The following is a 61,317-nucleotide window of genomic DNA, read 5'->3' on the forward strand; positions in this document are numbered from 1 at the left end:
AGGCTCTGGCAATCAACAATCAATAGTGTGATTGTTTAGACAATGGGGTCTCCGAACCCAGAGATTCATGATTATTATCTAGTGCCTGACTGAGTCTGAGAACTCATTGGTCTAGGAGAGATAGGCAGAAATGCCAAATCTAAGTGAGAGGGGGTAGCCATGCCCTGAGTATCAGCAGAACCTCCTTCCCTTCCCAGAAGCGCGCGCGCGCGCACGCGCGCGCACACACACACACACACACACACACACACACACATACACACACACACAATCACAGCATATTTCAGTACTCAGGGAATTCCACTAATCACTTCCTCACTGCTGTGACATATTCCTCACAAAAGCCACTTAAGGAAGGAAAGATTTATTATTTTGGCTCGTCCTTTAACAGGACAATCCACCATAGAGAGACGTTGTAGCTGCAGGAGCTTGTGACAGCTGGTCACATTGTGTCTGCAGTCAGGAAGAAGATAGAGGTGGATGTTGATGTTCAGCCCTTTTATACCCAGTCCAGAACTCCAGCCCTTAGGATGGTACCAGCCATGGTGAGGGTGACCCTCTCACCCTAATTAACCTAGTCTTGAAGCTCCCTCACAGGCACACCCATGTCTCCACAGCAGTTCAAAACCCCATCAAGCTGGTTAGCAAGACTGATCACCATCGCAATCTCAGATGGAAGGAAATATAGTCTCCCCTTGACAACTTCCCTGGATCACACCTGTCCATCAGATGCCCAGCTCTGGGCCCAGGATTTCTGTTCTGTCTTTGATTCTTCACACACCTGCCCTGCCTGCTGCAGCCTCCACCACATGCCCCTTCCGTGTGCATCTCCAGAGCCGGCACTCCCTGGACAGCCTGAGCATTTCCTGGCTTCCTGGCTCTGTTCCCAGCTGCTGGTTTTCTGGAATAAGCCATTTACTCAGTGTCGGTTCACACCCTTAACCTGCTCCTCACTCCAGTTTCTCCCTCCCTGGAAGTGGCCATTACCCTTTGCTGTTTGGGAGGGGTGGCTGGATATTCAAGTGAGGGTCCCATAACCCTTTCCACTCTCTCTCCTTTCAAGGTCAACAGTTAACAAGCCCAGCTGAGATGCTCTTTTGTCACACACACACACACACACACACACACACACACACACACAGAGAGAGAGAGAGAGAGAGAGAGAGAGAGAGAGAGAGAGAGAGAGAGAGAGAGAGAGAGAGAGAGAGAGAAACAGACACACACACACACACACACACACACACACACACACACACAGAGAGAGGACAAATATAAAAATTAATAATAAAAGTACTCCTGACTGTGCCTTTCTAGGAGAAGGACTTGTTCATACAAACACAAGAGACACAGGACAAATGTCCTAAGACCCTGTCTGTGTCCCATAGGTCATTTGCTCTTGATGTCTCTTCATTTTTCCATGGCTGGGTTATCAAACCATAGAGCAGGTGCATGCTCCTGTCTTCAGTGGGGCCTGGGGACCCCACCTCCTTGTCTGCAATGATCTCCTCAAGGCAGAAAGAAAGAGTATCCCAGATGGAGGGGGTGGGTAGAGATGTGTGCAGGGAGCTTCAGACCCACAAGAGGACTAGAGAGATAGGTGAGGCGACAGCTGGTCAGTGTGACAGCACTCGGCACTGAGCTGCACTGTAAATGCTGAGTGTTGCGCAAAGCGCATGCTACACGCTTTCTACCTCGATTTTTAACCCCTCCCTTCTTTTTGGATGCTTTGCATACAAGCCAGAGATGGGAAGTGTAGACTCTGGCTCTCTTGAAGGGTTGGAGTTGCCTGCCTAAACCTGAGACTACGACAAATTCCCAAGGCCACAGTTTCCCAAAGCCCAGTCCTCCGTGAGCAGCATCGGCCAGCCTGGGCCCTTCAGAAGAGTAGTGTGTTAGCCAGCCTGTCAGTGCTGCAGGCCCTTAGCATCTCAGCTGTTCCCCGAGGCTGTGTCAGAAGGACCAGACATTTAAGGCCTTTGTAGACTACAGCGGGTCCCTGTGAGTTCGAGGCCAGCCTGGTCTATAATGTGAGTCCAGGACAGCCAGGGCTACACAGAGAAACCCTGTCTTGAAAAATAAACAAACAAAAAAGTAAAAGGATAGGTAGATGATGGTGTTGTTGTGAGGGCCAGAGTTCAGGTCCCCCAGGACCTAAATAAGAGCCAGGCATGTGTTGTAAGCACCTATAATGCCAGCACTAGGGAGTCAGAGACAGGGAACGGCCAGGCCAGCTGGGTTGGGGTGGCCAGCTGCAATCAGTGGGCTCCAGGTTCACCAAGAGGCCTCCCTTCAATAGATACATGGAGGGTGAGTGAAGAAAACAGCCAGGGTTGTCTTTGGGTCTCCATGTGCACATGTTCCCACACACGTGAACATACACACTTGGGGGAAAACAGTAAGGAAGGGCTGGGCATGTAGCTCAGAGACAGGGTTTGCCTAGCATGTGTGTGAAGGTCTGGGTTCAAACCTCAGTATCACCGCCTCTCCCCCCAACACACACACACACACACACACACACACGAGAGAGAGAGAGAGAGAGAGAGAGAGAGAGAGAGGGGTCTGTGATGCTTTGGTACCATTTCATCACATGAATGGGATGTTAGTCACTTGGTAAGTTTTTGCTATCGCAAACCATCCTGCAATGACTGTCCGGGATCTCTCATCTGTGTGTGTGAACAAGTGTTCCCAGAGCCCAGGCCCTAGAAACAGCTACCAGAGAGGTGTTGGTGCTGCTTCATTGTGACAACTGCAGCTGGCTGGTCATGAGCACAGCTTTAAGTGTGACAATCCCTTAGGCAGAATGGGAACTTGACCTTGTAACCATTTTCTTCTATACTGTTTTTGGCTAACGGTTGTTGGAATGGCAACACCAGGCAAGCGGGGCTATCCTCAATTCATGGCCTGGATAGTGGCAAAGGAGCTAACATGGGGATCTGGAGACCCAGGGAGTCTCTAGGTGACACCAAGCTAAACCCAGAACAAGGGAGAACCTTTTTTCAATGCTGGTCTCCCGGAGCCACCAAGCAGATGGAGTGCCTGTCACACTAGTGCTTGCGGAAGCAGCCTGTCATGAGAGTTGGGACAGGCAGCAGGTGTATTCACCGTGTTCTCAGAAGCCAGCGTGGTGCTATTTCTAGATGGGCCTCATGGGTTTTTAAAAAATATTTATTTATTTATTGTATATGAGTGCTTTTATCTGCAGAAAAGGGCACCAGATCACATTATAGATGGTTTTGAGCCACCATGTGGTTGCTGGGAATTGAACTCAGGACCTCTAGAAGAGCAGGTGGTGCTCTTAACCACTGAGCCATCTCTCCAGCCCGGGCTTCATGTTTTTAACATTCCCTCCGCCCTCTTCTTTCTTGATGCCTCTCATTGTGCATGACGCTGCATTGTGTTTACTGAGGTCCTATTTCCTTGCAGGAGCTAGCGCTGAAGGCAGACCGTAAGACTGGGAGACGCGAGTCCAAGGCTATGGGACCCTCTGGAGTATTGACTGTCACAGGTATGGTGCACCTACCTGCACCATGTATTTCCTGCTCTGTGTTTGGACAGCTGACTGCCTAACCCCTGACACACACACACACACACACACACACACACACACACACACACACACACACACACATTCAAGTCTAAGCATCCATCTCCTGACCTTGGCCATCAAGGAAAAAGGGGAAGCAAGCTTCCGGGTTGATAGAAAGTCTCCCCAGGAAGTGGGTCAGGATGAAGATGCCGCTCGCCCCCCGCAGAGTCATTGTGACAAGAATAGCTTCAAGAAGCTTGGTGCATTGTGTGCTGGGGGAGGGGGAGGTGTTCATTATAGCACCGGAACCACGCTCCCAGGAGGCCGCAGATGAAACGCTTGTTAGTCCACACAATAAATCAAGCTGTGAACCAACCTGGACCACTGGAGGACTTCAAATGGGACCGTGTGTGTGTGTGTGTGTGTGTGTGTGTGTGTGTGTGTGTGTGTGTGTGTCCACACCTCCCATTGTGCTTTTGCAGTGACACCATGCTGTGCCGGGTCACAGTCAATAGCAGCAGATTTTAGATGCATTAAAGACCAAGTGAAGAACCAAACCAGACCAAATTAGGAATCTTTGTCTACCAAAACAGCTAGCTCGCTTTAGCTGCTCCTGCGTGTCACCCTCAGAGGAATGTGATGCGTGTCACCCTCAGAGGAACGTGGCTTTGAAAGTGGATTGTCCCTTCAGGAGGAAGGAGACACCTGTATTCCTCAGACCCTATTTCCAAGGCTAGCCCCACTGTAGACAGAACCAAGCGAGACAGCAGTGAACCCACAAGGTGTCCCCAGGAGTACCCAGGGCCTTCCCAAAATCCATTCCCCTCTTTGTAGGAACAGATAGTTCCGGGTTGAGATGAGAGTGTAACCCGGTGGAAGCCAGAGGTGGCAGGCGGGAGTGGGGGGACCCCTGGGGTCACCCCCACATGTTCCTCATCTACTTCTCCTCCCTTCCCTGTGGATAGGATGGCTGCCCGGCAGGTAGGTGAAACATCAGCCAATCAGAGGTGGAAGAGCAGCAGGCCCGAAAGGCCAGAGCCTGAAAGACTGGGGCGACAGAGGCACAGGCGGGGTGGACCATGGCCTGGGGATGACAGGAGAAATACAGTAATGGTGTCTGTCAGCCACTCCACAGTCTCCCTGTCCACCTCACAGAGGGAAGAGTGAGCCAGGCTTCAGTGAAAATGACCACACGTGGCATGGGGTGTTACATGTCAAAGCCACAGCACATGATGTCCACGTGACCCACAGCAGGGCTGAGTCACCTATGCAGTGGACACCCTCGTTTTAATTCACCTCCCCTAGGCCTGGGAGCATTCCTTATCTCATGGCACACGGGAAAGCCTGAACAAATCGCTAGAGCCATCTAGCTATCTCACAATGTGTTTTGGAGCTATCTCAAAATGTGAAAACTAAAACGGCTCTCCAGGGAGCTGGAGAGAGCGCTTCACCAGTTAAGGGGAACTGCTACTCTGACAGAGGACCTGGGTTTGGTTCCCAGCAACGCGCAAGTGCAGGCAACCCTCTGTAACTCCAGTTCCTAGGGATTTGACGCCCTCTTCTGGCCTCCATGAGCACTACATGCACTTGATGCACAAACATACAATAGGTAAAACGCGCATGCTCAGAAAAAAACAAAACAAATAAAAATCTTAAAAAAATAAAAAGTGGCTTCAGGACGGTGCTATGGGCCATTCTTACCCTTCAAGACAACTGCTGAGTGTCCACAGCCCACGTGACTGTATTCAGGGGACTCATTGGGCACAGATGTGCTGACGAGAGGCCAGCTGTCTTTGATTAAGTCAGAGATTAAGAGATATTTTTTTCAAAACTCATGAACAATGTACTCCTCCACGACTTTTAGGACGTAGAGTTGAATAAAGTTTTCAAGTGTTGCATCAGCACGCAACGGTATTGCTTTTTGCTTTCTAAGACAAATATTTTTTTAAAGTGCTCGGTTTTAATTTGCAACTGAATATAGGTGTAACTAACACGAACAAAAAGGAGACGTGGTCCTCAGTAACTAAAAAGACTGTTTTTGTTTGTTTGTTTGTTTGAGACGTGCTTACCTGTGAGACGCCAGAGACGCTACGATCCTGCGCATGCGCACAAGCACGCGTTCGCTATTCTGTGCTGTCCTTCCAGCAAAACCACCTCCTTTTTCTTTTCAACAGATCGGCTGTGCTCACATGTGAGAATCCACCAGGGGCAGCCTGGGAACTGTTGATGCTCCCTTAGAGTAAGGTGTGAGGAGGGTCATAGGACCCTCACCTGAGTGCCCGGCTGTTTCTTCCAGCCATTTGTGTGCAATTTGGGCCTAATTTGCATGCATCCTGACAGGGCTCAGGGAGGTGCCAGTATATATATATAGGCTGGGGAAGGTTAAATGAAAGGGGGCTTTATCTATGCAACTATGGAGAAGCCATCATCCTTGATGGGTGAAGACCTTTCAGTGTGATTGTTTTGGCAGTCACTCATACTCTGGTCAATAACCCCATTCTCACTTTCACTTTCCATAAGAAAGCTGAATTAACTCAGTGCTTCCCCAATGTGAGCTTTGGTGGAACAGATAAATTGTGAGTTGTCGTTTTATGGGTTGTAGTCGTGACCATAGAAGGAGTAGACCTTGCCTGTGTCCCCCCCAAGGCAGAAATTCTCAGAATACACACATACAAAGACACACCACATGTATACATAACACATGGATAATTTCTGATCGTCTCCTTTGTAATGATCTTTTTCACAAAAGAACTTAATACAGAGTTGCCAATAGTACAGACAGCTAGAGAGAGACCCATTCTTTAAGTTATCCCCACTGAGTGGCAGTACTGCACAGTGAAAGTGTTTCCTTGACTGCAGATACTCTGGGGGACTGGTGGGGGGACTCCCCATGTTTTTTGGACAGGGTGCATTGTGGAAAGTCTCCCTGCCTTTCTGCTCCCTCTGTGGGTCTCCTGTTAGGATTCATTCCACCCCTGTGACTAAAACCAGCTGTTGCATGGGAGCAAGGACATGGAGGAAAAAATAAAACACCACCATGATGTGGGCCCCACAGATAAGTGTCAGATGCCCCAAATCAGAACACCCAAAGGTATGCCCTGCGAACTCTGTTCACCAACCACAGCCTAAGAGTCCAGTTAAATGTTTAGCTGAACAGGCTGGAGCGATGGCTCAGTGTTGAAGAGCACTTGCTGCTCTGGCAGAAGACCTGAGTTCCTAGCAGCCACATTAGTTGGCTGACAACAACCTGTAATTTCAGCCCCAAGGGATCTAATGTCTTCTTCTGGCTCCAGAGGCACTGTATACACACACACACACACACACACACACACACACACACACACATATATACATACATATATACACATACACAAACACACAGATACATACACACAGAGAGACAGAGAGAGACTATGGGATATAATACAAATAAATGAGGAATGCTGTTAATTAAAATAATTGAATGGGGGCTGAAGATGATACTCGGTGGGTAAAGTATTTGCCTAGCATGCACAAAGCCATGAGCTCAGTCCCTAGCATGGAATAAATCAATTATGGTAGGCACAACCCCAGATACTAGGGAGACAGAGGTAGGAGGATCAGGAGCTCAAGGGCATCGCCAGCTACATTGTGAGTTTGAGGTCAACCTGAGCTACACAAAGCCCTGTATCAATAATGATGATGATAATGATAATAAAAGTGAAATGAGAACTTGGAGTAAACAAACATATGCATTAGGTAAAAACAAAAAGGTTTATAAATATACCAAACAAATGCATTCATGCACATTTTTAGAATAAAGTGCTCACCAGCAAGGATTCCCAAGCACGTTGTTGAAGCATTTAAAAAGAGAAGATTAACTTGTCCTTTCTTTTCTCTCTTTAAAGATTTTATTTCATTTTTAACTTTCTTTTTTTTTAATTATAATTTATTCAGATTACATCGCTATTGTTATCCTTTCCCTTGTATCTTCCTGTTCCTACCTTCCCTCCCTCCCTCCCTCTTTCACCCTATTCCCCTCCCCTAGACCTCTGACAGAAGGGGACCTCCTCCCCCATCATATGATGACAGACCTATAAGGTCTCATCGGGATAGCCTGCTTATTCTTCCTCTGTGTGCCCCTAAGCCTCCCCACAGAGTGATCAAATAGGGGGCATCAGAGTCCATGTCAGAGGCAGTCCCCGCTTTCCCCACAACCGTGGAGAATGAGCTGTCCATTGGCTAGATCTGAACCGGGGTAGGGGGTTGGGGGGCGCGTCTGGGTTTACTGCATGCATTGTCCTTGGTTCGTACAGCAGTTTGTGCAGGGACCCCACCGGGTCCAGATCCGCCGGCCTTGATGGTCTCCTTGTGGGGCTTCTGAACCCTCTAGGTACCTTCCATCCCATCATTTTTCTATACCACTCTCACCTGGAGTCCAACTCTCTCTGTGTGTGTATGCATGGGCGCACATGTGTGAGTGAGCACATGCGTGTGAGTAGCACAGAATGCATGTGGAGGTCAGAGGACAACACTTAGGAGTAGGTTCTCTCCTTCTACCACGTGGGTCCTGAAATCCACTCTGGGTGGTCAGGCTTGGTGGCCAGCACTTACACCCACCGAGCTATCTCCCCAGCCCTGGTTGATGAGCCCTTTAGGACTCGTAAAAACCCTAAAGCCCTCAGAGCTACCCAAATAACTTATTAAGTCAGACGCCCTTTAAAGTACAGTTCCCATGATATAAACGTGTATGTCATATCTGTCACCTGACCAAAATTTAAGTTCAGCTTCAAAGGTCACGCGTGAGGATAATAAGATATCAAAAGGAATAGTGAGGAATTGCCACATCTGTCCACAGGGCCGGGGACAGACAATTGACAAAATCAAGGCTGTTGAGTGAAGAAAGGCAGAACCTGTATTGCCAAATAATCAAGAGGCCACAGAGCTGAGGTCATTAAAATGGCATTATTGATGCGGGGATAAAATTATAATGGGTTATTGAATAGAAGATCTAAGGAGGGAATAAATGTATTTGGCACACGCAAACATTTCAGCTTATTAGACAGAGTAATGTGGAAATGCTACAGTACTACTCCCAGGACAGAAATCAAGTTATACTTTCTGTAAGTAAGGGCAACAAAGGATTGCAATTTTGTTTAAAAATTATTTTGAATTAATTTTTTTCAAAAGTGTGTGTGTGTGTTTGTGTACATGTGTACATGCAATAACACATACAGGCACGTTGGAGGACAAGAGCCAGGAGCTTGGTCTCCATCTACTGTGGGTTTACAGGATTGGACTGAGGTTGCCTGGCTTGTGCAGCACCCACCTCTATCCACCGAGCCTTCTTCCTGTTGACCCTTAGCAATGTTTTAAACACAAATGAAGACCAGAGGATATACCTTAGTGGTAGAAAGTCTCCTAAGACCAAACCAGCATCAATCGTGTGTGTGTGTGTGTGTGTGTGTGTGTGTGTGTGTGTGTGTGTGTGTGTGTGTAAGAACTGAGAAAATATTTTATCACTTCAGGCATTCATATGTGAGTGTGTTGATAAAATTAACATAAGAGCCAACTGGCTGACTTAAGGACATAAAAACTAAAATTCATTCTCTATGAAACAGACCTTTCTCAGCGCTGAGGCAATGAGGCCCTGGGTTTGGCCTCCAGCACTGCAAATCAAATAGAATCAGACACTGAAGAAAATAAAAAAGACAGGCAGCAAACTACAAAAGGGACTTAGGATGCAGGGACCAGGGCCTAAAAAAGGTAATGTGCTCCCTGTTTCATTGTGTTTTGAGAGAGTATCTCATTCTTAACTCAGGCTGGCCTCAAACTTTCAGTAATCCTCCTGCCTCACATTCTCAAGGGCTGGGGTTACAGGTGTGCACTACCACATCCAGCTAAATTGTTGCTATGTGTCACTTTTATTAGTTCATATGGTAAGCACCTCGGAAGAAAACAAAGCAAAAGCCAGAGATAGTTACAACAGAAAGTAGGGGCAATGCTGGGAGAGGGTGCTCATCCTCTGTTCTGATGAAGCCTTGCACACTGAAATCAAAGTGAGGTACTGATGCTGGCGGGAACGGGGCATGCACAGCTAGCAAATTCCTGATGCTGACAGGCTGTGGGTCGGAAGTATTCCCATGTGCCCCGTGTGCCACAGGGGAGGGAGTCAACTGGGTCACCTTCCTGCAGGGCATCCAGAGCATTCAGGCTCAGATCCTGTGGCCCCAGATTCTACTTGGGAACACTCCCAAAAGCCTGTGACAGCTGCATGGGGAGCAAAACCCTGTGTATTTGTAGGAAAGCATGCACAGAGCCACTCATAAGCACATCCATAGGCGTGCACACATGTACGTGTACGCACACACAGAGACTCACACACCCACACCCACACATAGAGGCATACACACACACACACACACAAGCATTCATAAACATACAAGCACTCATACACACACATACACACAGGCATGAATACACACACACATATATACAAAAGCACTCATACACCCATAGACGTTCTTATACATACACACAGACACATAGACACACACAAACACACACATAGACCATACACAGGCACAAACACACACACACACACATATACTCAAGCAATCATAGACACACAGGCATTCATATACACACACAGACACTTGCAGAAACACACATATAAACACACGCTAGACAAATACAAACACATACACACAAGTGCACGCATGCACACACACAGATACACACACACAGACACACACACACACACACACACATACATGCCACAGTTCACATGGGGAGATCAGAGGACAAGCTACAGGAGTCAGTTCTCTCCTTCCACCATGTGGGTCTCAGGGATTTGAACTCAGGTAGTCAGACTTGCTGGCAAACACCTGCTGAGCTGTCTTACCAGCTCAAAAGCCAGTTAAACTAAAAATGTTCAAACACATGCTCTGTAATTGGCAGGGAATAGTGTCAAGCAGAGAGGTTCTAAAGCAGAATCATTCGTAAACTCCTGGTGAGGGCCTGGATAGATGGCTCAGCATTTAAGAGAGCTTGTTGCTCTCCCAGGGCACCAGAGTTCGGATCCACACCAGAGTTCAGACCCACATCATGTGGCTCACACCTGCCTGCAATTCTAGCTCCAGAGAACCAACTCCTTTGTCTGGCCTCTGCTGTCTTAGCTGTGAGGCCTAGAAAGTGTGTGGGGGGGGGGGCAAGGCTCCAGAGAACAACTGATCCTGATACAGATGAAGTTATTGCTCATCTCCCCCACCCAGGCAGCACTGAGCAATGCCCTGGTCATCCAGGCTGGGGTTGCAATGGTTTTCAGAAGCAGATAGCACCCCCAGCACTGAGAGAAAAAAAAAATCCTCAGGTAACCAGCTGGAGTTGGGTGACCTGTAGAGAGCTGCACTTCAAATATTTACTCACAGGGACTTTCCTGCTCTCTACAACGTTCTCCTGGGATCCTGGTGGATGGAGTGGTAGGCCTCAGCTTTTCCCACAATCAGACAAGGCTTCTTCTAAATCAAGTCTGTTTTCCCAGAAGCCTCTGCAGCCTTCAACCCAGAGACCCTAATCACAGGAATTTGACCTGAGGAATTTGTACAGAGACCTCATGCCTCTTCTCATTTTCCAAACTGTGTGTCAAATAAGAGAAACCCTCGAGGGTCATCGATATCTGAGCACATAAATGGGGTGATTTTTACCCTTTTATTTTTAGCTACATTTTTTTAAAGCCTTAATTTTATAGCGCTGTATAGAGCTTTATACGGAAAATAAATTGTGGTGGCTTCAAAAATATTTTGTTAAACGATTCTGTCCTTTAACTTGTTTGAATTGTTTTCTTTTGGTGATTCTCCCCCGAAGCCCCTCACTGTGAATAAAGACACAGGAACTGGGGTGAGCGGACTTGCTGACATAGAGATTTGTACAGGGCACAGAGTGTGGGAATCAAAGTTGTCCTCAAGTGCCGGAATTTGCCTGGGATGCTCTTGGGAAGGGCAAGTCAGGGTGCCTGGGAAGGAGGCCTGACCCTCATGGAGGACGTTGGGTTTCCCTCAATACAATTTATTTGGAGCTTTTAAACATCCCTGCATCTTTGAAGTCCATGGAGAGCTGTTCAAGGAGGTCCTAGGCTCACTCAACAGAGCCCACTGAGCAGGTCTGGGTAAGAGTAACAGATGACGGGCCAGAGCTCAGTGTCCCAAGTACAGAGGCCATCAGGTCCCAAGTCAGCTGAATGAAAGCCCATGGCTTTTACCAGTGTGCTGTAGAACTCAGTCCTCCGGGCAAAGCAGCGGCCATCTTCAGCGGCGGGTGCTTGCAAGAGATCACCTGTTAACACCCCACAACGAAGGAGTGGGTGGGGAGGGTCATTGCCCCTGAGATTGCAGCCAGCCCCTTCTAGCACTGAACGGTGGTATCCACTGGGGAAGACTGTCTCTGCAACTGTGAAGAAACCATCACCCAGGCCCACTGCAGACCTCTCAGTGAGACTCGCTTTGGGGGTCACCCATGCTCTGTAAGTAAGCCCAATAAACTCACTGGTGTCCCAGGGTGGAGCTCTGATGGACCAGGATTTCAAGTTGTTGGGAACTTGGAGAGAGAAGGTTGTCTTACGTCTTTTTAAAGGAGGAACTCTTGCAACATAGGATCACGGTTTAATTATTAATTAATTAAATTAGCTCCTGCATCCAGAACACAGCTTAGCTGGCGTTTGTTTCTCTTAGTGATACTCTCCGTCAAAGCCACACAAACTGAAATAAAAGTGAAATGCTTATCGGTACCATCAAGAATGGAGCAGAGGGGCTGGGGAGACGGCTCAGTAGGTAAGAGCACTGGCTGCTCTTGCAGAGGACCCAGGTTCAATTCCCAGTGCCAGCTCACAAGGAATGCCATTCTCTGACTCCCATGGGCAGTGGATATACATGATACCCATAGATACATACATGAAGGGAAACATATGCATAAATAATAAACTTTTAGCTTGGCCCTGATGCTGGGGTATATGGAGAGGCTGTTTGCAGAGCTCTCTGTCTTGAGGACGCACACCCCTGCAAAGAATTCTGAGGGAAAGCATTCTTTGCCCTGTAGTATAAACTTAGCGTGCAGTTGTCCTTTGGATGTCGGCGTTTGCCACGCTAACTCCTCTTGGATGCTCATATGGAAAAGACTCGTTCCTTAAAAATAGATTTCTGGCACCTGGGCCCTTCCGGCATTCTAAGCGCGTTATTAGCTGGCTATTAGGTAACAGAGCTCCGGTCAGAGAGGAAATTTCTGCTGCAAAGCCTTGAGACCTAAGCCTGGGCTCTGTGCATAGGGCCCGTCACTTGGCCTGAAGCCAGGGTCAGTTTCTGGAATCCTGTTTTCTGCACTTGTAAAAGTGGCCTGAAGGTCAAAGCCCTTAGCTGACTCCTGCTTGCTTGCAGTCCACACTGGCCCTAAGAACGCTCCACCCGCAAGCTTCATCTACTACCTCCCCCCCACCTACATCCACAAGAGCAGAGGGGCTGCACCCCCTGTCCCACCCACCACAATAGAAGGCTTGCCTTCACAGGAGATAGGCTTGCTGGGACTCTGATGTCCCAAAGACACTCTTCAATCTGACTTTCCTAGAGTCAGCTGCACTCCCCAGCTCCATCCAGATGTCTATTCCAGCTTGTTGAACTCAACCACTCTCTGCAGAGGCCCAGGAGCACAGGCCAGTAAGGGCAAATGGAAGGGACAATGGGAGACGACACAGAGGCCTCCTCATGGACCCCAGAGGGGCATGCGACAGGTAGGATGCCAGCTGTTCAGGAGTCAGTTTGAACTGACTCGACCATAGCCACAGTTTCCTAGGGTTCCCAATGCTATCCTGATATTATTGGTGCCAGTCAATTGGGTGTTTGTGTTGCTAAGAAAATACCAGTATCAGTCTGGTCTGGCTTTGGGGGTCTCCTCCTCCTTTATGTTTGCTCTGGGAGAGAGAGCCTATCGCTAAAGACAGAGGCCTGGCTATGCCTAGGTTGTCACTGTGTTTGGCTTGGTTAGCTGGCCTGTCTCATTCAGGACTCTGAGAAAACCTGAGTGTAGGTCCCCTGAGTACAGGGACAAAAAACACAACCTACCACAGAGCTCCGGCTAGCCAATGCCATGCTCCAGCCCCCTGTTGGCCTTCAGAGGCCACATAAGAAGCTGGGTGTGGGGCACACCCTTGTGATCTTATAATCCCATTGATGGGAAGATGGCAGGTGGAGATAAGTCATGGCTAGAGCTCCATGGCCAGCCGGCCAGCCAGCCAGCCAGCCAGCCTAGCCTTCATAGCCAAGCTCCAGGCCAATGAGTGACCTCGTCTTAAATAAAAGGTGAAAGGTGCCTGAGGGATGATCTCCAAGGCTGTCCTCTGACCCCCACACTCCACATGCAGGAATGTACACGAGCTCTCAACAACACACACACACACACACACACACACACACACACACACACACACACACACACCCCTCTTTTGAGGATGTCTGGCTCGCATCTATCGCTTGACACCTAGGATTCCTGGCAAAGGACTGTTCTCAGCAAGAAGCCCAAGACATGTAACCATTTATGTACTTATTTATTTTTATGGTTATGGTAAAAAAAGACTTCTAAAGACCCCAGGATGGGTCCTGACACCCTTGTTTCTGATTGCTCGGACACTGGACAGTCAACATCTTCTCAGGACACTTTTGTTGGGCATCGGTAGTAAAGGTGCTGGGACTGAAGCTCAGGGGACTTGGTGGCAGCCACATTCCAGAAACAGTTGGCAAACTTTTGAAGTCCATATTTTGTTACGGGTCATGAGCAGCTGCTTTGGTCTACCCATCCCCCTGTGCTGGAGTTACCAGTGGGAGAGGAGGAGGGTGGGGCTCAGCGCAGTGGGTTGCTTTTGCTTTTCAAATATCTCACAGAGAGAGAGAGAGGGAGAGAGAGAGAGAGAGACAGACAGACAGACAGACAGACAGACAGAGACACAGAGAGAGAGACACACACACACACACACAGAGACACAGAAAGAGAGAGAGAGAGAGGCAGAGAGAGACAGAGACAGGTGCCTGTAAAGGCCAAAAGTAGGTTTCCTTCCCTTGGAGCTGGAGTTACAAGCAGCCTGACTGACATAGGAGCTTAGAACTAAATCAGGTCCTCTGAAAGAGCAGTGCTAGCTCTTAATCACTGAGCCATTTCTCCAGGTCCATTGCCGTGTCTTTTCTACCTGTTCTACCCTCCCCCAGCCCTCTGAGACACAACACAAACACACACACACACCCCTTTCCCCTTGGCTTTACTGAAGAAGGTCTGCCTTCCTGACTGGCACACTAATTCCTATGACTCTATGGCCTTTAAACTCATCAGCCAGTCACCCACAAAAGGGAAGAGGGGAGGCAAAAGGGAGGAGAGATGGGCCTGCCAATCAATGCCTAGCCACACACCCCTCCTTCTTACCTGCTTCCCAGAGTTGACATGAGCCTACTGAAGACAAATACAGGCTGGCCCATACAATGCATACCCCAAGGCTCTAAAGTTTCATTTTGCTTTAGACGCAAAGAATGCCACAGTGCCATTCTCAGCTTTTATATAACAGGTATAAATATCCACTGAAAATCCAAAAGGACCCTATTTCCAAACAGCAAAGTTTTCATCTGTTAACCACCAGGGCAAAGAGCTTGAATGTGTGCCCATGGTTTGACCCCCACTCCGTGTTATTTATTCATTAAGATGAAAGAAAAAAACAAGAAAGCCATGGCTTACGTCAGTAGAATGATCCAGGGGTGATGAGTTTAAACTTTAGTATCATTTGAGAGGGGGGCAAGGAGAGAGGAAGATGGGGGGGTGGAGGGACAGAGAGAGAAAGAAAGAGAGAGAGAGAGAGGAGGTTGAAGGCCTTGAGGTTTGAAGTTTAGATTAGGGGTGAGGAGTGAGAAGAGGGCAAAGATATATTCTGAGCTGGCAAAATGACTCACTAAGCAGAGAAGCTTGCCACAAAGCCTTGCCACCTTCTGCAAATTGTCCTCTGACCTCCACACTGTCCATGTGCTGTAAGAGAGAGATTACAGAAACATAGCAAATAAATAAACATGATCTTCTTAAAAAACAAAACAAAACAAAAAAAATGTTTAGCCAGGTGCGAGATAGCACATACTATTTACCCCAGGGCTGGGACAGAGGCAGGCAGAGGCAAGTGGCTCTTTATGAGTTCCAGGCCAGCTTGCTCTCTATATCAAGTTCTAGGCCAGACAGGACTACACAGTGAGACTCCACCTAAAAAAAAAAAAGTTCACTGTTAAAATGTTGTATTCTTCCCAGCACTTGGGGAGTCAGAAACAGGCAAATCTCTGTGAGTTCAAGGCCAGCCTGGTCTACAAATAAAGTCCAGGACAGCCACGGCTACACAGAGAGACCCTGTCTCAAACAAAACAAAACAAAACAAAACAACAACAACGGTTGTATTTTTAAAATTACCATTTAAAACCAAAAGATGTATTCTAGACACAGGAAGAGGAAGAGCTGACCAAGAGCTCTGAGGCTTTGGGGGACCGCATGAGGCTTTGGGGGACCGCGTGAGGCTTACCCTCTTGAGAGTGAGGGGCCGGGTAGGGTTTAGGGCCCCTGAAAGCAAGGAGAGCTGAGACTGCCAGCCACCAGGTGGGCTGGGAGGAGCCACCAAAGCAAAGCACTGCTCAACTGGGTAGAAGCATACAGCTTTCTGTCCCAGCCAGGCTATCCCAGGAGAAAATGAACTCTTCCCTCCTGTTAGTTATATTTGGGAAATTCCCTACTTGGAACAATCCATTCTCCACATCAAACGAACCTACCATCCGAGTGGATTAAAGCATCAACCTAGAGAAAAATGGAAACACATGTCCGCACGCAAGCACGCACACAGATGTTCGCAGCAGCTCTGCTCTGACAGTCCAAACAGGAAGATGGCTAAAGTGCCTCTGTGGCTGAGTAGACACAATGGGCTCCCTCTACATAACCAGTGGGATCTGACCACTAAAAAGCAGTGGCGTTTCTGACACCTACTGTGGTGGAGACAGCTCTTGGAAATGTCATTTTACACGGACAAAGCCAGCCTCAAAGAAACTTCAACCCAGCAATGCAGATCTGAAAAGATGGGAAGATTAGAGGTTGCAGTGGGGGTTGGGGGGTGGAAGTGGTGAGTCATGTGATGGGGGCTTAGAAACCAACTATGGAAAGCTTTAGGGTTTTCTCTCTCTTTGAGGCACTATAAATGTCCCACAGTGGCTCAATGGGCAAAATGCTCGCTATGCAAGTTTGAGGACAGGGTTGTCCTCAAACTTGGAAAAAAAAAAATGAACTAATAGGGGTTGAAGAGACTCAGAAATTAAAAGCATTTGCTGCTCTTGCAGAGGACCTGAATTCAGTTCCCAGCATCCACATCAAGTGGCTCATAACCACCTCCCTAAGACCAGCTCCAGGGGATATGGTACCTTCTTCCGGCTTCTGAGAGCATCTGCACTTAGGTGCACATAACCACATACAAACGTGTACACATAACTGACAAATAATTTTAAAAAATAGATCTTGAAAAGGCAGGGCATAGTGATGGCCGTAATCTCAGTACTCGGGAGGCAAAGACGGGTGGGCGGATCCCTGAGACCTTCTGGCCAGTCAGTCTAGCCAAATTGGTGGGCTCCAGGCCAAATGAGAGACTATCTGAGAAAGCCAGATGGTACACACCTTTAATTCCAGCACTTCAGAGGCAGAGGCAAGAGGATCTCTTTAAGTTAGTTCAAGGCCAGCCTGGTCTGCATAGCGACTTCCAGACCTGCCAGGGCTACAAACTGAGTCCCTATCTCAGAAAAAGACAAAAAGAAACAAACCAGGGTGGGGAATAAATAAATAATTGTGGAAGATACCCATAGCTGAACCACTTGCACATATGTGGGCACACGAGTACATGTGTACTCACACACAGGCACCAATCATGTCCTCCAGTGGATTGTGGCTACCGTTGCATGATTCCATACATATATCATAAGCCATCCAGGTGCAGCACAGGCCCCAAAACAGCAAGCACATAGAAATGCAAGCCACTTGGGCCAGAAGCCTTGAAATAACCAGATGGGGAAAGACTGAACGTAAGGAAGCTTCTAGAAGGCAGTGCGTTCAGGCGATACCAGAGAACCCACTCACTCCCTTGCACCTCCTCCTCATTCTCTCTGAACTTCTTGGCAGAGATTTCCTCCCATTTGTCCCACGTCTAATAAAAAGAGCCCTCCCCCCACCACCACCACAATACTTGCTCACTGAGCCCTGGGGGTTTTAGACCCTCATACTAGCAGGCTGGGAAGTCAATAGAATTCCGGTACTAGCTGGCGACCCTGCATATGTCAGTGTGTCATTTCTCAGGAGCCGTCCATCCTGCTTGAGACAGGATCTTTCTCTAAGACCCGAGATTTGCTGATTCAGTGAGGCTGCCTGGTCACTGGGCCCAGAGATCTCCGTGACTCCACCTCCTCCATTCTGCAGCTACAGATGTCCCTCTGACGTCATGCTTTTTTTAAACGTGGGTTCTGCAGCTCAAACTCAGGTCCTTGAAGTTGCATGGTAAGTGCTTTACCATCTCTCCAGACCTGCCTTTGTTTTGTTTAACCGCCGCCCCACCCCCCCCCCCCCCCCCCCCCCCCCCCCCGCCGCCCCATGTTCCCCTTCCTGTGCGATTAGGGCAGTGTGTATTTCTGTGGGCACCTGAAGAGTATGACCTTAAACACAGGTCTGCGCCCTGCCTAGCAGCAGATGCTCACCAGGGTCTGGATGGGTGATTTAGGTAGTGGACCATGAGTAGATGAATCAGATTAAACACATCCTTCAGAGGTCCTGCTCTGGTACCCATAGGGCACTACCACATTGGTGCCATCATAACCTAGGGAGGGATGATACTAAGAGCCAGGAACTTTGTGTGTGTGGTGGTTTGAATGAACACGGGGTCCCCCATAGGATCATAGGGAGTGGCACTATTAGGACGTGTGGCCTTGGAGGAGGTGTGTCAGTGGGGGGCCAGCTTTGAGGTTTCAAAAGCTCAAGCCAAGGTCCATCGTCTTTTGTAGTGGATGTAAACATGTTTTTGTTTTGATCCCAAGTGTGGCATAGGTATTGGATGTAAACATGTTTTTGTTTTGATCCCAAGTGTGGGATGGGGAACAGACTTCTGAGAGAACAGGTGATGTTTATCCACTTAGAAGTCGGACCACTTTTTGGGGGGCAGGGGTGGGAGAGTGCTTGGTTTTTGCCAGCTGAAGCACATCCTTGTACAGACTCTGAGAGGACATATATATGTGAGCCCAAAACAGGAGGTTGGGGCTTTTTGGGTCTTGGTATTGTTTGGCTGTTCATCGCTCCACTTCGAGAGACCGCTCCAGGGAAGACTTTGAGGCTCCAGGCTCCAGCTGCTGTTCCAGATTCTAGCAGCAACTTTGGTGAAATTGCTGGTCTGCTGAAATCTTGCTGACTAGGCTAGGGGAAATCACTCCCAGGAACTGAATTCAACAAGGTCTACTTCTCCTGTTCCTATAAACCTCCTTTCTCTCCTATCTAGGGTACGTGGATTGGAAGGGAGGTATAAGCATTTAAAGAACCCCAAATAAAGTAGGTTTGGAAAAGGCGAAGCCTACCATCACTCTCTCTTCCTGCTGCCTACCAGTCCAGATGTAGAACTCTCGGCTCCTCCAGCACCATGTCTGCCTGCATGCCAGTGTGCTTCCTGCCATGATGACAATGGGATAGACCTCTGAACTGTAAGCTAGTCCCAATTAAATGTTTTCCTTTATAAGAGTTGCCATAGTTATGGTGTCTCTTCACAGCAATAGAAACCCTAACTAAGACAGTAGGTGACTTAATTTAGATGAGGCTATAGATAGGGCTAGTGGCCTTACATAAAGAAGAAGGTACCCAAGCTCTCCCACACCTTTGATACCAAGGGAAGGCCACCTGAGCCTGTGAGGGGAGAGGACTGCCAGAAGTCACCATGGCCACAGCTGCGGCTAGGGCTCCACTTCCATGCCTGGGAGGTCTGGGGGGGGGGGGCAGCCATGCCTGCTGTGTTTGTCTTTGTACTTTGTGGTCTTCCTGATGGCTGCCTGAGTGAGCAGGACAGAACACCTCCCTGGAGGAAATTTAAATGAAGAACATTCCATAGACATGTGCCTATAATCATGAGAGCCACAGTGGACAGTGAACCCAAGAACACAACACAGTCAAGCCCCAAGACAACGCCCCCCTCAATATTGAGGAACGCACCCCACCCATCAGCAGCTTCCTAAAGATGAGCCGCCATTGCCAATGGGGAGCTGGGAAGACATTAGACTGCATCCAGGCCTTCCTGGGAGGGATAGGGTTGTGTGTGTCATGTGTGCCCTGGGGTACACCCTCCTGGGACCCACTGCTGAGATCTCCCAGACAGGAAGGGCTCTGGAGACTGAGTGTGTTGAGCCAGGATGCCAGAGTAGGATGGAAGAAGGAGGCAAGCAGATCTGAGGAGGCACAGAGAAGGAGCTGCACAGAGCTGCTGAGACCCTTCTGATATCTAAAGAGGGAGCTGTTGATGCTGGGGCGCCTCCCATCCTGTATACTTACAGCACAATGCAGACAGGCTGCATGGTTGGTACCCAGTAACTATCATTTTAGTGATTGCCCGTGAGCTCCGGTCTCCGTTTCACCACCTCCTAGTGTCTTGGTCAGCTTTCTGATGCTGTAACAGAATACCAGAGGCTGGCCTTCTTGCTATGCCATCTCAAGGTTTCATGAGGTAAAAGAGAAAGAAAGAGTGCAGGCCAGCTTGCTTTGGTGACAAATCTGTTCTGTGGTTATAACCCATTCCCATGATAGCCACCATGAGCAGCTCCTTCAGACCTTGTGGATCACCCTTGACAGCCGAGACCTCCTAGAGAACAACCTGACAACAGGGCCAGAGTCCTTGGAGCCGCACCCTTCCTAAAGGTCCCAGCTGCCAACATGGCTGCATAGTCACAAAGCCCCCTTCCCCCCATTGTGAGTTCTGGCAGACACATTTGGACTACAGCAATGGCATCCCTGTGAACAGAAACTGGACCCTGAGCATGTCACTCTCTCACCATCTCCACATGGGAGAACTCGGATGGACGGGTGCCAACAACTTTTCCTATCCTGCCCCATGTCCACTCAGGAGGGGTGGCCCCTAAATCAGTAGGTGGAGTGGCTTAAGATACAGTCACTGCAGGGTGGAAGTGATGGGTCTCCTGGTGCAGGCCGCTGCATTTCTCCAGCTCCACCTTTGGCTTAGACTATGCTACACTTTCTAAGCGACCCCAGGAGCAAGGAAAGTGAAGCATGGGCATACACCCCTCCCCCCCCCCCCCCCCCCCCACCCCCCGCCGCCCATTTCACCTGCCGTAGTGTTTAAAGTTTTTCTCAAGGGGAATCCAGAAAGAGAGTAAGGCTGAGGAGGGGAGAGGAGAGGGAAGGGAAAGAGAAAGGAGAAGGGGGAAAGAAGGAAGGAAGGAAAGAAAGAGAGGGTTAGGAAGGGAGGGGGAGAGGGGAGAGATGAGGGAAGAGGAACAAGAGGGAAGCAGAGGGGGTGGGATGAAAGGAGATGAGGGAGGAAGGAGACAGAGGACGAGAGGAAGGGAAGGGGGAAGAGAAGATAGGGAAAGGAGAACCAGAGAGGAAAGGCAAGGAGAAGACAGTGGGGTGAGGAGGAAGGCAGAGAAGGGGAGGGAGAAGAGAAGGGAAGGGATGGGACAGGATGGGGAGACAAGGAAGAGGAAGTGAGAAAGATGGAGAGAGTGACACAGAAAGAAAGGAAGGAGGGAAAGAGGAAGAAGAAGATAGATGCAGAAGGGGAGGGAACTAACGCAAAGGAGGGAAAGGAGAGAGGGAAGGGAGGCATAGTAGGGTGTCCTGTCTATGGTCCCCAGTCTGTCAGCTCCTGCCCCTGGCGAGGTGGCCTTCTGCACGTCTGGAAGCTTTGGTTTTATATCTGCTTACTTCCCGAATACTTAGCTTTCCCCACTCCCCCAACCCTGCAACTTCATCCGGTTAAAGAACCCACTTTGTCAGATGTGGAGCCTGCCGCCCCCTGCCTTCTGCCCTCTGCCCCCTGCCAAGGCTATGAGGTATAAGAATCTTGGGAACAGGTGAAAGCAGGACTGCCAGGCCCCCCCCCCCCCCCCCCCCCGCCCTACAGGGCTGGCTTTAATGAACTCTGCACTTCCTGGAGCCTTCATCTAAATCAGAAACATCCGAACACCACAGAAGCTCTGGTCTTTCCTTTGACATCGCAATTGAAACCAACAGAAAAACAAGAATGTATGGTGTTCCCATTGAAGGCCATCTTCCAAGAAGAAAACAATAAAAACAAAACAAAAACAAACAAACAAACAAACAAAACAAACCTTGGGGCTTGTTAAATTAGAATGAACCCTACCTACATTTCATCTGTCATTTATTTAAAAACAAGTGTGCTCTGCAAAGCCCAGAGTTGCTCCTGACATAGGACACAGGTACGTCCAATGTGTAGGGACTTGGTTTTTCAAAGGATTTCAGGCCTGGCGTCCTGCCAAGACCTGTTCTGACAGGATCCCTCCCCAGAAGTGACAGTCTGCGGATCTGCTGGGGAAATTCAATCCTTATGTTCTGGTTCCTCCCAGCTTAACTCATGCAAGGTTGCCTGGCAAGAGGCATTTGATGTTGGAGCCTCTGAGCCCTTTTTATGAGGCCTTTTAAACTCCCCCTGCGCCCCCCCCTCTTTGAAACAGGAAGCCAGGTTCTTCCAGGAATAAACACACTGGGCCACAGAGAGTGTTGCCCTCCCTGCCCACTGGCCTAGCGGCAGGTCCTCAAGTCCCCAGTTTTCAATGGCTGCCACTAACAGCATATAAGGCAGCTAGCTTCCCCCCTGGAAAAAGGGTCAGCTGGAAGCGGGCTGTCCATTTGGAGAAGAAGTTGAGCATCTTTGCTAAGGGGAGTAGCTGGGACATGGACCAGGAGAGGAGGGAGCAGCTTTGTCTCCTCTCTGGACATGGGGCTCTCTGTCCTTTTCAGGGAGAACTGGCAAAGCATAAGGCCCATTCCATCCTTATGATGACCACTGTTGGGAGCAGGGGGCTGGGAGGGAGTGGGGAGGGGAGGGGGTGTGTGGGTATCCAGGGACCTGGCCACCAGAGGAGGCTCCAGGTGGTGGGAGAAAGAGAAGGAAAGCGGTAAAGGAAGGGAGAAAAGGAGGAGGAGGAAGAGAGAAAACATGATGCAAGAATGCCCTTGCAGCTGTTACCGGGACAGTCAGAAGGAAGTGACCAGTTCAATTCATGCCAGACCCTGTGACTCACTAGCTCCTGAGATGAAGAAGTCCCTTTCAGAACCCTGGAACAGATCTGCACGGTACCCTGGGGAGCTGCCTCCCCAGCTTCCCTTCTACCCCTCAAACCATCCCTGCGCTGCTGCCCCCCCCCCCCCCACATAGCACAGCATTGGGTACTATGGTCACTTGGCCATGCCGTGTCTCCTCATAGATAGGAACTTGGGAACCCATCTCTGAAGCTAGTCTCTGCCACCTAGTCAGAGGTCTCCTCTAAGCACATGGTGTCCCCGTGACTTCACACACACACACACACACACACACACACACACACACACACACACACGGCACAAGCTCTCCCTAAGCAAGGGGACAGGCTACGGGCAGTCTTCCCTGCAGTTGTCAGGACCCCAAAGAAGACAGTGTCAACGTCCACCAGCCATCTGAGATGCGCTCTGTTTTAGGCTCAGGTCCCAGGCCCACATAGGACACAGCTCTAGGCAGAGCAAGGTAGACATGGATTCAGAACACCCTTACCGTAGAGACCCTACACAGCAAGGGAAAAGTGTCACTGGGTCAGCCCCCATGTCCTGCCACAGGGCCACAGACGTGCCATGGATGGAGTCAAAGAACTCCAAAGTAGAGGAGCCTACAATATAGAGTCTCCTTCGAATTCAGGCAGCCATGAATCTGAACTCAAAACTACCAGAATTCTAAAAGTTGCGAAGGTAGACCACGCCTGCTGTCCCCTGCTGGCCTGTTTCAAAGAACACACTTGAAAGGCAGAGAGGGCCATCACCCTCCACAGTATGACTCAAGTCCTTTCTTTGGCCAGACCCCTCTCAAAGGATAGGCAGCAGATACTTGGGAAGTGGGACACTCCACGGAGTGGGAAGGACCCAGCAGGTGTCAGAGCTTCCTGTAAATCACCACGATGAGCAAAACAAGCCAGGTGGGCGTGTATTCCTCATCTTCTCCCTTGTGGTATGTAGATCTAGATCTTTCTTTCTTTCTCTCTTTCTTTCTTTCTCTCTTACTTCCCCCCAAAAGATTTACTAGCATATATTAATTGTACATAATAATGAGCTTCATTATGACATTTTCACGCACATATATAATGTATTTTGATCATATTTTCCCTCAAGTACCCTTTCTTATTCCCCTCCTCCTGTAGACCTTTTTTAACAACACCCCCTTTCTGCCTCAGCTATTTTTCTTTTTCTTTCTTTATTATTTTTATTTTTTCTACTTTTTTCTTTCTCTTTCTCTCTCTCTCTTTCCTTCTTTCTTTCTTCCTACCTTCCTTTCATCCTTTCTTCTGTTTCCTTTGTAACTCAATGAACTTAATTAGGTTTGCTCACAGGACCATGGGAGGGCGGGGCGGAGAAACTCATGAGGTCCCACCCCTTCCCAAGTATCCACATCTTACCACATGCACACACTTGCACACACATACACACACACACACACACACACACACACACACACGCAGGAGATGAAAGTTGAAAGGGAACTGGCAGAGAAGAGAGGTCTGAGTGAGGGGGAGGGGGACAGAAGAGGTAATGGGAGACATATGGCACAAATGCAGGAGGAGGAACTTCCCAGGGAAGGGAGGGAGGGGATCAGGGAAGGGTGAGCAGGAGCAAGCAGGGGAGGACTGAATGAGAACAGTGTGATGGCACATAGGTACAAAAACGCCACACTGAGACCCGCTGCTGGCATATGCTAAGTAAAAACTCAGGTGAAAGAGGAAAAAAAAGAATGCAAGCAGGACCCTCTCGCCTTACCAAACAGGAAATGTCCAGGAGCCAACAAGAGGAAACAGAAGTTACCCAGAGGAAGTTCAAGGCCAGCTGTGTTCTTGCACCTGGGCAAAAGGAGTCGATCTTTGTAGACAAGATGCCAGGGTGGTGGGGCTAGAGTGCCTGTGGGAGAGGGAGAGCTGGGAGGTGGGAGAGCTGCACCCACAAGAAGCTGGGAAGCCCTGTGCATGCTAGCAGAGTCTGCACCTCTGAAACATGGTGGCAAGGCAGCAGGCCAGCAGACACAGAGTATGCATGCCATGTAAAGTTCTAATCGCAGGTCACCATCTACATGCAAGAGGTTTGACTTCTGCAACCAACGGCACTATTGGGGTCCATCTTGAAGAGTCAAGATGTCTATCGACACTGAGAGCCCCCATCAGCAATGGGCGCAACTGGGCAATGAGTATGTGAGGACCCTACACTGTGAGGCTAGCGGGTCTACTGACCCACTGCCTCCTTCGCTCAGCCAGGCACTGCTGTCTGTCTTCCCAGCCTCAGAAGGCATTTGATTGGCAGAAAGTGAACTAGGTAATATATGTAGTGTCCTGCTGTTGTTGTTGTTATAGCTGAATAGTCTGTCAACCAATCAATCATTCAATCACCTATCATTGCATCTATCGATCATCTATCTATCCATCTAACCAACCATCTAGCATCTACAAGCTATCATGTATCTCTTTTCTATCAACCAACCTATTACCAATTAATTATCTATTCAAATAGCTATCCTCTCTCTTCTATCAATCATCAGCCATCTCTAAATTTGTTGTCTATCAAACAATTATCTATGAATCAATCATCTATCTATCTATCTACCAATCATCCATGCTTTATCGAACTGGTAACTTATCTACTCATTACCTAACATCTACCACATATATTGTTTCTATATCTGAGATCTATCTATCACCTATATATGTAGTAATCATCTATCAGTCATCTATCACCTACCTACAAATCTCCCTTTCTCTACTCTCTCTTCACGACACACAGACTTGAAACAGAGAAAATATCCAACAGCTGCCGGTGAGTTTTATAAATATCCTCATTCCCGGGCAATGGACACGCTTTTACAAAAACACAAACAGAAGCCACACCCTGTCCTGCTCACAGAACAGCAGGAGCGACTTTCAGAATCTTTAACCACTGACAAGGCAGGGGCGTGGATCAGAAGGAAAATAGGCACACGTAAGCAAGAAGAGCCCACACCGGTCTTTCTCGGCCAAGCCAGACCCGCTCTGCAGTGCGGTGTGGCCCATTTACCCAGGTGGTGCGAAGGCCATGGATTCCCTTTCTGACCACGTGGCATTTTCTATTCTAAGCCTTCACCATCCCCTAGCCCTGACTGATGAACCAGCCTACCCACATACATCTGGATTGTTCCCAATGTCTGATACTGACATTTATTTGACCTTGGGGCTTCTGGCCAGGGTCCTGCATCCTGTGAGGATGTAGCAACAAACATCCACCAACATCTACACATGGGATGAGTGACTTATGCCCCTACCTGAGTAAGACAGGGAGCCTATTTCTTCGCACATGAGCCAGATCCCAGTGTCACCAGCCTGCAACCATGGAGCGCTGCTGTGTTTGAGAAATAACACAGGTTCCTGGAGGAATGAGTAAAAGCTGAACTTCTGTTGACTTGCCAGCCCCAGACAGGAAACCACAGCTTCTATCTCTTTTGTTTTCCTGTAGAAAAGGTTTTAATTTTCCTTTTCTTCTTCCTTTTTTTTTTTTCCTTACAGAATTCTACATTTTTATGTAATCATATGATAGTTTTAAGAAATAGCTTTGGTTCCGATTCCACAATAACAAGAATTTCTTCATAAGCTCATAAGAATATTTACTGCCATCTGGGCCTGCCATCACAGCTACCCAAAAGCCTGAGGCAGGAGGATAGCAAGTTCAAGACCTTCCCCCAGGCTAAAGAGTTCAAGATGCTCTGGGGAGTGGTGGCACACACCTTTAATCCCAGCACTCGGGAGGCAGAGGCAGGAGGATCTCTGTGATTTCAAGGCCAGCCTGGCCTACAAAGCAAATCCAGGACAGCCAAGGCTACAGAGAGAAACCCTGTCTCAAAAAACAAACAAACAAACAAACAAACAAATAAAAGAGTTCAAGATGTACCTGGGCAACCTGTGTCAAACTGAAAAGGGCCTGCTAGATGGTTCTTAATGGCACATGCTACCGAGCCTGGCAGCCTGAGTTCTGTCCCTGGAATCCACACGGTGGGAGGAGAGAACTGACTTCTGCACTTGGTCCTCTGGCTTCCACTCATGAGTCACGGCGCACCTGCACACACATACATACAGCAAATAAGTAAAAAATGTGACTCAAATAGTTTAAAAGTCACTGTAGTGCTGGGAACTGACCTCTGGTCGCCTGCACGGTGTGGCTGCCTGGGTGGCTCACACAGTGGCTCTCTTCCCTGCTTTCCTTGTGCCCTCTGCAGTGTGGTAGGATTCCTCAGCAGCATAGCCACCCTTCCGTTACACAGGGACTTCCTTTGTAACTGCTTGGATGCGGATCGTGCGTTTACTGGTTCGCCAAAGCCAGATCTGGGTGGGGATCCTTTTGTTTTGTCTGTTAGTGTCCCTCTTTCTGTCTTCATGTCCCAAGATGCTCAGTCACTTGGACAATAGTTGTAACAATCAGGAAAGACCCAGGAAAAAAAATCATTAACACTCAAAAATCAACTCTGTGTGCGGGTTTGCATGCAGAAAGCCAGTCAGACTTGGGAGAGAGGCAGAGAAGCCGAGCTCATGGGAAGTAGCCATAAGGAGGTGGGTTGGAAGGAATACAGGGTTTGGGTTTAATGGTAGCCAGTAACAACCAGAAACTGGCCAGGAACAGAACCACACGGAGGGGATGAATTTCAGAAAGGCATTGAGCTATATTTTCTTGGCTCCGGGGGTTGGAGAGTGGGGGTTGGGCAGAGCAGCCATAGCTCAGCATCCCTATCTCTTCCCTACAGAGTCTCATGTAGCCCAGGCTGACCTTGGACTTTCTATGTAGCTGTGATTGACACTGAACATGTGATCCTCCTGCCTGAGTTTACAGGTGTGTGCCATACGTCTATGTGGTCCCGGGGAAGGAACCCAGAGCGTTGTCCCTGCTAGGCAAACACTCCAACAACTAGGCTACATCTCCCAGGATTCTCTGCTGCTTGTGGCTGTTAAGAATTTGATCTTAAGCACTCAGGAGGCAGAGGCTGGCGGGTCGCTATGAGTTTGAGGCCAGCCTGGTCTACAAAGTGAGTCCAAGACAGGCAAGGCTACACAGAGAAACCCAGGAGAGAGAGAGAGAGAGAGAGAGAGAGAGAGAGAGAGAGAGAGAGAGAGAGAGAGAGAGAATTTGATTTTAAGCCGGGCAGCAATGGCTCAGGCCTTTAACCACAGCACTCGGGAGGCAGAGGCAGGCGGGTCTCTATGAGTTTGAGGTCAACCTGGTCTACAGAGAGAGATAGTTCCAGGATAGCCAGGCTTACATGGAGAAACCCTATCTTGAAAAATATTAAAAAAATATATGAAGGAATTTGATCTTATATTTTCTTAACACTCAGCAGGCTCCTACTAGAATGAATAGTAATCATTCTCTGTAGAGGGAGTGAGGCACCTGCCTGTTTCATGAGTTCTGGACCTCATTACAAATGTGCCTCGGGTCCACTCAGGCACACTGAATCAGCACCTGAACTCTAACCGGTTGATTCGTAGCCATGATAAACTTTGAGGAGCTCTAAACCGGTTGACTCCACCAGATCTACTTCCCTAAGAGTAGGCCGCCCAACGTGCTGACACTCAGAAAACAGGCGCTTAATTACCTCGCCTAACAAGAAGCCTGGAGGTACAAACGCTTAATGAAGTCATAACAAGGCTGGCTGCTTTGTGATTAGTCCCTGTCAGAGCTTTGGCTTTCATATTGGGCCTATTGCCTCATGGCCACAAAATGACAGCAGCAGTGGTGGCGGCAGCAGCAGCAGCAGCAGCAGCAGCAGGAGCAGCAGCAGCACAGATGACTTTTACATTCTGCACAGGAAAGACAGGCTTCCTTACACCTTACAAGATGAATATATCCATCAGTGGCTGCCTTCTCGAGGGAGAGACTGGATGGCAATCTGGCACTGTAGGATTCCTGGAGAACCACTAGGTCATCAGTGCATGTCAGGAAGCTGAAGAGGCTGGTTTCTCGTATCAGCATGGAATGGTGACAGCACCAAAGTGCCACCTGGGTAGACCTACTTGCCAGCACAACGTGAATAGGAGCAGGTGAAAAGCAAAGGATTTTTTTTCCCCTTCTTGGACTTGCTTCTGTCTGGGTTTTCAGAAAGTGCCACCCACATTCAGGATGGGGCTTCCCAGTTCAATGAAACTGACCGAGAGAATTCCTCACAGGTAGTGCAGTGACTTGCCTGTTGGTAGATTGTAGACCCAGTAACGCTGGCCACCGAGATTAAATGTGTGACCCTCTCTTGTCAACTTGACATCCAACCTCATCTCCTCCCTTGGTTTTGCTACCTTTCCAAATGAGAGTGATAACAAGGTCACAATTCTGCCCAGCATGACAGCATATGTATCCCTCAGAATAGGAGGCGAAGCCTCTTGAATGCTTAGCCGTTCACTGTCTGATACCTTAAATATGATAGTATAGATTTACACCACTTTGACACTGGTATTGTCTTCCTCAATGTTCCATCACACAGTAAAGAAATGAAGCAAAGAAAACACAAAGATTGGCTTGATTTGTGTGTATATGTGGCCAAGCATGTTCCTTACAAAATAGGACAGAAGCCCTTGGGTCAATTACAATCCTCATGGCTGTAGCCAGTCATGTGACCTTAGCTGGTATTTCTAACTACTTTCCTCTGCCACCCATCCTGTACTTCCTTCTCCGTCTTCCAGCACCTCAGCAGGTTTAGCTCTTTCCTAGAGGGATGGATCATAGAAATCAATGCCACCATCAAGGGCTTGAAAGGTGCAAGGGTGATGGCTTCTACCACATCCTGCCATGCCGCTGTCCCCCACCCCCACCCCCAGACAGGGTTTCTCTGTATAGTCCTGGCTGTCCTGGACTCACTTTGTAGACCAGGCTGGCCTTGAACTCACAGAGATCTGCCTGCCTCTGGCTCTCAGAGCGCTGGGATTACAGGAGCGCACCACCAAGTCCGGTCACCACATCTCCCTTTAACTCTCCCATTTGGTCTGTGCAGAAGAGAGATGGCTCATGCAGAATGACAGTTGGTTATCATAAAATTAATCAAGTAGTGATTCCAATTGCAGCTGTTGTGCCAGATGTGGAGTCCTTCCGTGAGCAGATTAACTCATCTCCTGGTACACACTACGCAGCTACTGATCTAGCAAATGCCTTTTTCTCGGTGCCTGCCCACATGGACCGCAAGAAGCAGTTTGCTTTCAGCTGGCCCTGCCAGCTGTATCTGTTTGAAGTTTTTACCTCAAGGGTATGCTAACACTTCAGCCCTGTGTCATAACTTAGTTCGAAGAGATCTGACCACCTGCCTTTTCCACAAGGTACCATACTGATGCACGTATGGTGATGGCATTCTGCTGACTGGGCTAAGTGAGCAGGAGGTAGCAACCACTTTGAACTTGTTGGTACCACATGTGTACATCAGAGGATGGAAAAATAAATCGAGCTAAAATTCAAGGTCCTTTTCCATCAAGGAAGTGCACAGGAGTGCAGAGGCATGGGACATGCCGAGATATTCCGTCTAAAGCGAGGGATAAGTTGTTGTACCGGGTCCCTCCCACCATGCAGAAAGAAGCATAATGCCTAGTGGGCCTATTTGGATTCTGGAGACAGCACATTCTTCGCTTAGGTGTGTTATTCTGGCTCATATACCAAGTGGCTCAGCAAGCTGCCAGCTTTGAGTGGGACCTGGAACAGGAGAAGGCCCTTCAACAGGTCCAGGCTGCTGTGCAAGCTGCTCTACCCCTTGGATCATGTGACCCAGCAGACTCCATAATGCTATTTGAGGTGTCAGTGGCAGACAGAGGTGCTCTCTGGAGCCTGTGGCAAAGGCCCTATAGGTGAGTCACAATGGAGACCCTGTGCAAGTGTTTACCATCATCTGCAGACAGCTATTCTCCCTTTGAGACACAGGCTATTACTGGGCCTTAGCGGGAACTGAACACTTGACAACGGACCACCAGGTTACCATGCGACCTCAGCTGGTATTACCCAACCCACCATGCCTAAAGTAGGAGGTGCGTAACCAGCAATCTACCATCATATGGAAGTGGGACCTACACGGTCAGGCCCCTGCAGGCCCTAAAGTTACGCCAAGTTGCCCAAATGTCTATGGCTCCTGCTCCTGTGATGATGCCTACTGTCTCCAAGCATGCATACATCTGCCTCTCTGCTCTTGACTACAGATGACTTTCTCTGCATGATGAGCTGGGTACCCTTGAACCATGAGCCAAACAAACCATTCTCCCTTAATGTTGATTTTGTCAGGGCATTTTAATCACAGCAACAGGAAACAAAACTAAGACATTTCCCTTCCCCTCCATGTGCCCAGCCCCCTCTTGTGTCCCACAGGAATGCACTTCATAACCCAGATGCAATGACGTGGTTTAACACCAAGGACACATGTGCTCTCTCTCTCTCTCTCTCTCTCTCTCTCTCTCTCTGTCTGTGTGTGTGTGTGTGTGTGTGTGCTTGTGCGTACATGTGATGTTTATGCTGGTATGCATGTGCATGAGGAGGCCAGAGGTTGGCATAGTGTATTCCTCAATTACATCTTTATCTTACTTTTGTTTTGAAACAGGGTCCCTCATTGAACCTGGAGATCTCCGTTTTTGGCTAGACCTGCTGCCCAGCAAACCCCGGGGATCCTCCTGCCTCCACCACCCAGAACTAGGATCTGAATGCAAGTCTTCTCCATGTACTTACAGAGCAAACGCTTCCCCCATTGAGCCATCTCCCCAGCGCCTGTGACGTATTTTACATTGAAAAGGATAAAGCCCAGAGAGCACTCTCTGCTCTTCCAGAGGTCCAGAGTTCAATCCACAGCAACAATATGGTAGCTACAACCATATATACTGGAATCTGATGCCCTCTTCTGTTATGCAGATGTACATGCAAATAAAGCAGTCATATGTATAAATAAATAAATCTTTAAAAAATAGTAAAAAAGAAAGAAAGAAAAATTAAGGCCCCCTGAAGGCAAGGTCAGAATAAACAACTCATTCCCTTGCTCCCTGTGGGGCTGTCACTTAAGTGTCTTCTGTTCACCTGGGAGATGGGCTAAGGCCAAAGATGGAAGAGCTCTGGGCTTCACTGATGGAAAACAGTAGGCTCTCACCCACACTAAGAGAACAGCGAGTTTTACAGGCCACCTTTCTCTGCCCTTTCAGCAATCCATTTTGTCAATGTAGACATGTTCTCCCAAGAGAGCAAACTGAATCATAGACTCATTACTCCATGCCAGACCCGAATTCTGCCTCTGAGATTAGTCCAAGCCAGACTTCATGGGACCCTGGTGACAGAGAGGACCATGGCAAATTGACAATAGCCTCAAAGAGTCATGTGGGGTGGCAGGGGTGGGGGGGGGGGGGGGGGTCGGGGATCAGCAAGGGGAGAGAGGTTGTCAGTGAAGAATGCTCTACTTAGGTGACAGCATGTGTGTTTGGGACAGCAGGAGGAGAGCAGATGCAGAGGTTCATGGGATACCGTGGGAGCGTGGTTTTCTTGTTTTGAGTCAGGGTCTCCCTAAGTAGCCTAGGCTGACTTTGAGCTGGCCATCCACCTAGCTCCAGTTCACAAATGCTTGAAGTACAGGCAAGCACTGCCTTACTTTTACAGTCCCTTCAAAAAGGTTAAGATCAGTCTTTAAGACACCACCTTTAGTGCTCAGGCTGAGGGCTCTACTCCAAAGGCCCTGGGAAGACACTGCCTTCTATCTGGAGGCAGGTGCCAGGCAAGGAATGGCTTTGAATCCTTCCATTGACACTAAAGCCCCTGGAGGAGAGGCTGGGAATCCCCATTTTTTAATTAAAAATGCCTTCTAATAAAAGGCAAGATATAGTGACTTCTGAAAGTTCCCACAGGCTGTTGAGGATCTGCCAGGGATCCAACCGTGTCATTTTCCTAGGGGTGTCCCCAATTACAAGAGCTCAGCTCACCTACCTGATGGAAACTCATTTTTTTTTGGATTTCAAACGCCTCTCTCCCTCCTCCCCCCAGCTTGGCCTTCGCACTCTTAATAAAACATGAAAACCCCCAGCCTCATGTCATCCTCGGGCTCCCCTACCGCCCCGTCTGCATTACTCATCCATTTGCGTGGGGAGGAGCCAGCACAGAATCCTTGTCCCTGGGAGGTGGCTGTGATGTGAAGGTGTTCAAAGTCACAGAGCTAGCCGCCCCCACCCCTCACCTCCAGAAGCCGCTGAGTTGCCTTTTACATTTGCAAGATCAGAGGGTATTCTCAGAATCCTGTGCCTGGCATCGGAAAAGTGTCCCTGTAAGGAAAGCTCAAAGCTCGTTTCTCTTTGGAGACCATTAGTGAGGCAAGGTTGACACTCTGAGGGGAGGGCCAGTGAACACATTAGTAGCTCTGGCCTCCATTGTGGCACTGGGCTGCACAGGGGATGCTGTCATTTCATATCCTGTTTCCTGGAACTCTTAGAGAAATCCCTAGCTTCCTTGTCACTGGGGTGCATCAGTGTATATCTCAAAAATGAAGCTCTGGAAGCTGCTTTAATCCCAGCAGAGGCCTTTAATTGGGAAGCAGAGGCAGGCAGATCGCTGTGAGTTCGAGGCCAGCCTGGTCTACAAAGGGAATCCAGGACAGCCAAGGCTATACAGAGAAACCCTGTCTCCAAACAAACAAACAAACAACAAAAACAAAAACAAACAACAAAAACAAAAAAATTAAGCTCTGGACTCCTGATCTCTTTGAACCTTGGATTTCCTTGCCAGGGGCTTGGACATACAGACACCTGGAGTTTCTTGGATTCCCTGCACCCCCACCCCCAGTCCCCTACCACACCTACCCATCTACTGAAGGATCACTTCCTGAACCAGTGATCCAGAGAGACTCTCACACCTGCCTGGGTTGTGGCCCCTGCTGCCATCCCCAAAGACACTCTGCTTAGTGCTGGGTCTATAAGGGGCACCAGCCAGGCCCTGCCAATCAACTTCTCAATGGGCTTTCTATTCCCTACCCCTATCCCTAATTTTGCTGTGGCCCTCTGCTTCACTGGGCTCTTACAGTCATTTGTGGGGACCCCTGCCTCAGAACACCTCTCCAGTAGCTTGGAACTCATGAGATGTGAGTGGCTGTCTCCTCTGAGAGGCTGCCATTTCTGGGAGTCATGGCTCCCTGCAGGACCAGTGAGCAACTGCAGGGTGGGTGGGAGGAGAGCCAAGAGCTGAGACCCGTGCTGTCTGACCCTGACTGACACTCACCTTCTCTGGGCAGTTTTTCACTAGGTCACTTATCAGCTGTGATCTTGGAGTGAAAAGCCTGTACTCTCCAAATTAAGAAAAGAGTTATTCCCCTGCGAAGCCGGTACAGAACTAAGGGATCCAAAGATAAGTGGTGTGTGTGTGTGTGTTATGTGCATGTGTACGTTTGTATGTGTGCATGGGTGTGAGCTTTCTTACTTTTAAGCCTTGATGTTTTTCTTTAAATCAACCATCTGGTCTGGCCTTGGCCTAGTGTTCCTCTGCAAGAGACAGACGGATGTGGGTAGAGACCGAGGGACAGGACAAGAGAGTAAGCAGAAAACCCAATAGGCTAGAGAGGCCTCAGGCTGTTCTCACTGTAGACAGTGGCAGAGGGGCTCCTGTCACAGCACACTTGCCCTGGCCCTGTGTTAAAGTCTCTTAATATTTGTAAACAAGATCTCTGTCACTGTGGGGATGGAGGCACGGTGAAACAGGTTCACAGCTGCACAAGAAAGGCCTTGGCCTTGGCTTTATTCTGGATGCCCAACCCCCCCCCCCAACCAGCTGGCACTTCAGTGTGTAATACACACACACACACACACAGAGAGAGAGAGAGAGAGAGAGAGAGGAGGGGAGAGAGAGAGGAGAGGAGAGAGAGAGGAGGAGTGGAGAGAGGAGAGAGAGAGAGAGAGAGAGAGAGAGAGAGACTGAGACTGAAAATTCTGGCTTTTCTGCTCACTGATGGCCCTGGCTGCTATGCCTTTTGACTTCTAGAACTTGTTCCCAGACTACCCACTCCATCTGTCCTTCCTGCACAAGGACCCATGGCCCTGTGAAAAGTCTACAACCCATCTGGGTCCTTCATTAGCCTGGTCTTGCTGGGGGGGAGGGAGGGTCCCTCCTTCCAGATACTTGCTTCAGAAAGCCACCATCAAGCTGGTGCCTCTGCTTCAGACAGACTCAGATTGTTCAGAGTGCTGGTTGGCTATCAAAGTCAGAGTTGGGGAGGCAGGCCCTGAGGGCACTGGAGAAGGTCTACACATTATCCCCACCCCCCACCACCCCCTAACACTACCTCAGAGCCGAAATGTGCCCCTGGGATCTTTGGCTCAGTTGAGCCCTAATACAGTGAGTGGATAGTGTTTCAGGCCCTATAGCCGCCTTAGTGATGACCATAGAGGCTGTCGGGAGCTTCGAGGGGGCCAAGCTTCTAAAACTGATTTCTGGTGACCCCATTTAGCCACTTTCATCTACCCAGCTCTGAAACTCACTCACCCCATAGCTGCAAAAGAATGGCCCACTCAGACTGGTGCACACTGGCAGGGGTCACCTCCAGCTTTGCCTCTGAAACCCAGGACGATTTTAATGTCACCCAACTCAGAACTCCCAAGTTCATGGTCACTGTCTGACCAGCCTTGCGCTCCCGGAATCTGTGGAAATGAAGACCATTCCCCCTCATCAACGCACAGTGACTAGCAGTAAACTAAAGAACGTCTTTTATTTTTAATAAAATAGTGGAGCATGAAAAATATCGTATATTACAGATATACAGAGGCAGGCATCACCCTCCCTTGCAGGAGACAAAGTTTGTCGTCCCAAGTGCTTCTAGACCACTCATGGAAATCATTTGTTTAACAATTGAGAGAGTCAATAAGCCCTCTGGGTGCTCTCCACTGACTCTCCCTCCCCCTCCTCTCCTGCACAAATCAGTCTCAATGTGTAGAACACACTGGCTTGGTTTCCATTAAAAAGCCACAAAATGTATCAGGCTGAAGGGCTTTTTTCTTTTCTTTTCTTTTCTTTCTTTCATTTTTTTTCCCCTGAGGCTTGGGCCTCTTAATTCTTTTGTTAGATGATTTCTTTTGTTGTCTTTTATTTACAACAAAATACTTCTTTCTCATTTATTTTCATGGGGGAGAGGGGAAAAAATGTAAAAAAAAAATTGTATTGCACGCCATTTGGATTCTCCAGTGTTAGATTTGCGGGGGGTGGGGGTGGGTGGGTAGGTAGGGCAGGCTCTGTGTGCTGGGAGAGAGTTGGCTGTGAAGGCTGGTGGCAAGACTCTCTTTAAGGGACCTGCAGGCAGGCCTTGGAGTATATAGATGGCTCAGGGTCCCTTCTTGCATCCCCACCCTGCTCTGCCCCTATACAGCAGCCTTGCTGGGAGCGGGAGTAGGGGGTGGGGGTTGGGGAAGGAGGGGAGGGAGGGGAAGGGGGGCCTAGGGGTATGGCGGGGGGGGGGGGGGGGGGGGGGGGAGAACAGGCTTGGGTGGCTCATTTGCTGGCCCAAGGGAAACTCTTTAGCTTGCAAAGGAGCTTCCTGGCCTCAAGTTTGTAAGCGGGCAGCAAAGTCTTCCTGAATAGACAGATGTGTGTTTGAGCCCTAAACGACAGTTTCTTGAGGATGGTTCAATCAAGTACTTTACCATAAATTAGTTACAGGAGAGAGGCTCCTTCGTTAATGAGCCACCCTTCAGGGGAGGCAGCAGGCAGAACAGAACCCTTTCCTTTCAGCCTGTCACATGGAACTTCAAGGTAGCCTTTATATACATATATATGTACGTATGTATGCATATACTTTTTTGCTGTGATTTAAACAACAACCAGCCAACCCAGAAAAGCAGCCCATTTGGGCTCTGTCTGTCTGTCCTGTTCTTCCAGCCAGCCACCTTCACACACAGGCTGAAGGCTGGGCAGGAAGCTCGTACTTCCCGGTGTGAGGTTTTTGGGGATGCTGGGCTTTTTTGTAGATCCCTGCAGTGGTGACCACACTTGCCGGTTTCCTCCGGCTCTTTCTCTTAAGCCCCCGGCTGCATACGTGTTGCCAGGACTGCAGGGTCTTGGAAGTCCAGACCCACACCCCACTGGTGATGCCCACTACCAGAAGCATGGACACTTTGACCATGAAGACCTCCACAGCAGGGATGGAGGTGGTCATCAAGCAGTCTGGTGTCTTGGTCTGATTGTTCACCTTACACTTGTGCTGGGTGGCCAGCAGTTTCCAGTAGTCCATGTTGAGGCGTTCATAAAAGTAGCAGGCAATCACACAGGTGGCTGGGACAGTGTAGAGGAGGGAGAAGACCCCTATGCGGACCATGAGTTTCTCCAGCTTGTCCGTATTCTCCCCACCCGTTTTCATCACCCTCCGGATGTGGAATAAAGCCACAAAGCCCGACAGGATGAAAGAAGTGCCGATGACTAGGTAGCAAGCCAGCGGGACTAGCACGAAGCCAGTCAGAGCATTGACATCCATGCTGCCCACATAACACACACCAGTGAGCTCATCCCCTGCCACCCTGCGCATCACCAGGATCAAGATGGTCTTCACAGCCGGGATGGCCCACGCTGCCAGGTGAAAGTAGCTGCTGTTGGCTTCGATGGCCTCATGGCCCCACTTCTTGCCAGCGGCCAGGAACCAAGTGAGGGTGAGGACCACCCACCATAAAGAGCTGGCCATACCAAAGTAGTAAAGTACCAAGAAGACTAAGGTACAGCCGGTGCTCTCCAGCCCCTCCTGAATAACATACAGCTGTCCACTGTCCCTGTCGCAGGCGATGCTCTCCGCGCCAGCGAAGAGGCGGATAATATAGCCCACCGAATAAACGCAGTAGCACATGGAAAGGAAGATGATGGGGCGTTCGGGGTACCTGAAGCGCGACGGGTCGATGAGGAAGGTGAGCACTGTGAAGGCGCTAGAGAAGAAGCACAGCACCGACCAGATAGCCAGCCAGACCACCGCGAAGCGCTTATCATCGCGGCTCCAGTACACATCCACCCCTGGAGTGCAGAGAGGTGCGCAGGATTCACTCTTCTCCACGTGGTGGAACTTGCCCGGGTTGTCACAGCCTGCGCGCCCAAGACTCCCGTCCTTTAGCGGGTGCTCCTGCGCGCTGTGGGGCCTCTGGGGCCTGAAGAGCGGAGGGAACATGCCAGATCCCCGGCTGGGCTCCTCCGAGCCGTTGTTAGGTGCTTCCATGCACAGGTAGTTGGGGTCGTTCTTGTTGGGGAGCTTGCTGCAGTCCAGGGAGTCTGGCCACTTGAATTTGAACTGCTCCATGATCGGCGAACACTTGAGCCGGGCTTGCTCGCACATGACCCGGCAAGCAGGGATGGGTGTGGAGACCTGCTCGGTGCACATGGGCGCGTACAGCGAGCACAGAAAGAAGCGGAGGTGGCTGTGGCAGCCGTACTCCACGAGCGGCGCGAACTCGTGTAGTTGGATGGCCGCCTCGCGCTGGTTCTCGTGGCCCATCAAGTTGGGCATACGGGTGGTGTTGTAGCCGATGTCCTTGCACATGGGAATCTCTACCGGCTGGCACTTGCCGTCTCCAGGGCGCTCTAAGTCCATGGAGCTGATGGCGGCGCAGGAGCCCATCATCACCTGAAGCACCAGCCACAGGCGAGGGCCCGGGTGCTGCATGGTGGCGCCCGCGGTGTCCCTGCGCCGCTCAGGGCCGCCGCTCCCAGGCACCGGCTGTTGCTGCTGCCCGCGGCTCGGCGCCCGGGCTCGGGCCCCCGCGCATGCCCGTCCAGCCTGGCCAGAGCGCTCGCGGCGCCCGGGGGCCCCCGCGGTGGGCGCGCTGCCTCGATCGAGTCGGGGGCGGCGGGGGGAGGGGAGCGAAGTTTGCAAACAATACGGCGGAGCGAGCAGAGCTTTGCGCGCAAACTTTGGCCTCTTCTTCCGGGCGCGCGCGTTTGCCTACCGCGGTTGGGCAGCGCGGGCGCACGGTGGCCCCGGGCCCCGGCGCTCCTCCCTCCCGGCGCCCGCAGCTGTTTCCAGCTCAGCGTCCCGGGATGAGAAGACTAGTAAAGAGGCAAAGGGGAGGAAAGTGAGGGGGGTGGTGAAGAGGCCGATTGGTGACAGGCCCCGCCTCCGCCTGCCGCCCCGCCCCGGCGCTGCTTTGCATCAGAAAGCCTTGCGCCCCGGGCAGCCTCCGCCCTCAGCCCCAGCTCCGGGCTGGACCCCGACCTCCAGCCTCACCTCCTGCCGGCCTCTCCGCCTCTGTTCCTCATCCCGGGTTGGGGGGGGCCCTTGGGATTGTCCCCGGTACCCCCAAAGAACGCTGAGGTTACGGGAAGTTTGGGGACTGGCAGGGACCCGGGTAAGGGGTGGTCGGCACCCGGGGCTGGGGGCTGGGGACGCATCTTCTACTTTTATGATAGGTCCCTGGCGGACAGCACTTTCAAAGACACGGGATTTGCGTTTTATGGCCGTGCTCATAAAGTGGCCCCTCGGCTTGTAAAGCTGCCCGCATCTTCTCGAGGCCGGGGGTTTGCTGCCGGGGGCGCGGGGCTCGGACTCCGGGGAGGGGCTGCCTTTGAAATTTCAAAAGGGCCGAGCACAGCGGCGGGGGAGGGGACCTGGGAAGCCGGAGTTTGGGGCCTAGGTCTACTCAAAGAAAGAGAGAAGGGGACGGGGAGGAGACTTTCCGGGCCGCTGACACCCAGCACCCCGGGAAGAGGGGCTGGGCTTGAATCGTAGTGACCTCTGCCCCTCCAAGGCCACCGTGCTGGGGGCCATCGCGCCAAGCCGGCTGGTGTTTCTCCAAGCAGTTAGGTTTATTTGCTATAGGAAGTTGGGTACATTTATATTATTTGGCGAAAGATATGCTCGGCTTGCGCCCTCCTAGGAGGCGAAGGCTGAGCTCAGGCCTATGCGCTCACGGCTGGTTCCCACGCAGTGTGGAGGAGGTCTCTCTGTGCCTCGCGGTGCTGGCTCCCGCGCCCCTTGGTTGGTAGGTTTTGGGCTAGGCAGTGATAAGAACACAGAGCATTACCCCACCACCTCACCCCCGCACAGGAAGTGCATCGCAGGAGCCCACTCAATCTCTGGGTGTCTCGTACCGGGGTGCGGCACCTGTCTCAGACTCTTGACTTTGGATAACAGCCTTCTGGGGGTGGCCCACTCTCTCCTTAGACTCATCTAGGTCTGTGTTTGAAGTGTTTGGGAAACTGCTAGGACCTCCAGTGCAGACTCCCCTAACTACATAAGGGCAGCTAAGCTCCCTGCTCATCTTCCTGCCAGTCCTGAGCACCCCAGGGCTGAGTTAGGTGTGCACACGCCTGGAAGCCCTCGGTGGCCAGCTGCAACAGCCAAGCTGGGGGCGAGGCTGATCAGGACTCCTCCTCCCCGCCCAGTCCTGCGCTTCCTCCCAAGGATTGGCTTCAATTAAAACAAGGCCTCAGAGTCCCATCTGCAGGAAACCCGGGGAGTTCGCCTTCCTTCCCCCTTTCATATGTCAGACATAGCGGACCAACCTGAGGCTGGGTCGTGCCCAGGACCCCAGAATCCTCATCTTCGATTCCCTTAGTCCCTTGCCTTTCACCGAAGGAAGTTGGGTCCAGGGAAACAGTAGTCCGGAAGGATGCATTTAACGCCATCAGAACTGCCGCCCACCACCCCGTGTTAGTGACCTCATGTGTGACAAGACCTTACGCCTTGTAGAAGGATAGCTTGCTTGGATATTTATAGTCTAGTAAGCTGTTTTCAAAATCTTTCAGTTAGGTAAGATTCCTGGACTGTCATTTAGCTTTAAGAAGGCTGGATGCAAGGGGTCCCTCCTGACACTTTTGCCTTCTGTTCTCTTTTTGATCCCCACTGCGGCAGGGGGGGGGGTGGAACACGGGGGGGACACAACGACGACGGGGATTGGTAGGGTGAGCTTAGCTCCCGAGCAGGGTGTAAGCTATTTGAGACAGCCCCCACGTAATTGGTCTTTTATGCTCTGGCTACTTCTACAGTGTTCAGACCTATTATTTTAGCCATGACCACTTCAGGTTCCTTTCTTCTCCCCCACTCCCTTTAAATATAGTAAGAAAAGAAAAGGCCAACAGAATTTCTTCCATCTGCCCAACCCAGGGGGAAAAAAAAAAGCAACAAATACACATTAGTATCTAAAAATAAGGGCCCTGAGATACTGCTAGTGGAAGACAACTCTAACTAATAAATGAAAGGGCCCTTTTGATGGCTCCGGCTGAAAAGATATTTTATTTTTTCTCTCTCTCTCCTGTGTGTGGGATTTGAAATGTGTGACTCCGGAGCAGCCGGGTCCCCTGCTGCTCAGCCCTGGCTCGGAAACTGGCCCCCCTCTGGCAAGCGTTATGGAGAGCTGGGAGGAATTTTATGGCTGTCTCTCTCCCCTCAGCTCTTTTTTTCTTTTGTCTTCTTTGAAGAACGACTTTAGACATTTTATTTACATATTTAACCAGGGATAAAAGAGGGAAGAGAAAGCTTTGGGGGCTGGCCTGGGAATAGGGCTACGTTTAAATTAATGGAAATCTTATTAGGCTTCTAAAATTTTGAGCAAGGATTTGTAATGAAACTTTATAATTAAACATGATTTCTAAATGACAACCGAAAGCAAAGGATACTTTGTGCCCCCAAAATCTCCTAATATCTCTATCTACATAAAATCTCATAATGCCGTCTGTAGATATTAAAGTTCTTGTGGCTGTCTAGCAAGGAAAGTACAAGGTGTTCTAGAAGGAATACACTTAAGAGTCAAGCGATGGCTTAAACTAAATAATTTTGGAGGTGGTGGGGAGTTGAAAAGAAGGTTCTGTTTTATTTCCCTTAAACGGGCTCACCAGCCATGAAAGCTGTATCCTTCCTTGGTGTGTCTTGGGTGAAGGGAACCATAAACTCTTGAGAGGGTTTTCTGAAATGGGATTAGAGAGAACCCAAATAATCTCTTTAAGATTAAAAAAAAAAAAAAAAAAGAAAAGAAAAAAGAAGAAGTACTGCGCCTCCTACAAAAAAGAGAAATTAAGCTAGAAGCTTAGCCTGTTAGAAGCAGAGGTTATATAAAGACAGGAACATACTGTCTATAGGCTTGAAGATGACCCAGGGATCTGGCTGGCTCCTTACAGTTTGTCTTGGTAGCTTCGCCTTAACAGGCCTTTTTCTAGAACCTTCCTGTGTGGGGATCCAGGTGGAAAACTCTTGAGAGCTCCGTTTGCATTTCCCACCTGTCCCTTAGAGGAAGGGAAATGGTCTATTTACTGGTAATGGTCTCTTTAAAAGGTACACATTGTGAATTCAATTTTTCCAACCAACTGGGATTGGTCCCACCACTTCCCTCGCAATTTTTTTCCTTTCAATTTCTTCATAGGAAATACCTTTAAGCCATCTGAAGTAATATTTAGTTAACGCGCACAAACATAAATGCACCAAGCACGCGCGCGCGCGCACACACACACACAGACGCACATCTCATACCAGAAAAGCAGTGCAGGTCTCCCTAAACTTAAGAACAAGTTTTAATTACACTTCAGAACGCTGGTTGGGTGGGGGAGGTGAGGTTGCAAAGAGAAAAAGCCCTCGGCCCTCGGCGTCATAAAATGCATGAAGGAGTGTCCGGGCCACTGCAGAACAATTTAGGCCGCTATTTTAAGGCCACTTCCCTTGAAATGTGGATTGAAATATTACCAGAGGTTCGCGGGGCGCTTTCGTGTGAATTGCAAATCAAGCATCGCTTTAATCCTCTTTCAAGGCCGGGCCTTGGATCGCTGGCGTCGCCGGGCTCCCCACTGCTTCTGGCGCAGAAGGGACCATTCAAGGGGGCAGCTCCCCTCCTCTGTTCCCACACTCCAAAAAACAACACCGCAGACAGACACCCTCCAACTAAATTAGATTAAGCTCCTACTCCTCCACAGCGCGTTAGCCTTTTTACAGCCCAGCTCGGGCGATCGCTCCTCCCTGTTTAAAGACACAGCGCAGCTTTTCCATTTCAGCCACCTCCACACACGCGTGTTGAAAATAAATAAACAAATAAACAAACAAACAAATAAATCTTTTAAAAGGTGTAAAGTGCACCCAGCTAAGTGATTTTGGATTGCCCAGAGAGATCTCTGTTCAAAACACAGGCAAACCCACATGTGCCGGCTCCAAGGCTTTCTTGGACCCACCCTATATGAGCAACACTTAAACCATTGTATGTGCAGTACGCTAAATAATAACTTAAAAAAAGATAAATAAAAAGTACAGAATCCCCTCACAAAGTGAAGCAGACAAACGCGTGATTCTGTTTTGCATCAATGTCCCAGAGGACACTGGGAGACACCCACTTCTACGGTTGTACCTTGGGCTCATGTTTCTGAGGCCTCTGCCTCTCCTTAGCTGCTGGACCAATCAATGCAACATCTGTTTCTTTCTGCTTTACTCATTGCCTGTCCCCAGGACCTGCGTTTCACTAGCCTGGAAACTGGTTCATCCCAGGCTTCTCCTCTCTGTATGGGTGAGGGAGCCCACCAGGATGACACAATAAATTGCTCCTTCAAGACTCAAAGCTGGGACAGCCTCAGGCTCTAGCTGCTGTCACGGGGGCTGAAACCCCCTTCGCCACTTTTCAGACCCTCGACGCACGGTCTTGACTCCTTTAGGGTCAACCAATCCTTTCACAGGGATCGCATATCAGATATCCCTACATATAAGATGTTGACAGTACAATTCATAACAGCAGAAACATTACAGTTACGAAGTAGCAACAAAAGTAATTTTATGGTTGAGGATCAACACAACGGGTCGCAGCAGGCTAGGAAGGTTGAGAACCATTGGTCCAGAGCCACTTGACTAGGGCTGAGCTATTTCAGGTTTCTGGGCCTTGGTTTTCTCACCTGAAAAACAGGACCCAATCTAGTGAGGACAGCCGTGAGGCTGTCTCCAAAACGACATACAATGTCAGTGCATTATAACATGTGACATTTTTCTTGGGTAGAGCATTGGGAAGGTGACAGCCTGGGGGACCACAGTAAATACGACCCCAAGCATCCTTCATCTTGATTGTCAACTCTCTAGGACCCAGAATCACATGGGAGACACTTCTTAGGTCATTGCTGTTAGGGAGATTAATTGAGGTTGGAAAACCCATCCCTAGCTGTGGGTGGCAACATCCCATGGGACTGACTAAAAAGGAGAAAGCAAGCCAGCCCTGTGCTTCCGGTGATTTGGCGGAGTCTTGCTGTTTCTGCTGGATCGTGCTGCCACTGCTGATTGGTGTTGCTGTTTAGTGTTTGCTATTTGTCTGGGCTGTTGGAATCCTGACAATGAAGAGTGGAATTGCCCCAAGGAACTACATCTAAAATGGTCCATAATCCCCTTTTCCTATTAACCTTCTTCCTCCCCTACTTCTGGTCGGTGGGCTGGGAAATAGAAGCATTTAAGAACCCTAAATAGAGTAGATTTTTGAAAAATCTAAGCCTACAGGAGGATATTTATTTGTGACCTCAGCTGTGGAGTCTCAGGCTGGTTACTTAGCCTCTCTGATCTGCTTTCTGCTTCCTCCGCTTTAAAATGAGGATAGTTAATAATGTCCATTTTATTTTTTTAAAGACTTATGGTGGAGTGAAATCAGACAGCCACAAGGAAGGATTTGGAAGCAGGCCAGTAGGGACTTGCTGGCTGGCAGATTCCCTAACTAGTTGACGTTTTTTCTTTTTCTTTTTCTTTTTTTTTTTCTTTTCTTTTCTTTTTTTTAAATGTATATGAGTGTTTGCCTGCAAATGTGCCTGTACTGTGTGCCTACCTGGTGACTGAGGAGGCCAGAAGAGGGCGCCAGATTCCCCTGGAACTGGAGTTACAAGCGGTTTGTGAGCCATCATGTGGGTGCTGGGAAACAGAACCTGTGTCCTTGCAAGAGCAGTTAGCCTTCTTCCCAGCTGAACCATTTCTTCGGGCCCCTTTCTTAAATTCTCCGTTGTCCCGCTGGAAGGCAAGATGGCTTCACTGACAACCTCATGTCCAAGTGGTACCATGGGAGGCTGGCCATGTGGCTTCCTCTTCCTGTCTTGAATGTAGCCAGGGAAAAAGAGTCGCCCATCTTCCCTTGGGTTTGCAAAGTGAGAGACAAAGCAGAGTCCCCAGGACAGATATTCGGATGCTCCTGGCTGCTAAACTAACTGCAGACCCTCCTCTGTGGCTGGGGTCTGACACCATTACCCCACCTGGCCTTACCTGCACAGAGCCAGCTCAGCCTCATGATTCATTCAACGGTTCTCGAAGCCTGTGCTCTGCCCTCCCACCTTCATCCACAGGGCGACTTGGGAGCCCAACTTATCTCTAAGACCCAGAATAGAGCAGAGGGCCAGCATGGAACTCTGGGAGGCTCTTGTGGCTTGCCTGTGTAGTGGAGACCCTTTGCTGAGAAGACTCAGTCACTCCTGCAGGCATGTGTCCATCTGTGATGGGCCAGCCTTCCCCTACCCCCTACCCTAACCCCCACGCCCCACCCCACCCCTGCCCCCCATGCGCCCCTATGCTTCTGTGCTGTAAGCCTAGGCAGATGCACCCGTGGCTGCCGGCTTGCCCCTTGGTCTGCAGACCCCTAGGACCCGCCGTCTCCCACCCAATCCCCCTTGTATTCTTTTGTCCACATTTTTGGGTTTGCTGATTTGTTGGTTTGTTGAGGTGTCTGTCACTCTCTGCTGTTCTCTGGGACAGGGGTGAGGAAGAACTCTGTGAAGACATTTGAGGAAAGCTGCAAGTCGATGATGGCTCTGCAGACCCACAACATGGCCGCCTCCAGAAGGAGGTGGGGGGGGCGGAGCATAAACATGTCAACATGGAGAACAGGAGAGTGGATCTTCAAGCCTGAGAGAGCTGGAGGAGTGGAAAGACCCAGGGGACTGAAGGAGATGGAAGGAGGCAGCCATCGACCTAGGGAGGACAGTTAGGGACAGGATCAGAGACAAAGGGGCATCTGGGAGAGGATCGTGGGAGGGAGGGCCACATGGACTCGGGAAGGAGAACCATCCCCACTGCTCAGGGCTGAGTCTAGAGCAGTAGTTCTCAACCTTCCTAAGGCTGCGGCCCTTTACTACAGTTCCTCATGGTGCGGTGACACCCCCCCCCCAACCATAAAATTATTTTGTTGCTCCTTCATAACTGTAATTTGCTTCTGTTATGAATCATAATGGAAGTGTCTGATGTGTGACCCCCATGTGGGGGTCACGACCCCAAGGTTGAGAACGGCTTGTCTAGAGCCCAAACAGCATCTGGGTGTTCAAAGAGCAAAGACTAGGAAATGGTCAAGGAAAGAGTGAGTGGAGAAGGCAGATGGCAGAGGCAGTTTGGCAAGTCCGGCTTACTTCGCTGTCTCTTACAGTGATAAACACCGTGACCAAAAGCAACCTGGGGAAGAAAAAGGATTATTTCATCTTACAGCTTGCAGCCTATCATGAAGGAAAGTCTGGAAACTGAAGACAGGCACTGAAGCAGAGACCATGAAGGAATACTGCTTCTTGATTTGATCTCCATGCCAGGCTCAGCTTGTGCCTCCCATCGCACCATGGGACAGCTGGATGACAGACACTCTCTACCACACTCAGCTCAAATGGGCCCTGGGGATTTGAACCCAGGACCTCATGCGTCCATCGCCGCAAGCTGTTTTATCCACCAAATCATCTCCCAGCGCCCCCAACTACCACCACCACCACCAGTACTTTTGTCACCCTGTCCCCCAGGTGGGGAAGCTGAAGCTCTGCAAATAAAGACAGCCCTGCCAGCCAGGCATGGTGGCACACGCCTTTAATCCCAGCACTTTGGAGGCAGAGGCAGGCGGAGCGACGTGAGTTCGAGGCCAGCCTGAGGAGTCCAGGGCAGCCAAGGCTAACACAGAGAGACCCTGTCTTGAAAAACAAACAACAAAAACAAAACAACAACAACAACAACAAAACAAAACCAACAACCAAACAAAAAACAAAAACAAACAACAACAACAACAAAAGGCAGCCCTGCCAAGCTGATGGCCAACACATTGGAAAAACCCCACTGTACTTGTTCTGGGCCCATCACAGCAGCCTGAAGAGAACGGGAGCCCAAAGGGCAGAGGACAGGGAAGGACAAGCTCTGAGGACTGTCTAGCTGCTGGCCTTGAAGCGTGGGATTCGTGCCAGATCCCTCTCCAGCCTACAGAGGCAGCTGAGTTTGCTAGGACTGGGACAATGAGTCCAGGACTTGCCTAGCAAGTCTGGGCAGTAAGCTGTCATCTAACACAGGAGATGGGGGCCAAGATGCCTGCTGTCCCTGGGGAAAGAAGAAGCTTAGGTGTGACAGCCAGCAGCACCAGGTATCACTTGGCCTGCTGTCCTCCTCAGTCAGGCAGCCAAACAAGTACCTGGGGCTAGGCTAACAATCTTAGGTAGAGGCCACTGTCATAGGCATGGGACACCAACCAAGGAGTAGTAAGTAGTAAGGCCCAGCGAGTGGATCTGGGTTTCCTGGTGAAAGAGGAAGCTGCTCACGGACTTTATCCTCCCCTGGAAGGCTCAACCTCACTCAGAGACCCAAGGACCTGATGTGACTTATCTGCCCCCAGGAGCAATGAAAGCCATATTTTTATTTTTGGTGCTGAGAACTGAATGCAGGGCTTTGGTCATGCTAATGTTCTAGATGTTGTCACTTACTCTTCCTGACACTGTGACAAAATGCCTGACCCAAGGAGAAAGGGTTTATTCTGGCTCACCATTGGAGGAAGCAGTCCACAGTGGAGAGGAAGGCGTGGTGGCCAGAGTTTGAGGCATTCAGTCAGGCAACAGACAGGGATGGACACTGGCAATGCCAGCGCTGGAGGAACTGAGTTTCATGGGTGTGGCCTTGAGGGTTATGTTGGGGGAGGGACTTCCTGTTGGCTCTCTATTTCCTGTTCCCAGCTGTGAATCTGTGAGGAGTCACAGCCCCTTATTGCTGAGCCCTGTGCTCAGAACACGAGCCAAGAGAAATCCGTCCTCCGTAATTCACTTCTTGTCTGGTTTTTTGATCATAGTAACAACAAATGTGACCACCCTGCTGTGTCACAGACATTAGCCAGTCCCTCTCTACCAACCATACCCTTGTCCACTGTCCTATTGCTGTGATAAAACACCAGCCAAAACCAAGCTAAGGAGGAAAGGGTTCAGCCACCACACCCTACCACATTAAGTCACAATAAAGGATCCCATTACTATTATTATCATTATTATTATTATTATTATTATTATTATTATTATTATTATTATTGAGACAGGCTTTCTCTATGTAGTTCTGGCTATCCTGGAACTCACTCTGTAGAACAGCCTGGCCTCAAACTCAAGGAGATCCTCCTGCCTCTGCCCCATGAGTGTTGGGACCAAAGATGTGGGACCACAACCACCAGGTGGTCCAAAGACCATAACATTAGTGGGGGAGTGGTGGCATCCAGCTCAGAGTGACTCAGAGGCACTAGCTAAGGATTGATTGTGGAAGGGGCTGGCTCGTGTGTTTTAAAAATCCCTGGACATTGAGTTCTCCAGCGTTTGCCTGTGCTTCCCGCCGTGACTCCTTGTGCTGTGATGGTGACACTTCCTGTTTTGTAGACTCTTCTTCAGAGAGACCCCAGACTGAGTCTCTCTGGACTCCTAATGACTCATTCCCAGTCAGCCCCTTTGCTCACCTGGGACCCCCCTTCACCTCTCTTTCCTCTGCCCCTTGGCTAAAGCAGTCTGATGTGGGCCTGGGATGCAGAGGGCTGGGGCCCATCCTGAGTCCATGTTTGCAGAGATCTTTGGCTGGACTGTTATCTGGGCCCAACAGTCCACCCAATTCTTACACACACACAGCAGTCAGAAAGACTGGGGTAAAGATTCTCAAATCTTAGCACTCTCTAATGGCAGTGTACAACAACGGGCTGGATATGGCTTGGAACTGCTAGGCCACAGTCAGGAAAGTTCCAGTGCTGAGTTATTTGACAGCTGAAAACAGTCAATGATTTGTCTTAACCTGAGCTAACTTTCCTCTTATTCTCAGTACTGCTGCTGTTGCTCCTGCCATCACATTCACAACGGTATCTGTTCAATAGAAACAAAGAGGAGACAGACACATTAACATTGACGACAGGAAGTAAGAGCACGGCGACTGGCATAGACCAGCTGGGATTTGTCCTGGGAGAAGGACAGATACTCGAGTGGAGCTGACGGACTGGTGGCCAATAGGTATCTATAGGTTTGGTAACCCGGGACAGGTTGTGGTATTTGGACTGTGAGGCAGCACTGTCCCCAAAAAGGACACCTGTACAGTATCCACTTAATAACCACAGAGCTGTCCCTGTGGGGTGAGCTTTTTCTGGGGGTCTGCTGATGACTGAGTGATGACTGAGTCTAGAGGGGTCACCCACAGCCCCTGTGTGAAGGCATAGTAGGACCCTCACTCCAGCTGCCTCAGGAGTCATCTGGTGTTTGGAGTGAGGTTTTCTTCTTAGGGCGGGGACTTGGAAGTTGGGTCACTGGTGTCCTACCTAGGGAGGCACCTGTTTCCTTCTAGCCTTGGCAGCCTGTGTGTATATTCACTGGGGCCCAGGGAGTGGCCTAATTACCCACATAATAGCAGGTCACTGATGGCTTCAGGTTTCACAGAGGAGAAATATCCCCGAAAAGGCTTTTGATGTGGTTTATGAAGCCAGGAGGCCGAGGGCACCTCAGATTTTAAGTGCCTAATGGAATGCACAGGGGGAAAAAAAAAAAAAAAAAGAGTTCCCAGCATGCTTTGCCTAAAGGACACTGAAGTCCCAGAGTTCTGGTTGGGCTGCCTTTCAGGAACATCTATCTGCTCCTGTTTCTAGAAGGACCGTGTCTCTGTCAGCCACAGGCTGGGTTCTTGTAACATCAGTGGACAGGTTTTCAGGAAAGAGACAACGGGGCCACTTCCAAGCGTCATAATTACAGAGTGTCTGTCTGTCATCAGCCTGAGGTCCCCACTGAACTCAGGATGTTCCCTCTCAGTCCTCCATCTCTTACAGGCTTTCTACCTATTCTTTAGTGATGTGTCCCCTGAGCCTTGACGGAGGATCATAGAGAAGCCCTATTGAGCAGGAGGAGTGAGTCTCTGCATTAACCGCTGCCACTGCAGTAAGCAGTGTCTCTGTGGGTGCAACACAAATCTATAGCTCTACGCAGAACCATTGAGAAGGCGGTCTGATGACATGAACATTTAGAAACTCGTTATCAATAAGTCATCCCCTAGGGCCTATGACTTCCCTGGCCGTGTTTTTTGACCATGTTTACAGTGCCAGGCATGAATTACTTCCTGTTGAACAGGCCTCAATTTAGTCAAGACAGCTAGCTGTTGGTTACCCCATCAACAGTCCTGTCACTATTGCACCAATGGGTTCATCTTGCTAAATCCAGAGTTGGATAAAAAAAACTTTGATGACTCCCCCCCCCCCCCTTCACAGCCTGCATAGCTCCTACTACTGAAAAAAAAAAAAAAAAGTAGCTATGAAAGCTGAAAATGCTATGAAAACTAGCCAGCTGTGCGGGGGACCAATTTGTAATGACAATAACTTTTCTTCTTTGGGGACCTTTGGGGACTTCTTGACTGCTGACTTTAGCTCAATGGTCTGAGCCCACACATCGAGAACCCATGAACCAGGCATTGGCTTCGTCTCCTTGAATCTTGATTCCTGAAGAACAAACCAAGAGTGGCAACTGCAACTTTGTGACAAGGTTGTAAAGACTTCATAAGCATCGACTATAGAGTGACAATGTCCCCCTTCCCCCACTCCATGTTCTCGGGCATCACCGCCAGGGTTCCCACCAGACAGATCTCAAGGGGAGCTCAAAAAGTGAAGGCTGGGGCAGGAGAGGGAGGTCCCCCTCTGAGGCCCAGATCGCAAACCTGTGTGGCAGAGTCAGGAGAGGTGGTGGTGGTGGTGGTGGTTTGGTTTGGGGGTAGAGGAGAGTTATCTGGGGAGGGATGGGACAATGGAGCCTTGGAAAGGCGATGGGAGCCCCTCCAGTTGAGCAGACGCTGTCACTCAGAGCTCTGCTGCCACCGAGAGAGTAGCACAGAGCACAGGCGACCCTCCGTGTTGAGGTGCTGGGGGTGGGGGTCACATGTCAGGAAGCAGGAGTTGATTCTGGCAGCCATGGAGGGAGAGGGCTGTGAGGCATAGCCAAGGGAGGGAGGGACAATTAGTCAGTGTTCACCGGAACAGATGAGCTCCATGAAGGAAAACGAGATGGTGAAACAAGGGAGCCTGCTGCGTGCGTGGGTGCGTGCATGTGTGTGTGTGTGTGTGTGTGTGTGTGTGTGTGTGTGTGTGTGTGTGTTGGGACTATCCTCCAGCTGGTTGGTGAGACAATGCTGAGCGCAATTTCTAGCCTGAGCACTGATTCTTGCGCCCTCCGATGTCCTTACTGGATCTATGGCTCCTGATTTTCTAGACCGAGTCCAGGGTGGATGGGGAGATGTTGAACGCGGGGCGCCCAGAGACAAGACACCAAGGGACGTATCAGCCATGTACAGAGCACCCATGCGACAGGCCCTTAGCCATTTCCTCTTAATATAAATTGAAATAATATATTTTGGCTTATCGGGTTAGCTATTGCTTTACATGCTTCTCTTTGCTTTTTATTCATTTGTGGGATTTGTTTTAATTAACTAGTCAACTGATTAATTATTTTTTGAGACAGAATCTCGTGCAACCCAGGTTGGTTTCAGAATCACTATATAGAGCTGAGAATGACTAAATTCCTGAGCCTCTGCCTCCACCTCCCCTGTGCTGAGAAGACAGGCCACACTACCACTCCCAGTTTATTAATTTTTAACGACTTACTTTAGTTTTTAACCATTTATGGGTATAATCCCAGCTTCTAGCTGATTGGCATTACCCCTCACCTAAGACCTATAAACCCCTGCCTTCGCAGTGCCATTTCTATTTCCCGTTCCTTGGGGGGGATGAACTTGTCTGTAAGTAGCGTCTAATAACCCTGAGTTTACCTACTTTTAATCTGGTCTAATCTGGCCTATATTGCATTGGCAGAAAGCCTATTAACACACATGTGAACATGGGCACACATAGAATAAATAAGTCAAATTAATTTTTAAAAGATAGCTACTGGAATACTTGAAATCCTGACTTTGGCTTACATCACACAGCTCTTGTTCATTTCTTTTGTTTCTTTATCTTTGTTTGTTTTTCTAGACAGTGGTTTAAAGAAAGGTGAATTTGCTCATGATTTCTAGTGACCTTCAAAACGTCCATGTTTATATAAAAGACAGAGCTTTTGTTTTAGCTTTTTCAAAACTATCTGGTCTCAGGTCTGGCTGCAGGAAGGGGCCTTTGTGCCTTGTAGATGAGATGGGATTCAGCCATCCAGTTCTGCTTTGTACTCAGTTTGGCCCTTTTAATGCCTGCAGCGCCTCTGTGCAGACAGCAGATGACAGGCACTCCAGTCCCCAGGGAGGTGGGAGCTCCCTGGGTCAGCTGGGGTGATCCTGTACCCAGTCAGACAGTGAGATAAGATTGCCGGGGCCACGGCCCAGTTGCAACACAGAGAAGGCTCCGGCCTCTGCCTCTGTTTCCCTGCGTGGGAAGCAGTGTAATTATATGTACAGGGCAGAGTTGGGAAGCCTAATTACTGCGTGGGAAGCAGAATTCCTCCCACCTGGGCAAAGACGGTGGTCTTCCTGGCCCCTCAGCCTGTGGGAGGCCCAGCCTGCTCTGATGCCAGAGAGGGATGAGGGGGCTCCCTTCAGGATGCTGGGCTGGGCAAGCACCAGGGCCTATAGTGCCACCCCTCTACAGTGCTTTGGGGGTGGCAGGAGGCATGTAGAATTGCCACGCCCATAGTTCCATCCAGGAGACTCTCACATTGGAAGGACAACGGGCAGAGGGCGGTGGGAGGCGGGGCGTGGAGGGGAGGGTAGAGCAGGAGTGTGTGTATTGGTGGGTGAGAGGTATCTTAGGAGCCAGGTGAGGGAGATGGTGCTCCAGCTCAACCTTCCCCTGGGTCCTTCTCAGCTCCCTCTGCCCACCTCACCTCCTGAGCTCTTGATCTGGTCCTCATGACTATTCTAACCAATTCTTGAAGGCATTGCCTCATTGAACCATGGCTCCCATTCTTTTATTATTATTATTATTATTATTATTATTATTATTATTATTATTATTATTATTATTATTATTATTTTCTGAAACAGGGCTTCTCTGTGTATCCTTGGCTGTCTTGGACGCGCTTTGTAGACCAGGCTGGCCTCGAACTCACAGAGATCCACTTGCCTAGTGCTGGGATTAAAGGTGCGCGTGGCCACCCCTGGCACGGCTCCCGTTCTTATCTATTCCTTAAAGAGTGGGCACTTCTGTGGTATCCAGGCCAGGACTGGGAGGTCACAGACAGGCAGAGGAATGCTATGATTAAGAGCCTGGCCAGCTCTTGGTGCCTTGCTTTCATGCCTGAGACACCAGTCCTGCCCCCCTATGTCACCTCGAGCTCTGGATCCCAGGAGTGCCATGGTCACTGTCCCCCATTTCCTAGCCAGAGAATAGGGTCAGAGACTCGGCAGCAAGTTCTTGGGTGCAAAGTGGTGAAGCCAGGTGCAGCCTGTACCCACAATCTTGAAAGCCTGGTGGTGGTGGTATGTGGGGTTCAGGGTGGAGAAGAGTCAGGCAAGGTCTAGGGAATGTGGGGGGTGGTTATGTAACAGAAATGGACAACCTACGGCTGGAGGTCACAGAGGCCAGGACCTCTCTGAACTCTGGGTACTTCAGTAGGCTCTGTCTGGGAGGAATGATCTGTCCATCGTTGAAGATGTCCTATGTGGAGCCCCAGGACAAACTGGGCCTCCCACAATAGCCAAAGGAAGCAGACCAATGGCAGCGTGTACTGGACTCCTGAAAGGCTATGGGTGTTATCACCAGCTACAGGAGGATGTGCACTCTGAGGCCTTGACTCTGGCCCTCCCCACTTCACTTTATTGATCTGTTCCTACATTCTTGCCATCAATAAGGGCAAGCAGAGACCCCAAACATGCTTGCTCTGCTGCTCACAGTCCACATACAGTTGTCATCACAGAAGACCTAGGAGTGATGGTTCAGCTTCACTAGCCACTTGGCGGGACTTAGAATTACAACAGCAACATTGGTGGGTGTGACTTTGTGTGTGTGTGTGTGTGTGTTTGTGTGTGTGTGGTGTCTTTTGAGACACATTTAACTGATGAGAGAGAAGATCTACCCTGAATGTGGATATGCCACTGTCCCATGGGCTGGGGTCCTGGATCAAATAAAAAAGAGGAAGCAAGTGGAGCACCAGCATCCATCTTTCTCTGCTTCCTGACTGTGGATGCCACGTGATCAGCCGCCTCCCCGCTCCTGCCAACATGCCTTCTCCTCTACAATGGACCATACTCTCAAACCCTGAGCCTGGATCAGCTCTTCCTTCCTTCCTTCCTTCTTTCCTTCTTCGGTGGCTTTGTCACAACAATTAGAAAAGTGACTAAAAGACTACAAAACATGAACTTGAGGCAGAGAGAGAGACACGACAGTCACTGGGTCCTGATGCAGGGACCCCTCACGCCTCTGCTCTTCATTCATTCTGAAATGCACAGCTGCAGTGCGTCATACTTATACAAAACAGGCAGACCGAATCCTACTGCGTGGGCCCCTGTTGAAACCTTGTGTGCTTTCCACTTAACATGTCCTGAGACGGGCTGGAGCGATGTCTCTGCGGTTAAGAGCACTGGCTGCTCTTCCAGAGGACCCGGCACCCACATTGGCAGCTCACAACTGTCTGTAACTCCAGTTCCAGGGGATCTAATGCCCTAACACATGCAGGCAATTCACCAATGAACACTAAATAAATAAATAAATAAATAAATAAATAAATAAAACCCTGAGAGTTCCTCCCTCTCATGAAATATTTTTTAATAAAGATCATGATAATGAATTCTCCTCCTCCTCCCATCATAAACCCCGCCCTCCACAGTTTTCGTGGCTCCCCTATGACTGGGCATTCATGTGACTTCTAACCACCCCTCCCCCCTTTTTCTTCCCAGTGTCACTGTCTGTGCGCCTGTGTGTGCATATTTCCGTGCATGGGAACGGAGGCCAGAGGGCAACCTTGACTGCCTGTCACTCACAAAGTACCTTCCAGGTTTCATTGTCCTAGAACTTTACCTAGGGAGTAGGGTAGACTGGCCAGCAAGCCCCTGGGATGCTCCTGTCCCCACCTCCTCACTTCTGGGATTACAAACTGTCGAGCCTGTGCGTCCAGCTTCTTCACCTGGGTTCTGAGGATCCTAATTTGGGCTGTCGTGCTTACAAGGCAAACACTTTGATAACACAGCCATCTCTCCAACCTTTGATGTCACTCACTTTCTATCATCTGTGTCCTATAATAGCTCCTCCCAACTCCCCCCACCTCAAAAAAAAAAAAAAAAAAAAGCAACCTGGCTTTGATTTCATTCTCTAAACTTGTTCAGCCACTGGGGTCCCCCAAAACACAGAACAGGTTGACTTTTGGCTTCTACTTGTCACTCACCCAAAACAAACCATCCTAGCCTTAGTTCTGCGTGATGAGTGCAAGCCAGCGCTAGCTAGCTAGCTGTTCAACCAGTTCGGGGGATTGGGATCCGAGTGTGGGATGGATGGGCCTCGTGTCAGCACAGTCCCCTGTATAGACAGACAGATTCCCAGAGGCTTGGTGAATGACACAGTGTTGGCGATGCTTCCCCCAGGGGATGCAGAAAGGACCCTGAAGCTTCTATCCCTCGTCTTCAGGCCTTTGGCTGTGACACACTTCCCTTGGCCCTATTAAAAATCCACAGGATGGGCTAGTAAGATGCCTCTGTGAGTAAAGGCACTCGGTGCCAGCCAATTTCCATCTCTGGGACCCACATGATGGAAGAAGAAAACTGACTTCCCCAAGTTGTTGTCCTCTGACCTTCCCACACGCACACGCACATGCACGAGCACATGTACCACACCACACACACAGAAGGAAGAGAAGGAGATAGTTCCTATTCACCCAGATGGCATGTTTCAGGGACGTCTTTTTAGAGCCTCACATGCTTTCACTCTATCTCAGTCTCTGTCTCTGTGTGTGTGTGTGTGTGTCTGTCTGTGTATCTGCCTCTGTCTCTGTCTCTCTCTAACACACACACACACACACCCCTCTTGATGTGTTCCACTGTCCATTGCTCTCTGGGTGGAACTGGCTCCGTATCCTGCATGTCCAGTGGTGTACTTCATAGACCTTCCACCTCTCGGGATCCAGGGTTGGGGGTGGGGGGTTGGAGATGAAGCCATCTGCATGACTCCTTCCCTGTCCCCAAAGACAGAGACACTTTATGAGACAATACCAGCAGCCACCATGGGCACACAGCAGGAGGCCGGAGAAAGCAGGAGGACAAAGGCCTTCCTCCAGGGTCAACTCAGAACACAGCCCTGCCTGTAGCCAGTCCCTTGGTGCCACCGGCTTTTTAAAAGGCTCCTTGAAAGGATCCGGGCATCCTGAGGCTGTCTTGTGGAAAGCTTCTCCTCCAGCAGATTTCCATTAGTGGGGGCTGGGGGGAAGTGTGGCAGGCAGGGGGGGGGCTGGCTTAGGAGTGGGCTTGGAGGAGCACTCTGGGTGGTCTGAAAGCAGGCATGGGGCTGGGGACTGCGAGGCGCCAGCCAGTCATCCTTATAAGAGATTTAGAGAGATGCAGGCTCCGCTGTGAGACTGGGTGGTGGCTGTGATGGTGATGGCAGAATCTTCCTCAGGGTTCAGGGTCATCTTTTGAGCTCACTCTGAGTGTTCTTTGCTGGCTTAGAGAAAGTGCAGGGGAGGACTGCGCCAGAAGCGGACTGCGCCAGAAGCGGATTGCGCCATCCCCACTGGTCTTTTGCTGTGGGCACTCTGGGCAATTTATACACAATGGTTCCCCTGAGCCTCCACTTTCCCACCCAAAGTGTGTCCTGCAACCCAGCAAGGAGAGGGCATCAACCTACCTCCGCGCCCCAGCTCTTCTTTCAGCTGGTGAGAAGGCAGCTAAGGGGTGACATGGCTGTAGCGCTACGAATGTGGGTGGGCTTTCACAGGCAGGCAGTGCAAGTTCTGAGAGTAAAGGCAGGCAGGCAAGGGGCTCCTGAGGAAGGAATAATACCGCCTAAGCTTTCAGTCCATAGCTGTGCTGCTGAAGTGAGCCCCTATGACCCGCAGCAGGGAGCCAGCTCCATGGAACAGGTGAGACTCCATTTTTCTGTGTATCATCTGTTTAACTCGGTGGTCCTCAACCTGTGGGTCCTGACCCCACAGTGGGGGCTTGCATATCAGCTATTTACATTATGGTTTGTTATGCTAGCAAAGTTACAGTTAGGAAGTAGCAATGAAAATAATGTTATAGCTCTCTCTCTCTCTCTCTCTCTCTCTCTCTCTCTCTCTCTCTCTCTCTCTCTCTCTCTCTCTCTCTCTCTCTCTGTGTGTGTGTATGTGTGAGTGTTACCACAACGTAAGGAACTGTCTTAAAAGGGCTCAGCATTAGGAAGGTTGAGAACCACTGGTCTATCTTATGCCCTCTTTATCATTGATTTATCATTTATCTCTCATCTGTCTATATATCGATGACCTATCCATCCGTTATCTATTAATTATCCATCTAGCTATACCCTATCTATCATCTACATATCTTTCTATAGAAGTTGTCTGCTACCCGCCCTTCTGTCCATCTCACCTGTCAGCATCCTTGCCTCTCTGTCCATCCCTGCAGTTTCCTCTCTGTCCAGCTCTTGGTTGTTGACCCTTTGCTTAGCCCTGCCTCCACTGCAGCCAATGGTTGGCATGAACACATCACTCTCTCTACCTGAGTACCTAGCTCTGTCCTAAAAGAGGGGCTTTAGTAAAGGACAGGCAGGTTACTGCAGGCCCAGGGTGCTGTCCATATTTAGTTAGACCACACAGGTCTGGGACAAGGTGTGAGTCCTTAGAGGTTGAGCGATACACCTGTTCCCGTTGACCCCTCTCTTGGGTCCATGCTGAACCTCTGCTCTGTGTCAGCTGGGTGCCCACTAGGATCCAGTGTGGCATGCTCATGCTGCCCAAAGGGCCTGGCCCCCTAGGCAGAAAGGGAGACAGTACAGAAGTGAGAGCAAGATCTTATTGACAAATCTCAGACCAGGTCAATAGCAGAAGCACAAGGCCGTCAGAAACCTTAAGGACCAAGGAGTAAGAAACCATCTTGGGTCATGGTTAGTGTAGGGGTGCAGTGCCAGGCCAGGAGCCCAGCTGGGACAGAAAACATGTTTTTTTTTTTTTCTGCTTTCTCCCTTAACAGCTTCATTTGTGAAGTTGAACCATTGAACGCTGGCAGAAACATTTGACGAGGTGCCCCCAATCACATGGCGGAGCCATGAGGGCAGCCACTGGCTGTCTCGGTTGCTCTGCCACGCGCTTCCATTGCTTCCATCGTCACTTCCTGCCTTCCTGCCCACCTTCGGATGGTGGCAACGTAAAGCTGACTCCTCCTTGTTATGGTCCCAGGCTGGCTGTCTTCTTCTCCTCACCCTCTCTACACCCTGGAGCTGGGTGCTCCTCTCACTGTGGTACGGTCCTCTTCTTCAAATAGATACCTGGATCAGAGAACCCTGGTCCTCATAAGCAAGCTTTCAGCTCCTGGCCCTGGAGCCAGCCTCCTGTTCCTCTGTCACTCATGGTGACTCATGGATGCTGAAATCACCACCATCAACAAAGCACACCTCCTACTGGGGGTCTGCTGACGCACCCCGGGCTGGCCCCTGGCCAGCTTGGGCTGTGTTCTGCAGAGGGTGTGCCGATGGCTCATAGGGGTGGCTTGCTGCACACCCAAGGGAGGTCAGACAGAGAGAGCCAACTGTTTTCTTTCTTTCTTTCTTTCTTTTTTTAGGCATAGACTTACCTTTAGATACAGGGCAGCCCCTGCTTGCATAATTGTCACTAGTCAGTCATTTGTCCTACTGGGCTGCCAGTGTGGTTCTCTTGGCCCCCTGGTGTCGCCCTTGCAGGTGTTCCCCTGGCTGGCCAAGTATTTACCTGTCTGTGTGTGACTCACACCCAGGAGATGAGGCACCCAGACCAATTCCAGGTCGATTTTTGCCTGCAGATGAGCCTCTCTAGTGGCTCAGTATGGCCAAATACTTTAAAAGAGAATGGGAGTCTATGGAGTGTCTGTTTCCAAACGCGTCTGTGTTGTTCCTATGGCCCTAACTATTCTTTAGGCCAAGCGGAGAATGGAGAATCTTCCTTGTGGTTGTTTACTGAGCAGGTTAGTATCTGTGGGTCACAGGAGCAAGGGTGTGTGGAGTAAGACAATAAAATCAGTCCATAGGACAGACTCTGAAGTACGTGGTTAGCCAGACTGCCCCCTGAAGCTTCCAGAAAATGTGCCCTTTTGCCTCTCCTCCTATTTGCTGGTTAAGGCATTCCCAGCTTATGGTTCTTCAAGACAGGGTCTTGGTTTGGTTTTTCGTGATAGGGGCTCTCTGTGTTAGCTTTGGCTGTCCTGGAGTCGCTTCGTAGACCAGGCTGGCCTGGAACTCACAGTGATCTGCCTGCCTCTGCTTCCCAAGTGCTGGGATTAAAGGCGCGCACCACTACACCTGGCTTGTCTGTTTTATCTTTAGGAGGCTTCTTCCCCACATATGTCTGTGTGATATCTCTTCTTACGGGCAGTGCCGGTTCGCCTAAATGTCCCTAGTTCCACAGAATCACATCCTGGGGTCGTCCAAGTTTAGGGTTTGAATGTATCTTATGGAATTTGCTCCTCAACTCTTCATCCTTTCCAGACTTTTTGAGAATGGATCCGTAGGTGGCTGTGGCCTCCCGGTCCTTCTGCCTCAGCCTCCTTAGGGGCTGGGATGACAGGCCTGTGACACTAGACCATACTAATTTCCTTCTTATTAGGATGGCTAATAAGTTTCCTTGGCCAACAGTCAAGCTAGACAAAGAGTACAAAAGTGGATGGCACGAGAGGGGAAAGCCGAATGTGGAGGAGCCTCAGGTCTTGGTGCCAAGGAGCCATAGAGAGGGAAGGCAAAGAGCCAGGACTAAAGCAGGCTGGTGTCTTGCGCTGCTCCTCCCTGTGAGGGAGGCTCAAGTAGAAGCTTCCATACTCCTGACTTTGCCTGGAGACATTTGAGGGGGGGGGGGAATGACAACTGGGCCATCCTCTCAGGGGCAGATAAATGAAAGACTATCACTTAAGGAGTAGCCTAATGGACATGAGAATAAGTCATAGAATGGCATGGAACATTCTCTGGGCTTCTTCTGAAGGTGCCGCCATGCCGTGAGGAAACCCTTGTTCACTGTGGAGGCACTCTGTGGATAGGCTACAAGAAGTTGCTATGACCTCAGTTTGGAGAAAGCCACTAGCAATGGGGGAGCATATCAACTTTCCAGCTGTGACAAAAGTGACAACAGCATCGACCCTATTCTGCCGGCTCCTTACCCTGCAGGAACCCAGGGATGTGACGGTGTGGTGTTTATATCCTTAAGCATCTTGCTCTGAGAACTAAAACATAGTCTTGCAATTCTTTTCTAGGGGACCACTGTGCATACTTTTACCTTGCAGAATGCTGGGTATGGGGGATGCGATGGTTGAACCACTCTGGGTCATGGTGGCCTTGGGCACCTCCATTCTAGCAAGCCCCAGAAGGTGAAAGTGGCATGTGGCTTTCTCCTCTGCCAGGGTTTGTTTATGTTGCTGTTTTATTATGTTTTTAAAAGAGAAGGAAACTTGGCCTGCATCCTCAAAGGGCTTTGAAGCTCCTGCCAGACAACTCAGCCAGGAGCTCTTGGGTCTGGCAGTGCCACTTCAGCCAGTCTGAACAGAATTAGCTGTGAGCCACTTTTTGTGGCCTTGCAGAGGACTGATGTCTTCGTTTGGCCTTTTATCTCACAGCTTCTAACTTGGGGCAGGTGGGGTCAGATACACACGAGGAAGTAGAGGGCTTAGGCCCTGGCTCTGAGGCCACTAGGGTGACCACTTTTCAAGCTTTTCCAGAGAGGCCCATCTTGGGCTCCTTGGAGATGCCTGCTCATCATGGTCTTCTAAAGATTATGCAGAGGTCAATGAGGGATGGAAAAAGCTGGTTCTTTCCCATGGGTAAGGCCAAGGCTCAAGTTTGCAGAGTCTATGAAAACAAACCCTAGAGCAAGTGTTTCCAGTCCATCAGGGAGGATGAGCAGGAGGGATTCCAAGGGACAGCTGCAGGGTAAAAACTGCCCATGGAGAAGCCAGGGACAAGAGTGACCCAGGGTTGGGTGCTATGGCCAGACCCCTGGTTGACTTTCCCGTGGGAACTAGGGATTGTTACAGATGGCCATGGCTCAGATTGGCACCGTGACCAGAACCTCCGTAGCATCCTTTTAGCATAAGGTGTTCCAGAATTTATCACAGGCCCTGGCCCCTCTCTGTTCATGGCAACAGAGCAGGTGTCTTTTAGCAGAGGCAGCACAAGCCCCAGGGACCTGCAGAGGACCCTATTTTAAACACCCAGCCTCTGCCCCGCATTTTACATCACAGGACACGATGCTTTCTTGAATGC

General features: G+C 49.9%; 1 protein-coding gene across 1 annotated transcript; it reads right to left on the bottom strand.

Moving 5' to 3' along the window:
* Positions 1-36,587: 36,587 nt before the first annotated feature.
* On the bottom strand, positions 36,588-38,517 carry Fzd10 (frizzled class receptor 10). The gene has a single exon (XM_051161418.1). The coding sequence runs from the start codon at positions 38,448-38,450 to the stop codon at positions 36,702-36,704; it is 1,749 nt and encodes a 582-aa protein (XP_051017375.1). The 5' UTR covers positions 38,451-38,517; the 3' UTR covers positions 36,588-36,701.
* Between the last annotated feature and the right edge of the window lie 22,800 nt (positions 38,518-61,317).

This window comes from Acomys russatus, chromosome 19 (genome assembly GCF_903995435.1).
Source record: "Acomys russatus chromosome 19, mAcoRus1.1, whole genome shotgun sequence".
In the NCBI taxonomy this organism is placed as follows: Eukaryota; Metazoa; Chordata; class Mammalia; order Rodentia; family Muridae; genus Acomys; species Acomys russatus.

Excerpts from the sequence above, each read along its gene's own strand:
- Fzd10 (XM_051161418.1), bottom strand. The coding sequence starts at position 38,450 with ATGCAGCACCCGGGCCCTCGCCTGTGGCTGGTGCTTCAGGTGATGATG.